Genomic DNA, 72089 nt, shown 5'->3' with positions numbered 1-72089 from the left:
AAGTCTTTAGCCTGGAATACAAGAGCTTTCTAGCAATCACTCCTGGGGTTCCCCATAATAGGTCTTCAGGATTTTTGCCCTTTTAGCTGCTTTTTGGCAAGGGCAGCCCATTCTGGGTTGAAGGCACTCACTGGTCCTGGCACTTCAGGGCTACTGCCGTGGGAACCTGGGCCCTGCTCTTCAGATAACTTGGGGGAAAGAAGAGGTGATATCACTCCTGGCCTTCAACATGGTGGAACATGGAGGTACACCAAAGAGGCGGGATCTGAGCTGCTGGCCTATGGGCCTCTGCTGCTGACTTCCAACCCCGGACGCTACTGACCGCAAAACTCGACTGGAAAGCAATTTCTATTGTAAATGGACCTTTACTTTCGGAGCCCTAGTTTTCCACTCCCTAGGTGTCCAACTTGGAGTAGGCCCTTTATACATGGTTGTTTGTCTGTCTAGAATCTTCTTAGCAAAGATCCTTTCCTGTGCTGATCCTGTTCCTATGTTGCTGCCATGTTTTTATGAATCTGCTTCTGTAGCAATCGTTGACATGGACCTATCTATGCAGGACTAATCAAGCTCCTTCCCCACAAATGGGGTTGGCCCAGAGAGAGCCTTTTTGCATCATTGAAAGCACTGTGATAAATAACCAGTGGCCCTCAGTGGCTTCTCTATTGAAGAAGACTCCTGAGTAAAGTGAATACTGTGCGCAGAGAATGTGATTCTAACTGTGTGACAGAGGACAACAGGGAGAGAATTTAAAAAAAATAAAAAAGACCATTGCAACTATGAAGATGGCATGAGGCATCTGAGTGAAAGCTGTTAATCAATAGGTGGTTGTGGGCAGGGAAAAAGAAAGCCAGACAGGGGCATTCTGATTCTAAGATATAGTATATGCATATATGAAACATCAGGGTAAAGTTCCTGGGTGTAATCAGCAAACATGGTAAAAGAAAATAAATAAAACAATCAAATAAATGACAGGATAGCAAAACAACCTTTGCTGAGGGGACTAGATATTAGCAAAAGTAGGGAGAGCAAATGGAGAAGATGAATGAGGATGAATATTGCTGAAGCCCTTTATTTGCATATATGAAAAATGAACAATGGAACCTGTTGAAATTGTTTTAGAAAGGGGTAAGGAGTGGAGAAGCATAATAGAGGGGTGTTTTTCATCAGGATCCATACATTATATACACATATGGAAATATCATAATGAATCCCTCTCTCTTATTAAACTAGTGTATGCTAATACAACTCTCAAACCAACAACAAAAGAAACTATCCTAGTGATGTTTATGCCTCTATTTCCAGTTGTTTTGGATGTATGACTACTCCCCTGAACTTTTCATTCAATACTTAACTTGGTTCTCACTTTCTCAATTTGGGTTTTATTTCATTCAGTTCCAATTAGAATTCTAACTCTCTACTTTCACAAGCTATAATCTTGTATGTAATTTCATACCTTTTACAATATGGCTTTCAAATGCCATAAGCTTTCTCTTTTACATACCAAGGACCCCACACCCTAGTGAATATAGTCTAACTTCTATGATTTTTCAGTTGAATTGTTTGTAAAAGTTAGGAAATTAATCCCGAATGTCACTAAAATTCTGTGACCCTACTACTGTAGGAAATAGAACTTCCCTTCATAGTTCATTCATTGGTGCAACCCACTGCGAAATGGATTCCTTTGTTCCAACTTACACTGGAGCTATAATGAGGTGCCAGGGATTAGCAACAGGAAGAATTTTGAGGAGGAAGTGAGCAGCAGGACTGGAAACTTGAGGGGATTTTGGGTAAAATTCTACCTGTCATTACTCCTCTGGAATAGACAAAGGGTCTTCATGTGGAAGGGACAATTGCTGAAAATTCTAGGTAGTATACGTTGGGGAATTCTTCATGAAAATATCCTACTTCCTCCCTTATGTTTAGATGACACTTGGAAGTTTTGTGGTTTCATATATTACTGTTTCTTTTACATCATTTTTGCTTTCATTTTATTCATTTTGACCTGTTAAACATGTTATACCTTTTAGGTACATGAAATTCTATAAGAAACTTATCACTAGAAAAGCACTTATCATCAAGAAATGAATTTTTTTCACCACTGAATTTGTGATGATAGACTATAAGAAGTCTCATTATGTCATTTTGGATTTGTTCTATCTTTTTAAGTTTTCTTAATGGATGATACACCTAAACTTTCTGCTTCTGAAGGTTGTTGGAGTTTTCCCCCTTTTATTTGGTTATGGCTTGATATATTTTTAAGGAAGAACTTAGAGCCACCAGCTAGCAAAGATTTTCCTTAATGTCAAGGGATTCGCAATAGGACTAACATGAGATTTTTAAATAGCCATAGTTGTGTACTTCTTTATTATTATGGCAAGTACTGTATGTATAACTAGTTGTTTAGTTAACTAGCCAACTACAGTGAACTAGTTGGCTCAGACAGAGCTCCTCTGCATTAATTGAAGGATTGATATTCAACAATGATGCTAAGAGGCTCTAGCTAAGTCAAACCAAATTCTACTGAAGGACCCCAGTCACTCTCAAAATATTCCACAAGCATTTCGCAGGAAGTAACAGAGATACCATTAATAGTACACATGGCTTTTTTTTTTTTCAGAGAAATAAAGGCTATGCCCCAGAGATCTAGCAGTGATTGTAAAACAGAGAACTTAGACAATAGATGAAAATACCAATAGATTGAAGTACAGAATAAAAGGTTCTGCCTTCTAGGAAACTTGTGGTTATTAGGAGTGAGGTCCTGGTTTTTGAGCTAGCCCAGCACTAAAACACTAACATTGAGAAGATATAAGACACTTCAGGTCAGTTTTGTTTCTCCTTCCAATGGAGCCCTTCACACATGAGTGTCTTGTCTGCAAATGTAATTATACCTTTTCTCTACTGATACATTCTAATTGCTTTCATTGTCCTTAGGATGAAAGTGAAAATTCTTCAGCTGGAGCTTTATCAAACTTACTTTTCCAGTCTCCTGTCTATTTCCACTCTTATTCTCTGTTTTCCAACACACTAAGCAATTGTAATTCCCGAACGGTAACTCTTTTTTAGGCTACTATCTTTATTCACATGTTATTTCTTTGAATTCTAATACTTTCACCTTGAAAATCTTTCTTGTCCTTCAAGTCTAAATTCAAACAGTATTTTTCCCATATAAAGCCTATCTTATTCTTTCCCCCAATAGAGTTAATCCCTACTGTGCTTTTACATTCTCAAAATACAGTAATATTGCACTTTGTTGAATCTTTATTTTAACATGGCTATATCTTGTACTAGAAATACCATGTCACTGTGGACAGATTCCATACATTATTCATTGACCCTAATGTTTAACATTATGTTTGGCCCATATTAGGCCCTCAATGGTTATTGGAAGAATAATAAAACACATTTTCAATTAATCCTGGGTATAAGGTCAAGGTCTAACATATGACAAATTAAGTTCTGGTTACAGAAATTAGAATAGCAAGGCATACTGTTCTCCATATTAGTAACAATCTCTGTTGAGCTCTTAAGTATGAGCCTCCATGACTTTCCTTAAAGTAGAAAAGAGATTTTTTGTTTGTTTGTTTGTTTTCCCCTTCAGAAGCAGAGTGAATCTATTCATTTATCTGGTGTTAAGTAACAGGAAAACCATATGCTTGATGGATATGAAAAATAAAGCTTTACTAATACTGAAGAAATCCAAGTGTCTCTTGCCTTAAAAGAAGCAGTCAAATGACCTAAGTATTCAGGTGATAGAGGAATGGATTAAGTTATTTGTGAAATGTGATGCTGAACTTCTCTGGGCCTCCGTTTTTCCAATTTGACAATAATTTGATAATAATTCTAACTATAAGGACTTTATGATAACTCTCCAAAACTATAAAGCTCAAATGGGATAGAATGGATTCCAGAAATGTTCTCAGTTGCCAGCTATCTGCTTGCCTGTCTATCTGTCTATAATCAACACCATCTCCAATCACTTTCTTTTCTGACCTTTCACCAGAATTGCTAGTAAAGTTACTGTTGTTCTTAGTGACAGTCCTGGGGCTTGAACTCAGAATTTGGATGCTATCAATTAGGTTTTTCACTGGCACACCACCATTTGAGCCAAAGCTCTACTTGTGACTTTTTTTTTTTGGGGAGGGGGGCAGTCCTGGGGCTTGGACTCAGGGCCTGAGCACTGTCCCTGGCTTCTTTTTGCTCAAGGCTAGCACTCTGCCACTTGAGCCACAGCGCCACTTCTGGCCATTTTCTGTATATGTGGTGCTGGGGAATCGAACCTAGGGCCTCATGTATACGAGGCAAGCACTCTTGCCACTAGGCCATATCCCCAGCCCCTACTTGTGACTTTTTGATGATTAGAGATAAGAGTCTCATAGACATTTCTGCCTGGCTATCTTTGAACCACAATCCACAGATTTCAGGCTCCTGAGTGGCTAGGATTATAACCATGAACCACCAGTGCCTAGCTCTTTCAGAATTATTTTAAGAATAACCAGGCCATACAAATCACAACCTTAAATGTGGAGCATTAGTTCTCAGAGTAAGGATATCATCTAGATAGTGTCTAAATGAATATAACTGAAAGGTTAGCCAAAAATATATGGTGGATGTTTAACTATTATGTACTATTTAAAAATACAATTAGTAACTTCAGTAGAATGGGAAAAGTTACGTAGTGATAATAAACTTCATAGAGGCAGTATAGTAGTAATTTGTTTTTCCCTCATTGTATACCTGGAGTTCTTAGATAAGGGAGATTAAACCTTTCACTGAGAAGTCTGGTAGAGAACTGTAGCAATAGGTGTTTAGATATGTATGATTATGGGATGAAGTTAATCCTTTTTATCTGGGTCGCCTAGTAGAGATAGAAAACAGGGCAGGAGACTAAGAATGAAGATGGATGTGAAATAACAGGAGCCAGAACTAACATGACCTACAGGACAAACTGGAGCCTATGAGGACAGGCAGCCCTTCATTGTCTTTATGCGCTGATGCTGGGGAGATCCTGCAGGAGTTGTGGGGGTGGGGGTGGGGGTGGAGATATTAATGCAACACGGCAAGCCAGCAATAACCAACAATGTGTGTGATGCTGCAGGAAACTTCATTGCTTGCTTTCGTCTTCTGTGTGCAAAATGAATGTGGACAATTCTTCTTGTTACCCGAGAGCTATGCTGGGAAGAAATCTGGGCAAACATACTTCCAATTGGGCTTAGTGGGCTTACTCTAAACCAAGCACATTCTGAAATGACTATCCTAAATTCCTACTCTTCACTTTTTCGTTTTTGAATCTAACTTGCTCATATCCATATTCTTAGGAATAAATCCACCCCCACCCCCATATATATCTATCTGCCTCTCTACAAAATTTTAGCTCTGATTGCTATTGGGTTGACTAATGAATCCAGCTCTATCATCAATTTTCCATGTTTAACTCTATGTGTTTCACAATGAATTCCCACTGCTAGTAATCACATGCAACCCACATTCTCCACCAGAGATTTGTTTAAAATGAATTCTGGTTTAATGGTTTCCCCATGTTATTCTGAAATGCAGTCCTTGCTTTTTTCCCTCATTTTTCTTGCAGTTAAGTCTTTCATTTTGCAAATGTAGACTGATCTGTATTATACAAAAAAAAACATGAAATGGATTAGTGAGGTATCCTGGATGGAAGAAAATGAATTTATTCTTTAAAATGAAAGCAATTTTCCCTGCTTCAGCTTTGAAGAATAATATGGGAAGTCATGCCATTAGCAATCACTTATTCATTTGAATATTTTATACAGATTCAGTAAGTCCTTGCATTAAACATTGGCTCCTACTTGGGGATGATAAAATACTCTGTTGGATTTTTAAATAAATGTTGAAAACCTAAATTTGACCAACACCTCACAGTACTATCCTCCTTTTTCTCTGCTTATGGATGATGAAAAGAAAAATCAAAGGGACTCAAGTACCAATGGTCGAGAAGAGTTAATGAGATGACCAAGGAGAAGGTAGATATCAAGCTGACCTACCAGCACAATGCAGCCTATCTAGGTCAGGTGAATGCCTGCAAATATCAATACCCAGCACTGCTGCTTCTACAGAAGTGGAGAGCTTTATGTAAAACAATGCAACAAAGTTGTTGGCAGGTATGGGTTGGGAAATGTTTCAAAGAGTAGGGGAAAGATGGAGAGAATATAAAAAAGCTCTGGAAAAAAGGGTATAAGAAATAGTTCACATGCAGCGACTACGAGATGCTAGCTGCTTGTACAGAGGAACATGGAGGAAGCAGATGTGACTAGAAGGGCTCTCAGCATTCCTCAGGCTCATCTACACACAATTGCATAGCCTCATTCTCAGGTCCCCTCATCATTATCAAAGCAGTCTGAGAAGAGGACACATGCCTATCATACACAGGTGATCTTAAAAAATTATTATTATGAAGATGATGTACAGGGGAGTTACAGTTACATAAGTAAGGCAATGAGTACATTTCTTTTTCTCTTTCATTTTCTCCCATTTTCCCTACGCCCTGACCCTTCTTTCCTCCAAGTTGTAGTGTCTTGTGAGTATTACTGTTGCATTGGTTCCAACCATTTCTGTGGTTCTTCTTCTCTTATTCAAATCAGTTAGAGTTCTCTAGAAGACAAAGGGTACAAAAATAAAAATCAGTGACAACGGAATAAACCAAAGGAAATGAAAGAAAGAAAAAGGAATAACTGTAAACAGTACACTAAAAAAAATCCTCTTGTTTCCATTTCTTGGAGTTCATGACAAGCACCATTTTATATGGTAATATGCACATAGCTCTAAAGCTATTATAATCCTCAGCTCAGAATATTCACACAATGAAATTCTATGCTTTCATCAGAAAGAATGACATTGCCTCATTCTTAAGGAAACAGAAAGATATGGGAAAAAATATATTAAGCAAAGCAAGCCAGACCCAAAGAAACATAGGCTCCATGGTATACGAGTAATTCATATACGAGTAATCGTTAAGTTAATCTTAACACCTTTATTCTTTCTTTGGAAGTAATTTGTCTAACCATCAATTTCACAAAGATGATTTAGGTAATATGATGGAAATTACCACTAATTATAGATGCCATTGTATGAGAAGTTAGCAATTTCATTGTGGTGCTATTTATAGAATTTATTCCCAAAATTTTATTGAAGATACAGTCATTGATAAAAAAATAAATACTAGAATTACTTCTGGTATTGTTTTTGTGGGTTTTTTTTTTTTTTTTTGGCCAGTTCTGGGCTTGGACTCAGGGCCTGAGCACTGTCCCTGGCTTCCTTTTGCTCAAGGCTAGCACTCTGCCACTTGAGCCACAGTGCCACTTCTGGCCATTTTCTGTATATGTGGTGCTGGGGAATTGAACCCAGGGCCTCATGTATACGAGGCAAGCACTTTTGCCACCAGGCCATATCCCCAGACCCCTGATATTGTTTATTCCACAAATAACTCTTTGGCATGTGCTAACAAGAGAAACAATAAATTCTTTGATCTGGTGGGAAGTTTGTCTTCTAGTGATCTTGGCACTGGTCAACACTTTCAGTCTTCCTGGCGGTGAATCAAAATCCTTTTATTTTCCCAGTGTTTCTTGGGCACTCTTCAGTCTGGGTAGATTGTACTGGGCAGATAAAACAGGCTAGTTGCTAAGTTTTTACCCCACCTTTCCGACAGCTGCATCTATTTTCTTCTGGACTCACAGATCCAGGCAGTTATTTTTGAACTTGCCCAGGGCTTGGAAGGCCATGATACTAGGTATTTATCTAAGTCCACTGTAGACATTTAACTTCAAAATTGAGAGTGCCCAGCATTTTTTTTAAGTCAAAATCTTCTCTTCCCTGCTATGTGTCACATTTTTAGCAAACTCTCAAAGCATCTTCTGCATCTTTCTAACATTAAAGCAGAGAGTTCAAAATACCTTTCTGAACAAATCTTTTATTATTAGTGGTCAGGTAATACAGCAGGAAAATAATAGTGTGGAAATGGATTAATTTTAAAAGCATATCAATCCATTTTCCACCACTGTAACAGAATACCCAGGACTCAAATGCAATGAACGTAAATCAAGAGATGTTAAGAGATACAAGTATATTTTTGTTTAATAATGACTTGATATGTCAACTTCAGTGATTTAGGGATGTCCAAAGGTATGCCTTAATATCCAGTTACATTCTCATGTAATGCTATATTGTTTGACTTGACACGTCTTGGAAATAATATTGGCTGTTGGTTTATAGAACTTCTAGGGAAATTAAGCCTAACCTAGGACTCAGTAATTTATTAACAACATAGATTTATTTGCGTCTCAGCTCTGGAGACAAGTAAATCTGAAAGCATGACATCAGCACCAGACAAAGGGCCTCTTTGTCATCTCCTTCCAGGAGGCAGAAAGACAAGAGAGGAAAGAGGATAGAGAGGGAGAGGAAGACCTAGAGGGAGTAAGAGGACCAAGCTCATTGCTTGATGAGCCACCTGTTCCTTCAATATTAACCCAATGCTCATTTCTTAAAGGGTCCAACTCAGCACTCATGCATTGAGTATTAAGCTCCTAGTGCCCAGTTTGGGGATCTAACTCTTCAATACATATTGAGGAATGAAACCAAATCATAGTAGAGAATGTTCACAAAAACTTCTCTTCAGGGTCTCTTAGGTCTGGAGTTATAGATTAAGAACTCAGTAAAAACTAGAATGTTAGTGAACAGTAACATTAGTAAATAGTAAACATTAGTAAACAGGCAACTGGGTCCATAGTTGTGGAGTTGGAAGAGACAGTCCTTGCTATGAACTCCAGCTCTACTATTTAGTAGCCACATGAGTTTGTGAAATTTATTTGGTAATATGCAAAAGTAAGCTTTACTCCCTTGCAAAGGAAGATGAAAATGCAGCTGTTGAATGGATATCATCAAGAGCAGTGCCATGAATTAAATGCAAGTACCCTCACAGTTTTATTGGAATCTGAAGCCCAGTGTTAAGGGGTTTTGAGGTGGGATTTAGGGAGACATTTAGGTCCTGAGGGTGAAGCTCAGTTGAATGAGATTAATGCTCTTACAAGGAGACATACACAAGAGCAATGATACTTATTTAGGCTATGTGAGGATAGAGCAAGAAGAAAGAGATTTCTTACCAGACACTGGAAACACGTACAACAAATGTTTGTTGGTTAAGATGCCCTGAGTAGTGCACTTTTTTGCCTTTAGTACATCTTTACTGGTGAAGAAATAAGTGTACAAGAGTATATGTATATTCTTAATGATGATGCTGTAGATATGAGGAATGAATACCATTCACTAATATTCTCATTTAACTGGGTGCCATGAATAGGTCACTCATATGACATACTAATGCCCAATATGTGATTTTGAAATTTTTATATTTCTTTATTTTTATTATTAGTGTTAAGTAAATGCATAAATAAGTTGCCATTTAACAAAACAGTTAACGGATATGGATCAGTGTCACCCTTTCAGCATTGTGATCCATCCCTCCCTTACCCCCCACTTCCCTAACTTTTCTTAATTTTTTAGGATACACATTGAATTCTTGACTGCATTGCATTTTCTTATAGCAGACTGAACAGACCAAGAGAAGTAGTTGAGGTAACTACCTGAATATCCAGTATCTTACTTAAAGGGCAACTAAGCAACAGATTTCTTTGTATTTCAGGCCCTTCTCTCTTCCTGTTACCTCCTCATCTTGCTGGTTCGTTTAGAACTCTGCAATGGAGATGCATTTGATGCCTGAAAGTTTCCAAAGGAGCTGACCAAATACAAATGTTCCCAAACTATTAAATCCTGTTAGAGATAGTGTTTGAACTATGTTTTTACTTTGTGGAGTTGTGGATCTTACTGACCTGTCACAACTTTGAGTAATAGAAGCTTGATGAGCCTGTCTCATCTAATGGCTGTCTCTACCTAAAACAAAATGTTGGTCCAGAATCAATTGTTTTTATACACTTTCATGATCAAACTTTGGGATGATGACTGATGAGTTAGCCACAGGAATCATCATTTGAGAACTAAGAATGTAATTCTATTTTTCAAAGCGTAGCAGTCTTGCAACTTTATGAGGAAGACATAAGCAGAAACACAGATGGAGAAAAGTTTGCCTCCACATTAATTTAGATAGATAGCACGCTTTTGATTAATGTCAGAGTTCCTGTCCTTCTAGATGAATTTGTTAATTCACTAGGAGTGGTATCTGATCTATCTTCCTTAGTGAAGAGAAATAGAATGATTTGCAATGGATACAATAGAAACCAGAGCCCTTCATTTGTTTTAATCTCTGTTGATAAACTGTGCTGCAACTAAGTGTCCCATCTTTATTTCCTAGAATTGGCTTGATATTTACCAACTTAATGCTGATATACTACAAGAGTAGGATGAGACTAAGAAATGGAAACCATTGTTAGAAAAAGTTAAAAAAATAATAATAAAAGAAAATTACTCTTTGTAGATCGTTTTTAGATACTGTGAATGATTTTTTTTTTTTTTTTTTGCCAGTCCTGGGCCTTGGACTCAGGGCCTGAGCACTGTCCCTGGCTTCTTTTTGCTCAAGGCTAGCACTCTGCCCCTTGAGCCACAGCACCACTTCTGGCCATTTTCTATATATGTGGTGCTGGGGAATCGAACCCAGGGCTTCATGTATATGAGGCAAGCACTCTTGCCACTAGGCCATATTCCCAGCCCTGTGAATGATTTTTTTACTTGATGAGATGCTGTTGTTTTGTTATATGCATTATTATAGCAATAGAGGGCAGGATACCTTTACATCATTCTTTACTACTTCAACCAAAAATTCATATTATATTGTTCCTAAAGAAAGGCTAATATTAAATAATGGAAATGATAATCCTTAAATCTAACTTTCTTTCTTTCTGTTCAGTACAAAATGAGAGAAGAAATGAGGCAAATATACTGACATCCTGTTCTATCTATATATAAGTAAGACTTTAAGAAGGGAGTAAGATCAGATGTTAAAAGAGCAGGCCACTTGTGACCCAATGACAAAATTTTTTTCCAGAGCATCATGCATGGTGATAGTTTCTAATTTGAAATAATGGAGCAGCCTGTAAACATGACTCAAATGCTATTAATATGAGTGAAGAGGTGTTGAGAGATACAGATGTCTTTTTGTTTAATAATGACTTGGTATGTCAATTTCAGTGATTTTGGTATGTTTTCCTAAAGCAGTTATCCAAAGGTATTCCTCAATATCCAGTTCTATTTTCATGTACTGCTACATTGTTTGACTTGACACATCTTGGAAGTAATGTTGGCTTTTGGCTTATAGAACAGCTAGGAAAATTAAGGTTAACCCCAAGCTGGGGAAGTGTAATAGGTTCCAGATTTTCAACTTTTGTCACATGTTGCGCATGAGTTTATTTAATTATGCTGGTTATAAATTAAAGTCATGTTTCAGGATATTTATTTGACTCACTGCCTATTCAAATAATTCACATTTTAAGAGCACAATAAAATTAATTTGTTTAAAAATATATCTAAGTATCAGTTTCTTGTTATTTTTCTTATCCCAGAACACAGCACTTGGCTTAACATCCAAGACAGTGACTGGCCATTTTTTAAATTATGTTCATGATTTATCTCTTTAGGATTTTTCATATTTCATGTCCTTTTTTATTGGTCTTCCTAATATATTCCCAAGGTGTTTTCTTTAATTTTAAACCTAAAAATATGTTTCCCTTAAAAACAAAGAAATGTTCCTCTGTATTTAAAAAATATTTTATTTAACTTTCCACGTTTTTGTGTTCTTTCTTTTATGGTGGCCATTTATTAACTTGCTTGTACATGTGAAATCCCATTTAAGAAACAAAATTACACTGTCTTCAGTTTCATGTTCCTTTCTCCATTTCTTTATGGCTTGGATGGCTGATAACTATACAGGTAATTCTTTATGAAGAGAAATGTAGAGGAAGAGAAAAAGGAAAACTCCCCCTCCTTTCTTCCCTCCCTACCTCTCTCTCTCTCTCTCTCTCTCTCTCTCTCTCTCTCTCTCTCTCTCTCTCTCTCTCTCTCTCTCTCTCTCTTCTCTCATCTCTCTTCCTGGTAAATGTCTTTATTACAAGATGGCCTAGTTAAAACTATGTATGTTTGAAGCTTACTGTCAACAGGATTTAATTCTACTTCTACAACTGCTTATAGAACAAAGCTGAATTAGGAAGTAGTGGCAATTTATACCTTCCATGAATTAGTTATCCTCACATTCTTTCTTGAAACAAGGGAGTCAATGAGGACTTATATATGAAAAGGACAGGCAGGCTAAGGGAAATATTCTTCCCTTGCATGCTTCTATTCTTTTATTTGCACACCTCTGATGGGAGTAAGTAAATAGCTAGAATTGGGAGGAGATAATGCTTCTCAAAGCTGTTTATCTTTAAGGAAATTAGAAAGTTTGAAGTAAGCATTTGAATGATTTCTGAGGGAGGGTTAAATGTATCCTACAAAGCAGTTGTGGCTTAGCCAAATTATCTCTTAAGGGAAACGCTGATTAACCTACTTTGATATCTGCTTATGTATATTCCACTGGCAACGCTTAGATCCAACTTTGTGGCTTCTAGAGCACTAATTGTTCCTTTGTTGCTTCTATTATAAATAAAATCAGAAGAATCCCTAAAGAGTCTGTTTTTTATTTTATCCCTATACTTCGCTGTGGAATAGAAGTCGCAGGCATTTGTAGACTTGCTTGTCTTAGCCATGTCATTTCACTTTGGTCATGCAAAGTTGATTTACCCGTTTATGTAGCTGCTCTTAAATCTCTTCCTGATGGGTGTAATAGCACATACCTACAGTCCCTGCTACATGGAATAGGTAGCATGGGTAGAAGGACTGAAATTCAAGGTTGGTTCTGAGCCAAAAAATAATCAGAATAAAAAAGCAACAATAATAAAAATACAAGATCCTATTCAACAACTTTCTAAAGCAAAAAGGACAAGGAGTGTGAGTCGCAGAGTAGAGCATTTGCCTAGTAAGCACAGAGCCCTGAGTTCAAAACTCAATGCCACAAAAATGAAACTAAGTAAACAAACAGTAATAAGTCTCTTTTTGGTCTTGTCGCTCTGCTGTTTGCTCCCGCAAATACTCCTCTTACATCCTTGCTAACCTGTGCTTTCGATAAGGCTAACCACTGCCCTCCCCACACGTTACTAATCTCTGCCTCTTGAGGGGTCACATGACCCAGGTTGACAAGTGGACAATCTCATTGCCAGATGCACACAAAGTCTGAGGCTGAGCTAAACTACACACTGTTGCCCTGTTCAGATTACTTCCTAGTACTATCGTCTGTGGATAAAGAGTATTTCTATTTTCTTCTGGCTTCAGTTCCTATGTAGTTATAATCTGAAAAGCTATATGGAAGATATTTTCTTACTCTAATTCTATTACATAAAAGCCATCATGTCAATTTTCCTGCTACACTTGATACATTACCCAATTAATATTCCTATAGTAATGCAGATATAAGTACTTCTATTCTCCACACTGTACAGATGAGAAGCTGAACATTGTATTTTTCCCTGTAATTTCTCCCAGACATACCATTAATATGCAAACAGGCGTCTGTCATTAACTTAGTTGTCTGCTGTGGAGCCTGGGCTCTTAACCACTATAATGTACATTTTCCAGTGAGCAGAGGGAAACCAGCAATCAACAGGTTTGCAAACATTCAAGTAAAACATATGTTGGAAAATGAAGGGAAAGTTAAAAATTTACAATAGAGAATCATGACTCTGAGGGCCTTCAGTCTGTTAGAGTTTGGAGAGCAATATACACACATCCTTAACAGTGATGGGATGGGAATGAAGATCCCCAAACTAAACTGAATGCTAGCTAAATACCTGCCAAGCTAGATTCCAACTCTAGGCAACTCTGGGGACATTGTGTTACCATCAGTGGGAGGTTTCTAAGAGCTAAATAATGAGCTTGCTTGGTATGTTATTATTTAGTCTGTTTATCTGTTCATTGGTTTACAGTTTTGATGATACCACAATAAATACTGAACTATTTCAGCTTAAATGAAAAGAAAGCATTTGTAAAGCTGGGCATCAGTGGCTCATGTCTGTAATCCTAGCTACTCAGGAGGCTGAGATCGACAGAAAGTATATGAGACGTTTATCTCCAACTAACCACCAACATGCTGGAAGTGGAACTGTGGCTGAAGAGGTAGAGTTCTAGCCTGGAGTAAAAAAAAAGTTTAGGGACAGTACACAGGCATAGAGTTCAAGCCATAGTAGCAGCAAAAAGAGACAGGAAGTGTCGGAGGTTTTAGCCCACCTGTCTTCTCCTGACCAGCTGGAGAAATGGGAGAAGCATGCCCCGACTGGGACAAGCCAAGAAAGGAAAAGGCCCACAGACTGCCTGCACCCAGCCCTCCCTCCCCGCAGGACAATCAGAGCGTCTGGGAAACAAGTCAGCACAAGATCTCGGCTTATTGAGGAAGTTCGCGCAACTAATAAAAGACACAAGAGCCAATCAGATCAAAGATGGGCAGGAAGGGGAGGGGTGTACGTGCACCTATCTAGGGACTGTGAGGAGAGGCATGAGCTGTCCATCAGGGCGGAAGAGCCAGGGACCAATCCTAGAGGCAGCCTGATTTTTCATCACAGCCCACAGAACCGCCTCCCCGCTCACCATCAGGTGCCATCTTAGCCACACATGGCCCCAGGACTGAGAAACAGGCGGGGCCAGCTAGTTGACTTCCTCTTTCTGATGTAACATATCTGGGCCTGTCCCACAGGGAAGAAAGGAAGGCAGGAAGGGAGGGAGGGAGGGAGGGAGGGAGGGAGGGGAGGAAGAAATAAATAAATAAATTTTAATAGAATAGATTTGGTAGTTGGGCTTACATTATAACATACAATTAATCCAAACAAAATGCCTCTAATATTTAATCTTACTAATTTTATTTATTTAATCACAGACAAATTTAATTATAGAGAAGGTTTCAGATGCCTTTTCTAACTGAGGAACTCAACAGTTTTATAAATAACAACTTTCCCCTCTAGAGCTGAAAGAGAACCATCAGAATTTTGCAGGGTCTTGGTGAGAAGAGACAAAGTATTTTATATGGAGTGCCATGACATAATTGAAATACAAAGAATCAGATATATATATATATATATATATATATATATTTCAATTCAATTTTACGGAATAGTAGGAAAATGAAATGCAAATTATTTAGCATCCTTGATTCTTGTAACTATCACATGAAGAAAAGTAAAGTTTAAATGGATATATAAATGTGGAATGTGCTCAGTGTTAGAATTCCCATGCTCAAGAATGTAACTGCATTGTGTGGTTTCTGTCTTACTTTTCTCATTTATTAAATTAAAATTATAGGAACTTGCAAGACTGACTATCCCATGAGAAAAGTATATTTAAGAAAAACATAGTCTGCATATAGAAGGGACTCAATAAATGTCAGTATACACTGCCTTTTCACTTGAATTCTTAAAAATATGAATGCATTTTTATTTTCACTGGAACAGATATTTCTGATATATTTTAAGAAGAAAAATACTATATATCTGGAAATTATGTTCTTTTGAAAATTTATTAGCCTAAGTTAATTGTACAAAGGGGTTTAATTATGATACTTACAACCTACATATAATGTACTTTGATTAAGTTCATTCCCAACTATGTTATTTTTTAAAAAATTCACTCTCTTCTACTTTAATAGTTTTAATAGTTTTCAGTGCATTTTGTTGTGCTTGAATGCGTACATTCTTGATTTGATTTGTTACAACTCCACATTTCCCCTGGAAAGACATCATAAAACCTTTAGGACGAACTAATAAAAACCTACAGATAAAATAATTTATACATACATGCATAATGACTTGGTTAATATTGTCTCAATATGTTAAAAATAAAAGTAGTTCTCTGTAACCATAGGCAATCCAAGAAAACACGAATTGCCTCATTGATACTGTAGAACACAATGATTCAGAAAAGAAAGTTTTAGTCCTTTGTCACATATATTGGGCCCAAGCTTTGTGACTGATAGTCACACATAATCCCTTTTCTGCCTAAAAGTATTTTGCACCCTAGGTCCATTCTGTTTTCCCTTATGTTAGAATGGCGAATAATGCAGTACATAGTCGCTTCTTTTTCTGATTTAATATTGGTGAAGGCACCGCTCTCTTGAAAATTCTGTTATAATTCTCCGTGGCAACTGCGAGTTGCAGATCTGGAGATAAAGCATAAACTCCCACCCCATCCAGATTGTTTTAGCTGAGCGTTTCTAGGCGTTACTTCTTATGACCTCAACCATGCATTGCAGGCAATCAGGGAGGCACAATTCCATACCCAACTCCCTAACTCCTTGGCTGCTCCTGAATATAGCTCTATTTTCCATTAGCTGGGCTGGAACATCCCCACTGATTAGAGAAAGGGCAGCCCTTTTCAGTTATAAGCACAGTTCTGTAAAGGAGTAAGTAATAATGGCATGGATGGTGATTTTTTTATAGTCAATTTCACTTACATTATAAGAAATAAATTCTTCATCACATTTTGTGAGCAGGAAAGAATGGATCTCAGTGAAAGTTAGACCAGGAACAGTAGTTGCAAGCATAATTGAAATCTGAGCATTTAAATCCAGTTCTGTTTGATTTACTTCCAAACAGGTATTAAGCCCTTACTATAATGCAAAAGAGTATGCTCAATGCATATGTGCTGAATTAAGTGTGTCAAAAATCTGTTATTTAGATGGGTCCATCTACATTTAATACAACCTTAATTTTCTGCAGGTATGCAATTTAGCTAGCTATGGATAATGTTGATTTCCTTCTTATCTTCTCATGGTTACCCATGAACTTTTAAAGCCATCTTACATTCTCAGAATAAATTTGATTAAATCAAAGCTAGTTTCGTGAAGAAAATCTTCTGCTTGGATTTCAAGAGAACATCAAATTAACAAAAAAAATTTGAATCTTATCAATGTAACCAAGCTGTCTTTCTATCAAGATGACTTAAGGTTGATCAGTATGGTAGAGGGATTCTCATATGCTTTTGCTAGCTCTTGTCTTCTGGTATTCACATGCTTCTGTGATTCCCTCATACTGAGTGCAGATTCCCTAAGGACTTTCTTTCTAGTTACCAGAGTTGGGAACATTTTTTTTTAGCATTTATTATTTACAGTGTTTGCTTCCATATTGAATAGGCAATATATTTACCTACTCCAAAATCCAAATGCACACAATTATAGTAAGGATTTGTCTTCCCTGTCTCTACCTCAAATATACATTTTCTATTTCCCAAATAATCCAATTATTCAGTTATTTTGAATCCTAGAGATATTTTATCGCTCAATGATAGCATATCAAGCACTCTGGTTCTGAAAAAAATAAACAATATATCTTACGATTGTTCTATATCAATACCTGAAGGACCATCCTTTCTATGCTGATATTATTAATGTACTATAATTATTTAACATCATTGCTATTTAGGAATAATGGTATTCATATACCCTATAGAATACCCTATTTTAAGTACACTATAATTTATTTGGTAGAATATGGTTCTCCTATAAGGATAAGCTTAGGCATAAAGATGAATCACAGATGTTTGTCTTCTTAATTGACATTAAGATGACCCAGAAAAAATGTTGCTGGTAGCTGCTGATGAAAGCTACAGCTAGTCTTTTCTGGAGCAGGTGACAACAAACTAGGCTCCACATTATTCTTGGAAATAACTTTATAAATAGCAAGTCCCAACCACAAATCCAACTGAACAAAACAAGGGAAAAGTGAAGAAACATAGCAACTGGAAAGAAAATAAACAAAGGGTGGAAAGAATAGACAGCAAACACATATCCACTGGCGTCCCAGAAATGCAGGAACTAAGTTCAAACAATTGAAAGCAACCATCATGAGAATGGGTGAGAACATCATGAGAGAGAATGGCACTTTAGGGACACTTGGACAACTCACGTGCCAATAAATTTCAGAAATTTTCTTTTGTCTTTGAGTATTCTGACTTTGATTATTACGGGATTCATTAGTTTTCCTTTTTTTATAGCTGACATTTCCCTTGTTTTCTTTTTTCCACTTCTCGCTTTTATGTCATGTTTAAAAAGATCTTAGCTTCTCTGGCCTTATGTATAAAAACTGTTACCATGGTTTCTACTACTTTGCTGGCTTTGTATTAAGTGATATTAGTGATCCAAGTAGGCTTTCCTTCAGATGGCTAGCCAACTACTCTGATGCCATTAATCAAATCATTCTTTCCTTTCGTCACTAATTTTAAGTGCCTTTTCTAATCTGCAGATAGATTTGAAACTGTTTCTTATCTTCTGTCCCATTAGTTTATTTTTGTCTGTAATGTATGTACTCTGTAAATTACTTTCTACTGTATTATTCTTTTAGAATTTGCATGAACATTCCTACTGTTTCACATTGATTTTGAAAACTTTCAAAATTAATTTGGGGGTACTTTTAGAATAAGTTACACTTAATTATACATTGATTTGGAAAAGATAGACATTTTAATGATGTTAATTCTTCCCATCCAAGCTACTCTTGAAGTCTTCTCATTTCTCAGATGCATTTACAGTAGGTTCATTTCACAGTTTTCTTTAGCTAGGTCTTTAACATAAGTTTTCTCATTTTAAAAATACATATTTTGCATTGTAGCCTTATTCCTTTATGCTTTACACCTTAAAGTCGGTGTTTGTTTTTACCTATGTAGACTAAGAATTTGTGGAAATGAAATTTAACCACAACCATCTTACCAGGTTTTTTTCTTTCTAATAATATAATCTCTTTGGATTTTCAAATATGCAGTAAAATAATAAATATTTTTCCACTTTCTATACTTTATTTATTTTTTGGCCCTTGGTGCTTTTATTGGATCATTGACAATTCTTTTGTGTCTTAACTAAAGTGGCTGACATTCTAAGTTACATACAAAAAAGCATACCCTCCACTTCAGTACAAATATTAACAATTTAACAGCACAGTTCCACAAAGAAACTTCCAGGGGGGGAGTGATACAACTTAATTTGGTGTAAAGTCCTGAAAATAATTTTATGTCAACTTTCTGATCATTTAATATTACTTCCCAGTTTCTATACATTTAGTTCTTGCCTTTTGTTTAACTATATTAGTTATATTTCTAGAATTGAAGTTAAATATCAGTGCTGATCGTTACTTATTTATATGGAATAAATGCCTAAAAAGTATTTCCAGTTCAAATACAACAAATCTTTCATTATTTTTATAATGGAAAAGTTTTGGCTGATTTTTGTTCCAGACCTTGAACTCAAGACCTGAGCACACTCTCTGAGCTTTTTTGCTCAAGGCTATTGTACAACCACTTGAGCCACAGTTCCGCTTCTGGCTTTTTTGATAGCTCATTGGAAGTAACAGTCTCACAGATTTTCTTGCTTGAGCTAGATTCAAACTGTTATCTTCAGATCACAGCCTTCTGGGTAGCTAGGATTACAGGCATGAGCCACTGGCACCCAAGTGAAAAAGATATTTTATGTGAAAATTTATATTTGATTCATATTAAGCTTAAAATTTGCTTTTTGTTTGTTCTCATTTCTTTTCATTTGGATATTCAGTGTAGTGTTTTGAGTTGGTTATATTGCTCAGTTCATGAAACATTAATACTCATAGGACATGAAAGCCCCTTCTTTTAAAAAAAATTCACTTTTCTCCTTTATTCCATATTTCTTTCCTCACTCCATCACATATTACCATCATCATGTGTTTAATATGGGTTGCTTTGGTTCAGACTGCATATGTTGTTGAAATTTTCATTGATGTGCATGTATTATTAATTTACACAAATGGTTTTATGTCATTCATTTCAGTAAGCATTGTGGTTCCATGACCTATTATATTGCTGTGTAAAACTAAAATCTGATCTGTTGCTTCTACTACTCTAATATACTACCTGAGTGCATGGACCATATTTTACTCATTTGTGCTTTGATGCATGCCTAAGTTGTTTACAAGTCCTGGCCAAATTCTCTTGCTTGATACTGTGGATATTGTGTGAGAATGAGGAAATGTTGGGCTTTTTCACTCAGGATCTTTGGTTATGTAACATCTACAAAAATTATACTAAGTGAAGTGAGCCAGACCCAAAGAAACATGGACTCTATGGTTTCCCTTATAGGGAATAATTAGCACAGGTTTGGGCAAGTCACAATAGAGGATCACAAGAGACCAATAGCTATACCCTTATGATCCCATAAGATGATGCTAAGTGAAATGAACTCCATTTTATGAAAATGATTGTTATATCAGAGTTGTAACTACTTTCAACATCCCATGTGTATCTGTAGTTTCTACTATTGATGATGTTCGTGTATCACCTTCTTGTGATTGTATCTACACTATCTCTGTAATCTTATCTGAGTGTATGGGAAACAGTGTGTACTGGTATTAGAATTAGGAAATTCAAAGGGAATACCGAAATTGAGAGACAAAGGGTAAAATACGAGAAACAACAACAAAAGCAATACTTGCAAAACTGTTTGGTGTAAGTGAACTGAACACCTCAGGGGGGGGACAGGGGGAGGGGGAGGGGGGTATGAGGGACAAGGTAACAAACAGTACAAGAAATGTATCCAATGCCTAACGTGTGAAACTGTAACCTCTCTGTACATCAGTTTTATAATAAAAACTTAAAAAAAAAGATGGCTCTTCATAATGACACCATCAATCTGAACTTTTTCCATCAAAACTCCAAAATCTTTATGTCACCTCCATCCCTACCAATATCGGAATGAAATCTTTTATACATGCTGACACCTTCAATTTAATTTTTTTACTGTAACAATCACTGGTAGAGTTTTTAAGCCTTCATTTTTAAATCTTTCATTCATGATCTGTATTAAAAAAGATACCACACCAATTTTGTGTTATTAACAGATAGATTTTTCAGTAGGTTATTTACACGTGAAAGATAAGTGAGGATCTTTCATATATTACAATTTCATGATTTAACAATATTTTATTTATTTTTTCTTTTTCTATTAAATCCCCGTCTAAATGTGACATAAGAATTCTATCTCTCAAGCTGTATTATAAAGCTATAGTAATAAAAACAGCTTGGTATTGGCACCAGAACAGGCCTGAAAACCAAGGGAACAGAATTGAAGACCCAGAAATGAAATCACAGAACTATGCCTACTTAATCTTTGATAAAGGAGCTTTAAAAAAATAGGATGGAAGAAAGATAGCCTCTTTAACAAATGGTGCTGGCAAAACTGGTTCAACACCTGCAACAAACTAAAACTAGATTCTTATATATCACCCTGCACCAAAATCAATTCCAAATGGATCAAAGACCTCGAAATAAAAACAGATACCCTGAAAACACTACAAGAAGGAGTAGGAGAAACACTTGGGCTCCTTGGCACAGGATGAAACTTCCTTAACAAAAGACGCAGAGGGCAAAGGAAATAGCTCACAAGACAAACAGAAAGCCCACAGACTGGGAGAAGATCTTTACCGGCCATACAATGGACAAAGGCCTCGTATCTAAAATATATGAAGAACTAAAAAAATTACATTCTTCCAAAACAAAACCACAAAGAACCAATAGCCCCCTCATCAATTGGGCTAAAGACTTAAAAAGAGACTTCTCTGATGAGGAAATGAGAATGGCCAAGAGACATATGGAAAAGTGCTCTACATCACTGGCCGTAAAAGAAATGCAAATCAAAACACCAGTAGGATTCCACCTCACCCCAGTAAGAATGTCCTTTATCAAGAAAACTAACAAAAATAAATGTTGGAGGGGATGTGGCCAAAAGGGAACCCTACTTCATTGTTGGTGGGAATGTAAACTGGTTCAGCCACTCTGGAAAACGGCATGGGGATTCCTCAGAAGGCTAAACATAGAGCTCCCCTATGACCCAGCAGCCCCACTTTTGAGCATCTACCCAAAAGACCACAAAAAAAGAACACACTAAAGCCACCAGCACAACAATGTTCATCGCAGCACAATTTTTATAGCTAAAATATGGAATGAACCCAGATGCCCCTCAGTAGACAAATAGATTAGTAAAATGTGGTACATATACACAATGGAATATGCCTCTATCACAAAGAATGACGTTGCCCCATTTGTAAGGAAATAGAAGGACTTGGAAAAAATTATACTAAGTGAAGTGAGCCAGACCCAAAGAAACATGGACTCTATGGTCTCCCTCATAGGGAATAATTAGCACAGGTTTAGGCTACTCACAGCAGAGGATCACAAGAACCTAATAGCTATGCCCTTATGAATGCATAAGATGATGCTAACTGAAATGAACTTCATGTTATGGAAACGACTGTTATATCACTGTTGTAATTACTTTCAACATGCAATGTGAAACCATAGCTTCCATTGTTGATGATCCTCTTGTATCCCCTTCTGTGGTTGTACCCGCACTATCACTGTGTCTTATCTGAGTACATTGGAAACTGTATATACTGGTATTAGAACTAGGGAAGTGAAAGGGAATAGCAAAATTGAGAGACAAAGGATAAAAAGACAAATGACTACAAAAGCAATACTTGCAAAACCATTTGGTGTAAACCAACTGAACAACTGATGGGTGGGGAGAGGAAAAGGGGGAGGTGGGAGGGGAGCATGAGGGAGGAGGTAACAAACAGTACAAGAAATGTACCCAAGGCCTAACATTTGAAACTGTAACCTCTCTGTACATCACTTTGACAATAAATAGAAAAAAAAATCACATGTTGATATTCTAACCCCCTGATATAATGGTATTAGGATGCCAGGTGTTTTGGTATTTATGTAAGGGAGGACCCTTCATGAATAGGATTAGCATTTTCCTAAGAGAGACTCCAGAGAGTGCCTCTGTTCTCTCTACCACGTAAAGAAGCAATCAAAAGTCAGTCTGCAACCTGGTAATGGCCGTCACTAGATCTCAGTCTTGCCAGAACTCTGATGTTCGACTTGCAACCCACCAGTACTATGAGAAGTTAAGTTGCTATTGTTTGAAAATCACCAAGCTTGTGGCAAATTGTAATGAACAAGGAAAGGGGGGGAAGAAAGGCAAAAAGTCTATGTATCAGTCATTTAAAATTCATTTACTGGGGCTGAGAATATGGTCTAGTGGTAATGTGCTCACCTCATATACATGAAGCCCTGGGTTTGATTCCTCAGCACCACGTATATAGAAAAAGCTGGAAGTGGTGCTGTGGCTCAAGTCATTTGCAAGTATTTCTACAGAAACATTAGCAAAGTACTGGGGATGGCGATTCCTTCCTTTTACAGACTCAGATTTTCCAGTATTCAGTTAATGTGTTTGTTATGTTGATGACATATTTTCAGTCATATTAAGGAATACAGAAAGAAGAAATTGAGAGTTAGCCATTGACTGTTCTACTCAGTCCACAAAATATTTACCGAATGACTCATTTAATTTGTCATTATGGGCCAGGAGTCAGGGGTGAGCAAATGTTAACCAATAACTTGGAAAGAACAAAAAGTCACTTTCAAGTCATTCACTGTGACCATATGCCAGAGAGTGACCCAGAAAGTACTATAGTTCTCATTCATCCATATTGGACATCAAGGAATCACAATATGAGGGTATATGTTGGGGTAAGCACATAATTTCACTGTGTGATTACCAGATGCTAATTCCATATGTCTGTGCTAAGAAACAATAGGCATGCATTAAAGAAGAAATGTTAGACAGGAGCAGGTGGCTCTGCTTGCACAGAGAGTGACTGACAGGGTCTCCTCAGGTCAAGATGTAATGAAGAAGATCAATTTAGTTCAGTAATCTTTCCCTACTATTTAGGCCAGAGAGATAAATTCTCCACACAAGATACTGTGAAAATTTAGGTTTAGTAGTATGCAGCAGCAAAGCAGAGGTTAGGTACAAAGACATCAGTGAAGCATCTTAAAAGCAATAAGTAATATAGATTTGTGAAGTATGTTTAGCCATTTATTTTAAGGCATAGATGGAGCCCTTTTGAAGACCAGTGATTTTAAACAGCAGCACATTTTGCCACTTTCCCCTCTTTAAATCCTCCTCAAGAAATACATTAGACATTGAAATCTCCACTTGCCATCCCTTTTACTCTTAACTTAGATACCAGCAAAAGGTTGGGGAGAGACAGACTCTATCCCTAAGACAACTGGAATAATTCCACCCTCCTTAGACCCTCATTGGCAGCCAGAGAAAGCTGAATGGAAGTGGACAATTGAACTGGACTTTAGAGAACAGAATTTTGAAAAATGGAGAGGAAATCACAGACAATAGTGAAAAAAAGAGAATATGCAGGCTCTGCTTAGGAATTGTGAGCAAAGCTTCTTTAACTAGAGCAAAATGTTATACTGTTTTTATTTCCCAGAGCTGTGCAGGCGATTAAACTCAATGCTTACATTCAGTAAGCAACTATTGAACAGTGCCTAGCATTGCACTGAGGAATAGACAGGTTTCAAAGGAAGTTGCCTTTCCAATGAGAAACCCCACTGCAAAGACAAATTCATTGATTTTTTAGAACTCAAAGTGCCGAGGAAATAATCTAACACAATCCACTCATTTTCAAGTGCAGAGACTGAGGTCCAGATAGCTTAAGCAGATTGCACGCAGGGAAAAGAACACATTGCCAGAGTCATTTAAATGCCCTCATTTTAAAACCCATCACCTGCAAAATGGCAGTAATAGCACAAGAAACTATGGTTAGGATTTAGGGAGATTGAATATACACATAATGGATATTCAGCAAGCTTTCCTTTTAAGTTTGACTTTTCTTTATTAGCAATAACGTAGTCATTTTGTGGCAAAAGAAAAGAGTGCATGGCTTGGACTTTTCCTGAGAAAGTCTTCTGCAAGGACCAAGGTCTACTGTTAGAACTTCCCTAAGAACTAACATCAAAGGTATCCAACTTTCTCAAAAAGAGAGTAGCTCTCTTCATAAACTCCTTGTCTTGTGCATGCCCTAAGCTCATTTCTTTATACCTGGGAATGTCTTATTTCTATATTCCACTCCAGGAGGAATATTTCCATCTTCCTTTTCACTATCTATGCCATCTTCCCATGGACTCCTTTACTTATTCACACAGTGGATCTGAGCGGGGTGAATCAATTATTGAATGTATGTTGAGCACATATTACATGCAGACACTGGACAAGAGTTCAAGTTCATAACACTTAATGAGAACAGTGCTGCTTTTGAGGAATATAGTTAGGATATCGTCTAGTGGGAGCACAAGTACATTCACCCAGGAAAGGTCAGGGATAATGTTATGGAAGTATGGGCATGATGTCTTGAAAACATAAACAAGGGAATAAAAATTACACCCATATTGCTACCTTTTAGGTCTCTGTTAAACATAGAATGGCCACACACACCTCAACCCATAAGTACACACGGATTGATATCAGTGCCTGGATGTTTTCAGAAATAGATAAAATATAGGGCAGTTCAATCAAGCAGAACAGGCCAAGGAAGTACTTCATGTGTATTTAGATGAGTGATGGGTCATGCTCAGACCTGTAGGATAGATCATTCCTTCATCCACCAGTTACCCTAATGTGTTTCTAAATCTTACTTGGACTATGTGGAGAGCACAGGAAAAATGTTGCTGCTGCCTGGGCCCTATATTTGACCTAGAGAAGTAGGATCTTTGGGATGGGATTCAAGTTCAGGCATATGGTTCTTGAAATTTGCATGTGCTAGTTTATATTGTGCTTGTATTTATACAGAATTGAGAATTTAGAAAATGAGTAAAATATAACCATCCTTCCTCTTGTAACAGCATACTTCTTGATTTAATAAGGGAGGAGAGAGAGAGAGAGAGAGAGAGAGAGAGAGAGAGAGAGAGAGAGAGAGAGAGAGAAAGGAGCAAGCAAAGATACGGAACTAGAGACGATCTTAGATAGTGAACCATATGATATGTCATTGAAACCCAGCAACATCTCAGTCCTGGGAAGGATAGACTCACTCCAGGGAATTTGACTGGTGGGGGGAAGAGGCTTCTCAGAGGACACTGCCCTTGAGATGAGGCATAAAGAACTTGCAGAAGTCCCACAAGTGAAGGCAGAACATCTGGCCCCAGGGTTGATCCTCTGCCTGACATGGGCTCAGCCCAAAGGCAGTGAGAGATACTGGAGCAAGAAGGGTTAGGACTGGATTGGGAGCAAAGTTCTCAGGTGTATTGTAGGTGGAAACGAGGACATTCATCAGTCTTGCACTGATTCATGTACTTATTTCACCTACCATTTATATTTAATGTAACCAGATATTTACTGGGTACCTTTGTACTCTGGAGACATTCCCAAAGCAAATTTATAACAGGACACACACACACACACACACACACACACACACACACACACACACACACACACGACGTAGAACAATTTCCTTAAAGTTGAAGCTCAAGAAAATGTGCCTGTGAAAGAAAATGCCAAGATTAGCACAAAGAATGAAAATTCATTTTGTGAAAAAAGAAAAAAAAGATGGAGATTGTGTCATTTGGAAGTGCAACATTGAGAAATCAAGGCACCCTGTACGTCAAGGACCTATGGGTTTGTAGTGGCTGGACATAGCATCCAGAAGAGAACTCGTCATGGATTAGGCTAGGGAGCTGGCATGAGGCAGGTGAAGAGAAGTTTTTTATGCTCTCTGAAGTCTGAACTTTATCTACTTGACATTTGGGAACTCTAGTAACCTATGTATGACATTAATGGTTCCTCCAAAAGTTTGTCTGGAGTATTGGTGTATTTCTTTCTCCAACAGAATAGTAAGCATCCTCTCAACAAAGATCACGTCTTGACTCTTATTTATTTATATTTCATCAACAGTTCTGAGCAGGGTAGAGAATCCATGTTGTAAGGACAGTAGTTACTGAATCTATTAACTGATGGAGAAACATAAACGCAGAGTTGGGTTAATGTTGTAATATGACATCTTACTCCATTTTCTGTCACTAATAATGTAAGACCACCAATGGAGTCAGTCACAGAGCTAATAAGTACACTTTGGTTTGCAGTTCTAGTCCAGTATTGGGTGCTGCATCTGTTGAAGATCTTCTTGCTGTGGTGGTGGGAAGTGGGGTGAATGACTCACATAGCAAGATATGGGAGTCTGTGAGACACCTGACCAAACTGGTTTTTATTGCAGATCCAGGAAAAATCATTAGCTCCTTAATAAAAATGAAATCATTAATCCATTCATGAGGTCAGAGCCTTCTAAAAGGGTCCATTTCTTAATATCTCATAAGTGAGGTTCAATTTCAGCTTCAGTTTTAGGAAGGGATAACCTGTATTAGAACTATAACATATGAGTGCTATATCCTATGTGGTGGCTGGCAGATATTTCAAGTAATCTTAGACTTAGTTTATTTTCACATGCATGGCAGTCACTGGGAGATGACTAAAGTGGAGATTCTAATATATGACATCATGTCCCTTCCAGCTGCTACTGCTACTTCCTCCAGTTTATCTCAGTTTTCAAGTTCAAGTGACAAAGATACTCATAATTGGTGAAAACTTTCTGATATGAGGGCTGCTGATGAGCCATGGAACTTTCTATGGGGATTTTTGGAACTGGAGATGCTTTGCCTCCTTAGCTAAGCCTCAATTTTCTTTCTTTGTTTTTTTTTTTTTTGAAAGGAATGACATGTCCTGGATGCTACATGGGTAGATACTCATATTATTTTCCTTTAAGGGGAATTCTGTGACTGCAGCCAGTTTTGTCAAATATTGAGTTCCATCAGTAAATCCATTAGTGACCATGGCATAGATAATAGAACAACAGAGGGCTCTAAAGACACCAGGCCATCACTATGGCATTTGTTTGGATGTAGGTAGAAGAAAATCTTTTCTGGAGAATTTTCAAGTTTGAGTATGGGCCAGTCTGTCATTTCTTGGTATCTTCCTCTTTTTCTCAGTTCATGTTGTACTACTTGTCATATAGTGGCAGTTGGGTCTAAAGACAGCTTCCTTGCTCATGCCCTTGTCTGCTGACTTGGTGTCATTTCATTCCTTGGAACAAGAACTTTGTCTTCTTTTTATGGCTCTTGGACCTCATTTGTGGCTCTCGAAAAACTTCAGGGGATAAAATTTATTTTAGCATATGGATCCCTTCCTTTACTGATCCTTTTTCTTTTTCCCCCAATTGTGGGGCTTGAACTCAGGTCCTGGGCACTGTCCTTGAGCCTCCTTGTGCTCAAGGTTAGCACTCTACCACTTGAGCCACAATACCACTTCCAGCTTTTGAGTGGTTAATTCAGGGACTTTTTATGTCTGGCCTGGCTTTGAACTGCAATCCTCAGATTTTAGGATTATAGGCTTGGGCCACAGGCACCCAGCCCGTTTTAGTTTTCACATAGATTTTTATTGTGTTTTTTCTTGTGCAAACACACATTTAACTATGGCCTGTGTCAAATCTATCTTACTCTGCAGTCTTTTCTCTGGAACCTGGCTGGCACCCTATATTCCCAGACCCTACCGAGGTTCCTCTGGGCTCCATTTCTATGAGACTCTTTACATTATCTCTTAGCATTGCAATGTATTATAATAATCTAACTCTTTTAAAGTGGAGTTCAAGAAAGAATCCTTTATCTTATTCATTATAGTTTTCAGGGTCTAAAACAGTGTCTGAAGTAACCAGTGAATGAACTACTATTCATTTTAAATTTTATGGAATTTGCATTCAACTATTCTGATCCTTCCCAGAGGAAAACTGTAAGATAAGTCAGGCATGTATTAATGGGATCTCTACTTTCTGGATGAGAAAGGTGTTTGAGTCAAGTGGCTCACCCCTAGTGGCTTTGACAGCCAAATGAAGGAAGAAGAAAATAAATTCAACCTTAGTGCTTTATGCCTTAATGCCAAAATCTCTCTCTCTATATATATATTTTTTTTTCTAACTATTTTTTTCTTGCTGGCTTTTGACAGAAACCAAAGGGTAACATCTCAAGGAAGACAAAGCCTGGGGCTCAGGAAGATTTAGGGAACATGACAATGGTTTCAGAAACCACAACTACAGAACTGCTAGGACTCCCCAGTCAAGTAGTCTGGGGTGTGATGTGCTCCGGGGTGTGATGCTGACTGATTTTTTTTTTTTTTAGACTTGGAAAAATGCTCTCTGTTTAACACAAGGGAGGTAGGAATGAAAGCAAGGAAGAAACACCATGGGAAAGGCTGTTCTGTAAAGCTGGGTTGTAACCCAGGCCTAGTCCCAAGTATCACCTTTGTGCCATGTTCTTTGTTTTTGTTTATCTCAGCAGCTCTCTGGATTGGTACTCTATGTAATGGTGGATAATTTTCACAGAACTCTTAAACTGTTCAGAGTCCTTTCTAAGGTGAAAGCAAAACAATCATGAAGGCCTACAGAGTGGAGAAGAATAAACTCTGGAGAGAGTGAGAACAGTGGAAATAGTCACTGGGATGGAGAAGATGGCAATCTTACCTTGCTTCAAGCCCCAGGGGCGTTGTCAGTATACCCTTTTGTGAGTCCTGTGGGCAGTTTGAGTAGGGAGGCATGAGAAATGCTAACACGAGAGGGCTCAGAGCTATTTCAGACTCAAGGCTAACATCCGGGAGACCTTGAGTTATGTCATTGAAACCGTCTGGACTTCAGTCCCTTCATGCCCAATGCGGTTTCCAGAAAAAGGTTCCTCTGCCTATTTGGAAGCCCATCAACTTCAAGTCATCTTCTCACTTTAGTGCTTGAGATCTTTTTCATTTCTCAAGAACATATTATTTTGCTTAATTATGGGCTTTTAGGAGATGGCATAGAGCAGTGGAAAAGAATGAGCTCTGGGGTCAGAGAATCATTGGTCTGAATCATGGCTCTGCCATCTAGCAACTCTGGATCATTGGCCTGGTATCCTTGACCATGAGCTTAAATTATCTTACACACACTAAATACATTATAGGGAAAGAGGTTTAGATGGTTGGTATGTTTCAGAATGCTCTACCATTTTTATATTTAATAACTATCAGCCATTACTAACAAAGTATCTCACTTTTAATGCAAGGACATTTGACAAATGAGGTTTGACTTTCATTCAGAAAATATATGTAGTGGGATATAGAATCTCCTTTTGCAGGCAAACTATTCCTTATATTCAGTTTCTACACCCCTCAGAGGGTAAACATCTATGTACTCTTCTTGATGCTGATTGTCAGTGCCTTGAAATTTTGCTGTCTTTAAATGTTGTTACGGTTTGAATGTGCCCAGCAGGCACTATGTTTGGTTCTCAGATGGTGTCACTAGGCTCTGGAAGCTTTAGGAAGTGTGACTTAGATGGAGAAAGTGGGCCACTGGGGGTTGGTCCTCAGAGACTATCTTGTCCCTGATCCCTTCCGATCTTGTTTGCTGCTTTCTTTCCTCCATGAAGTAAGAATCTCAGTACATAGTCTGATGCTGACACCATGATGTTCTGATTGCTCATATGAGGCCAAAGCACCATGGTCTAAACCCTCTAAAGCTCTAAGCCAAAAGAAAACTTGTCTTCTTCCTTCTTTCTTCCTGCTGCTTTGTTTCTCTGAAAACCAAGCTGGTAAGGGCATAAGTGGGAAAGGATTTTGTGAATTAAAATGAAATGTAAATGTAAGTTGTCATGATATACGGATTTCTTTGTGATACACAAGAGAGTTCTAGGACCACCTGCCTAATGCTGCTGATGAACTGATGACTGGTGTTAGATGCCTGGAAATCACCTTGAGGTTACTTTGAGCAGCTTTCTACCACCAGGTGGAGGGAAATTTGGCAACTTTCTTGAGTAATTGACTCTTCTGACTCATAGTTTTTACAATACCTATTGTGACTAGGCTGAGGAAGGAATTTTCTCTCTGGAGAGGTTTATGAATACCACTGAACTTTTACCAACTCCTCCTTGTCCCCCTCCACTCCCTCCCCTGCTCCTCTTCCTCCTTCTTTTTCTTTTCTTCCTCCTTCAATTCATCTTCTGTCCCTGCTTTCTCCTTTCTTTAACCTCTTCCTCCCGTCCCTTCTCTTTCTATACTTTCCCAATCCATCTACCTAAATCAGGCAGTGACTAAATTCAGATCTGCTGGAATATATTTTGAGAACTAACTTTTGGAAAGACACACAATCCAACTTCTTTAATAAAATTCTGATCAGGAATAGCTATCTCATATAAAGACCTAGTTGGAATGAAGGAGCACAGTTAACAAATAACATAAGTATCAAGGGATAGTCAAGAGATACCTTTTAGCCAGCTTCATCATCTAATTCTCCCATCTCTGGGTTTTCCTTTGTCTCCCCTCCCTTTGATGTCTCTTCCCTTTCCTTTCTCTACATCAATAGACCTTTGTAGTATTCCTAGGCTTAAGTCAAGGGCTTCTTTGAAATTTCTCACAATTTGAACAATTGTAGACATTATCTCAGGCCTGAGATGTTCTACATTTCTATGTATGATATCACTGAAGAGCTTAAATTATACTGGTACCTCAGTCAATTCCAAGGGAATCATTATCTTTTGGGGAGATAGGCCCTAGACCTGATATTTCACAAAGGTTTCCAAATAATTCTGTACATTCAGATTGAAGATACTTGGGAAGAAAAGATTGGATAAAACTGCTCTAAAAATAAAACAAGATTTCTGGCTCAAAGGACTACAATCCTGTGGTTTAGCTACATTTGCCTGTTTTCTGTCCATCAAATGGCAAGTGTATTCTGAGAACGACAGGGAAAAAATGTCTAAATAAATCTGCTAGCTGCCCTTTGAAGACAGGGTGATTGGCTACAAAACACTTTTAGAGCTAATATTAGTTGAAGTACTACTCTTTAGTACTCTAATAATAAATAATAATAAGTACTTCTACAATATATTATCTCATTTTTATCTTTTCAGAAATTCTTTACAAATACAATGTCAAAAATGAACTGTACAAGTGCAGGGGGACAGTTGAGAGGGAAAAACTGGAAGAAAGCAAAGAAGTGACATTGTTCAACAAGAAATGTACTTACTAAAAGATTTACATAACTGTAACCCCTCTGTATGTAACCTTTATAATAGCAATAAAATGTATATTAGTTAAATTTCACAAATCTGAAGACAAGTACTGACCTTGACAATCTAAGAGGCTTGGCTTTCTCAATTAAAGTTTCTGGAATATAATGTCAAAAAACATATGAAACTATAACCCCTCTGTACATCACTTTGACAAGAAAGAAATTAAAAAACAATTCACAAATCTATAGAATTTACAAAAGAAAAACGAAAAACAGAAACAGTAAATACTTACTTTACCTGTATAAGACCCAAACTCTAGTCAGAAGTGAAGCTGGGCTATTTGAATGAAGGCAAATGACAGAATTTGTCTTTTAATCATCTTAATATATCTCCCTTCTACACTCACAGTAAGATAAAAATATGAGAATTTGAAAGAACAGTGATTTTCAATATTGGATGCATAGCAGAATCAGTGAGAGGGAGCTTTGAAAAAAAAAACAACTTTGTTTGTATCTTAATGTTGTCAACTTAATCACTAGAATCTCTAAATACATTACTTTGAGTGTCAAAGGGGAAGGCACATTGCTAATGGAATAAGACTGTAAATAAGCATAACTTGCAGACTATCTCGCGTTTTCTATGTGAGACCAATATAATCATACCAGGGAATCATGACAAGGGGAGAAGAAGGCAAAAATCTGACAGTAAGTAAGATGGAAGCATGAGAAGGACGTGTCCCCATACGGAAGGGTTTCAAGATGAAGAATAGATTCAAAGAAAGCTGGTGGCGGATCCTCCCTCAAAGCATACTCAATATCCACATTTGGCTTACAATCCAATAAGACCCCTTTTTAAGATTTGAATCTCCACAACTGTAAGTAAATTGATTTGTTTGCTTAAGCTAGTACTTAGTCAGGAATGTATCACCAGTCTTTTTGTATAGTTTTTACAAAGTATCTTCACAAGACTTTAGAGGAACATTGAACAAGAATGAATACTACCAGCAGCTACCCACAGCAAAACTACAGAATAGATTTTCTGTTGAGGTACAGAAGAATATGGAGAATTTGAACATCTTGTTCAGACGAAAAGAAAGGCACACATAATAGTGGAAGCAATTCTTTGTAGAATTTAATAATCAAAGAAACAGTGTTTATTGTGAGTCACATCTAAGCACTTTATATAACTGCTTTAGACAATGCTTCTACCATGCTGTTTTTTTTTCTTTTCTTTTTGTGAAGCCCAATCTGATCTGCATTGGTTTTTCTGATTTCTCTTGAAATAAGGCAAGTGTGGTACCATGGGGGCCCTTAAAATATAGAGAACTAGGATTCTCAAACAAGCTGCTTAGGGAAACAAACCAGTGCCAATTACAATTACTGGAAAGTTTAAGGAGGATTGATCTCTTATGTGCAAAAGGGATTGAAGTAGGTGGAGCTGGAGTCAAGAAGTCAGGAGTCAGATTGAGGAAGTCAAAATAACCTGGGCTACTGAGGAAGGACTTAACTCAAGCTCTATATGGAAGTGACAGTGGGAGGGAAAATAGAAAGTCCAGGAAATCTTAGGAAGAAAACAAACCATTAGAAGGTCAGAAGCAAGGTCAAAGACACCACCAGGCTTCTGATGTCACAGGTGAGAGTATTGGTGGTGTTCTTTCTTAATGGGATCAATTTGGGATGAACTAGGGAGATGTCATATAATAAAGTATTTGCTTGTGGAGAAACATAGAGTTGGTAGAAACCCGTCTCCTCTAGATGACAAAAGAAAATGCAAAGGACACTGAATACAATTTCCAAATGTCAATTTCTTGATTAACTTCTCTCTGTCTTTGGGCGAGTGTGATACAGTGAAATATCAGGGGTTTTAAAGGCAGGTTAAATTCAAATCATGTCTCTGTTACTTAGTTGCTATGAAATGATAAGCATGTAACTTATTCTCTTTGGATCATAACCCTTCATCTTAAAACGATTCTATCAATGCCTAATTTATAAAGTTGTTTAGAAGATATGTATGGAAGGTAAGATCTTGGCAGATGAGAGATGCCCAGTGAATTTTTTTCCCCCTGATGTCTTTCAAGACTATTTCCAGTTGGAATGGTTCTTTCTGAGAGAGTTTTCTTTTATCCAGAGTTATCAAAAGGAAGTTAGAGTGATTGATGTGGCTTCAATGAACGGTGGCGCTGGCTGTCTGACTTTGGGGGGATATGCTGTCTCAGTCTTTCAAATGTCTGTGGCTGTTAGAGAACTTTGTCTCCAGGAGGGTCTTCCCATTCTAGAAGAACTCATAACTTCTGCCATGGTGTGGGAATAAGTGCCACTTCTACAATGCTTACAAATGTTTGGTGCCACATTGGTCAACTGACTCAGGAGCATTGAATTGCACCATAGCAACAGCCATACCATTTCCAGGAGGCTAAACAAATCTGGAGCCCAGAGAGAAATCCACGCCTGTGGATATTTCATTGTGCCCTCAGCCATCTCCTCCTGAACTGCCTCTCTTCCATTTTGTGGTGGTGTGGTTATATCTCTGAATCAAATAACTAGCATAGTTTACTAAAGGAATCCTTCTTAGTCATTGCCTTCAAAATGATCACATGAGATGGCCATCTACCTTCTCTCATCTGAATTTGTCACTTGAGGAGGAACAGATTACATAAATATGACTTACTACATGAATTACTGTGATGGAATCTTTCAGCAAATGTCCAGTTAAGCTTCTGAGGCTTTATACCACTTATATTATAGGTATGGCATCTAAGCCCGGAAATTTCAAGTGACTCATCCAAAGATCCAAATACATATTACTTAGAAGAGTCGGGATTTAAATTCTGCAATGTCTTATTTTAAAGTCATTTTCCTTTTACTTTCTTAGTTTCCTTTTGTTCTCAGCTCTTGCTAGGCTTTTCTTTTTCTAGAGACTTTATTATGACATTTTCCTGTTTTCAAAATGTGACTTACTAAAGAGTTTATTTGCAAAATATTGGAAAATAACATAATGACAGCTACAGTTAAAGAACTAGTCAACTTCTTTTGTGTTGTTGTTGTTGTATTTTTATACCAAGTCCCAATTTGTAGTTTGGCTTTTATAGAAGTTTATTCTGAATTCTTGGACAAGATTTATTCCCCCCTCCCCTTTTTTTTTGCTATCTTCTTTTTGTAAATAAATCCTGCTACTTTTCCTTGTCACGACTACTTTGAGCATCTTGTTAACCATCCAAGATGACATATTCTAGAAGAAGGGGGTAAATCTGTTTCAGATATGTCCCCACCCTCAAAGAGAAGATTGCATTTGCCATATAAAATCATTACTTTTGGATTCTTAGCTAATGGATTTGTCTCTCAGAATTATGGCTTTTTCTCACCAGATGGTTGACATTATCTCAGTTTAGAAGCATGTTTCGCATCTCAGACTTAAAAAAAAAAAGGAATAATCAGAACTAGACATTGGTATGATATATTATACTTGGTGTAGTCAGGGGCTTTGGAATCAGGCATGCTTCACACCTGTCTTAGCAGTAGAGAGTAGCAGAACTCTCATTAAGAGGACAGTCGATGTCACAGGAAGTCAGCTACTAAAGCTATTAGGATTTAATAAAATGATGATGATAAAATAAATGAGTAGTGGAGGTCAGGGAGAATGAGGTAATTGGAATATTGAGATTTAATGAAATTATGTCTGTAATGATCTCAAATACAGGATTGTGCTTCTTGCAAGTATTCAATAAACGGCATTTAGTCTGAATACCCAGGCCCATGCAGGAACAACAGCAAATCAGTGGTCTCCTGGTCTCTGACTATATGAAACATTGCTTTCTAGAAACATAAATAGGCCTAGAGTCTGGAAAGAAAAGCATATTTAATAAGTGATAGTAACTATCAACATACCCATTAGCATTAGGGAAAAGAATTAACCTGACAGGTACATGGTGAAATGATGAAGTCAATGATAAATAGATGAACTCCAATAGGGAAAAGCAGTTGTTCTCATCTTTATTATTAAATTCCTAAAGGTAAGAGTCTTAGTATGACAGAGAAGCTCTGAGTTCTATATGCTGAGTAGTTTAAATTTTTTTTCATCGTTATCTGGATCTTAAAGTGAAGGGAAAAGCCAGGTACTGGTGGCTCATGCCTGTCATCCTAGCTATTCACCAGGCTGAGATCTGAGAATGGCAGTTTGAAGCAATCCCCAGGCAGGAAAATCAGTGAGACTAAACTATTAAGCCAGAGTAGTTTTGTGGTTCAAGTGGTAGAGTGTTAGCTTTGAGTCAAGCAGCTCAGAGTCAGCACAGGGCCCTGAGTTCAAGTCCCCAGGATTGGCACACACAAAAAAAAAGTGAAGGGAAAATGTTTCCTTATGTTTTGCAATAAGAACTCCAGTAATTCATCCTCACAGCCAATTGAAATCAGCTTGGGTTTATGCAAAGAAAGTACATTTTAAAAATTAATAGCCCAAGTGATTTTGTGATAGGTGTATGCATGAGAGATCATTATGGCAGTAAGAAATTTGATACATGGCTAAATCTTAAGTGTCTCTCTCCTGGAGAACTTACGCTAAAGTAGGAAGAAGGAATGGATGACCTCATATTATTTCTACAAAGCTATGATTCCACAAGTATAATGCAGGTTTTATCCATCTTCCTCCCTGTTTACACCTCCATTTGTTTGAAGTTGGCGAGCCATGTGAAACCAAAATTGGAATACAAATGGCAAACTGAGAGATCAATTTGTTTTACTTAGAAGAATTTTTGTGGAAGTATGACTTAAGCTTTTGAGTCTCAAAAGATGAGGTGAATTTCCCTGAGAAAAGTCTCGATAAACCCAAGGAAATGGTAGGTTTATGTTGTATTAAATACTTGGGGGGGGAAACAAAACCCAGAAGTCTCAACCCATTAGTCATAAATGGATTCCCACTGATGGTATTACTCCTTTTATGACTCCCAGAAAAACCAATCTTTATTTAAAAATCTGGCACCAATGGTTTAAAGACACCCTCCTTGCATGACGGGCACCTACCTCCCATCTGAGTTGTGCATCTCCTCTGGTTTAACTGTCTCTAGTCTACTTTTGCTCTAGTCCACTCTATACTAGAATAATCTTTCCAAAATGCTATTTTACAAACAATCAATATTATTCTTAACATCCTAATGAATATTATTCTTAACATCCTTAACACAGATAAATACTATAAAATCAATGATTCTCACCTGGAAAAAACCTTACCACTCAGGAAGGTGAACTCCTCAAACCCAAAGTTCTTGGGTTTTCCATTCAGGAACTTCCTATTTATCTATGTAATAGTCATGGCTCTTACTAAGGAATGACAGAAATTGGCTTGAATAAAGAAGGAAATTCAACGATTCACAAAACTAAATGCCATAACCAGGACCTTGATCATCATCAGGATTATTTTTTTTTTGTCAGTTGTGAGGCTTGAACTGTTCCTGAGCTCTTTTGCTCAAGGCTAGTGCTCTACGTCTTTGAGCCACAGCTCCACTACTGCTTTTGAGTGGTTAATTAGAGATAAGAGTCTCATGGGGACTTTTCTTCCCAAGCTGGCTTCAATCCACGATCCTCAGATCTCAGCCTCCTGAGTAGCTGGGATTACAGGTGTGAGACCTCAGCTCATAGCTCATTATCAGGATTTTTTTGCCTGTTTCTTTCTCATTAAATCTTCTTAGTTCTCTTTGTGGCCTCTGTAGGCCTTAGAGTCACACTTTTCTCTCATTAGGTAGAAAATAGTTCTTTTAAAGCACGTCCAACAGAGTAGGAAAGACTCTAGAACTTATAGGCACAGGAAGGAACTTCCTGAATAGAGTCCCAGGGACACAACAAATAGGAGAGAGACTCAACAAATGGGATCACTACAAATTAAAAATTTTCTGCACAGCTAAGGACATAGCCACCAAAACAGAAAGACAGCCAACCATATGGGAAAGGATCTTTACCAGCACAGCAACAGACAAAGGCCTAATATATGTCATCTACAGAGAACTCAAAAAACTAAGCCCCTCCAAGCCCAATAAACCAATTAGGAAATGGGCAAAGGAGCTAAGAGAGATTTCACAAGAGAAGAAATAAAAATGGCAAAGAAACATATGAGGAAATGTTCAACATCCCTGGTAGTAAAGGAAATGCAAATAAAAACAACCCTGAGATACCACCTCACCCCAGTTAGAATGGCCTATACTCTGAACTCAGGCAACAACAAATGCTGGAGGGGGTGCAGGAAAAGAGGAACCCTTCTCCATTGTTGGTGGGAGTGCAAATTAGTACAACCACTTTGGAGAACAGTATGGAGGTTTCTCATAAAGCTCAATATAGAACTACCCTATGACCCAGCCATACCACTCCTAGGCATCTATCCTAAACAGCAAGTCCCAAGATATCAAAAAGACATTTGTACTTCCATGTTTATCACGGCACAATTCACAATAGCCAAAATATGGAAACAACCCAGATGCCCCTCCACAGATGAATGGATCCAGAAAATATGGTACCTATACACAATGGAATACTACAAAGCGATTAGGAATGGTGAAATAGTGTTATTCGCAGGGAAATGGTCAGAACCCGAGACAAGCCTAGAACACAGAAAACAAAGGGGCATGATCTCCCTGATATATGACTGTTAAGAAAGGGAGACGGAGAGACAGTAGAGACCAGGTCTGTGAAACCAAAAACTGCTTGTCAAATGGTATTTCCCTCAGGATTGGGGCAGCGACCCAACAGTATGTAACTAAAATCAAACAACTACTCAACATATGAAGGTCAAAAATTGACCTCTCAGTGGAATACAACAGCTCAAAAACTATTGTATGTACTTTCATATAAGACTACTGTCGACATATTCTCTAATATCGACATTACATTTAAAGCCCTAGGCAAATTTTCTTGGGCTTGGCCACGTGGCTACTGTATATGTTCTTGATACATTGTATATTGTATATATGTCTACCTGACCTAGAGAAGGGAAAGAAAAACAGGGCATAAGATATTACAAGAAATGTACACCCTACCCTACTATGTAACTGTACCCTTTTTGCACAACACCTTGTCAAAAAAATTTGTGTTCAATTAATAAGTAAATTAAATTTAAAAAAAAAGCACGTCCAACATTTCAAAGCCTCCAAAAAGTCTTGGAATATCTTGGGTTAGGTTGGGATGGAGAATATTTATGGATTACTATAGACCTAGTTAGCACTGTGGTTGTTCTGGAGTTAAGGTGAGAGAAAGTAGTTCCCTAAAAGAAAGTACTTACTAGACAAAAATAAATGGTTCTCGTAGACAAAGCAATTACTTTTTCTTATCAATATTCACAGTGTTGTAGCAATGAACACCTTCAGTCATGTCTTACTCTCCTCACTGAATGTTTAAACAAACCAAATGAATCAAACCAATATTTCATCAATATCGTATGACACATTCGAGCCAACCACTCACCGCTTCTCCAATAAAATTTCCACCATCTAACTATGACATATATTTCTCTTGCCCATAGTCTTCTATAAAACCATGATCTGTCCATGGATCCATACATGATGGTGGTTCTGTGTTTATTTAACTCAACTGAGACTAAGCATGTACTGTATGATACTACCAATTAATCTTTCTTGAATGTGTCCTGTTTCCCAAGCAGATCAAACCATCTTCACGGTAGATATATTTAAACTCAGGTCACAGATACAATTGCTGAAGACTATTATTATGGTTAATTGCCTGTTATATAATTTTCCAGTTTGGGGTAGAGAAATTTGGGGAAACTACAGCAAGAAAACCATGAGAAACAAAGCCTAGTTGTATTCAACATGGACAACCACAACTATATTAATTGTGCATATAATAACCACTGGGAACTTTAATCAAGGGAAGGGAATTGTAAGTCTCTCCCTCAGATTAAGTTTGGGTATCAGTTAAGGCAACAGCTTCAAAAGAATGGATTATGTTAGAAAGAAGCTACTTCTAGCACTAGAGCTCGCTCATTCTCTCCCTTGCTCTCTCTCTCTCTCCCTCTCTCTCTCTCTCCTTCTTTCTCTCCTCTCTCTCTCTCTCTCTCTCTCTCTCTCTGGATAACCAAGGACTCATGCTTTTCTATTCCTAGGGCTTTTTCTTTTTTTCTACACTCACCAATACCCTCATGCAAAAGTACCTTGTATTCGATATGAATGTTAGACAAACACCAAATTAAAACATCAAAAGACTTGATGCTCCTGAGAGTGATGAATATTTATAATTGTGGCACTTATTTGGAATGAGGCACTATGTACACAGTCTGAAACCCTGGAATTTAGTATTAAAAATATTCTTTGGTTATTTTTTCCTCAATGAATTAGTAAGATTTTTAACATATAAATAAGTTTGAAAAAACTATTGCTAAGACACTTAAAATGCAAAATAGTGGTAATATATCTGAAAACTTCTTAAGAAAATAAAAATTATTAAATTATTAAAATAAGAGTTCAAAATTGTTTCTTCATTCTAAAACTAACTCTATTGTAAATACTTTACAACCTGTGTATGTTTCTTAGTGAACCAGGGACAACAACAGATCTAGACTTTCAGGTGTAGTATCAACTATTTAAGCAAAAAGCTTGAATATTTTTATAAAATTTGGCTTTCTCTACAGTGTACATGGAGCTGGAGAAGGTAGAACTGGTATTGGTAGTAACATTCCCAAATTTTGGACTAAAAATAACCAGTGTCTCCATTAAAGTCAAGGCCAAAAAGTAAATACTACTGGGTGTTAGTGGCTTACACCTGTAATCATAGCATTTCAGGAGGCTGAGATATGAGGATCACATTTTGAAGCCAGCCCAAGGAGAAAAGTCCATTATTCTCTTATTTCTAATTAATTACTAAAAAGCTAGAACTGTAGGTATGGCTCAAGTGGTAGAGCAGTAGCATTGAGTAAACCAGCTCAAGAACAGCACCCAGACCTTGCATTTAAGCCCTGAGGTCAAGCTCCTGGATAGGCACAAACAAACAAACAAATAAATGAACTTCTAGGGAGACAACACACTATTACACACTTACCTGGGGCACAGGATCACCTGAATGCTAATAAAAACATTCAGCTAGCTGAAAAACTGAGGAAGGATGAATGTAGGCTACCTGCACAGTAGGAACTACTGGAGAATATGACAACGAAGGCAAACTCCATTGAGTGTTCACACAATAGAACTCAGAAAACCATAAAGCATTGGATGGAGGAGAAAGGGTCCCTGAGGGGAGGGCACAAAACCCATGGAGGAAAACGAAAGTGTTAACTCATTTAGGAAAGGGTAAACCTGATGGTTTTAGAATACTGGTGAGCACTCATGGCAGCTGAAGCAAGGGAACCGGAAGGGGGAAAAGGCCCAGTCCTGGGAAAAGACACAGGATTCAAGGCTGAACTCACAACTGCAAGTGAAGAGACCACTTACACATGCAAGACTCAGCCTTAATCAGAATACAAGAGACTATATGTCCCTCTCACCTCCCAATGTGAAGTGCAGAAGCTCCAAATAGATAGCAAATCCAAGCTAAATACTCTAGAGAAAGGGACTGACAAAGAATAAGAATGTGCCAAGGAAACCTCTTTGAGACACAATGGAAAGATCTAAAATTCATTTAATCAAACACTACTAGGATATAGTTCTTTCTACTATCCTAGAAACACTATAGGAAATTCAAATCTATGGTGCACACTGAGTTACCATAGTAACAAGAATAACAAAAAAAATCAGTGCATAGGAATGGGCCAGTTCCTAATTTTATGAGTACAAGTCTTTTAAGTTTTAACAGGAGGAAAGCAAGTAATGTTTACTGTCAAGTCTAAAACACAGCTACATTTGTTTATGAGGAAAGTAATAAAACTAGCATATTTTCAAACAACATCCCAATCATCAGAAATCACTTCAAGACCTTCTATAAAGTGACAGTTATTTACACAGTATTGGTAAAAGTCTAAACTTAATAAATGCAATAGAATAGAGGATCCATAAACATATGTGCACAAATAATATCAATGGATTTTTTTTATAAAGATGCCAAGGTAATTCCACCAAAAAATACGAGTCTTTCACAAATCATACTAGAAAATTTGGATGTTCATGAGCAAAATAAGGCCTTTAAAAACTGATAAAAATATAAGTAGATGACAAGCCTAAATTTGAAATATGAAATTATGAAAAACAATAACATTAAATGGATATGAATTTAGTGATGATTATTTAAGAATTACACCAAAAGTTCAATCCATTAAAAATATATATGCATATATAGTAAAGCCATAGTAACATATAGAACTTTTATTTTGTGAAATATGAAATAGTATTCAAGGGGAGCCACAGATTGATCATCCTTGTTTGTAAGTCACATATTTGTAAGTCACATATTTGTACTCAGAGCATGTAAAATACCCTTGAGCTCAATGACTAGAAAATAATATAATTTCAATATGAAGAAAGATCTGGATAGAAACTTCACCAAAGAAGATACACAGATTCTAAAAATAATAGATGAAATTATTTTCACATTATTAGGGTTGGAGACATGAGTTCCCGCAATTTATATATAAAGCCTTGACCTCCAATGTATTTAGAAAAGAAAAAAAAAACTTCTTGAAGGAGATATTAGTCTAAGTAAAGTCATAGTGCGGTGCCCTCGTCCCACTGAGCTAACCTTGGAACATAGGGAAGAGGGATAGACACCAGGACTCTTCTGAATGTGCACAGAGAAAAGACCCTGTGAGTTCACAGTAAGAAAGCAGCCTTCTATGAGCCAGCAAGAAAGGGCTCCTCACATACCAACATTTCCAGTACCTTCATCTTGGATTTCTAGCCACCCCAATCTGTAGAATTCAATTATGATAGCCCTAGCAGGCTAATGCTAGTGCAAATGCAACTTAAAATCAGTGAAGTGCTACTACCGAATACAGGAATGACTAAAATAAAAACAATAAACCTGACAAAATGAGATGATGTCAAGGAAATAAAATGGAGGGAAGGCAAAATGGTGTAACCAAGTGGGAAAAAGGTTGGCGGCTCTTTACAAAGTTCAATACATACTAAGAGAATGATCCAGCAATGTCACTACTTGGTATTTCCTCAGGAAATAAATGCATATATCTAAACGTGTCTATGAAAAACATTTATAGGAACTTGATTCACAATCATCTCTAACAGAAAACCAGTGTTCTTCTATAGATGAAAGCGTGAACTCTTCTCTTTCAATGAACTGTTACCCAGAAACACAAGGGAGCTAACTACTGATTCACACAATGCCATGGAAAGAAAGTTAAATGTGTTTTGCTCATGAAAAAATTCATAAAATGTTAGCAGCTTGTATGACTTAGATCACACAATAGTTTGGATAGGCAAAATTATAGGAATGGAACTGAGTTTAGTGTTGCAAGGACATGGCGGTGTCATCAAGGATGACAACAGAGAAGCAATAGAAACATATTGCTAATGAGATGGAATTGTCTGGCTGCACCACCTTGGACTTGGCAGATGGTATCTCACCTCAAAGCTAAGCAGATCAGGCCTGCTGTGTACTTGGATGGGAGAGAGATAGAATTGTTACATATAGTAATAACTTGGTGGTTCAGGATTCTGTGTATTTGTTGGACTTTTAGTGTGACACACACACATACAAACACAACAGGAAATGGGTACTCAAAAGGTGGGGGACGAAGTCAAGGATAAGGGGACAGAAGAGTGAAGAGACAGCAAGTGGGGAGAATGCAATCACAAATTCAACATACCTTACAAAATTAAGCAAATTGTAGGGAGGGTTGGGGTTGAAAGGGATGTGTGGGAATGAGGGAAGGGATGACATTGATCAAGATGCATTGTATTCATAAACTGCTCTGTCAAATGTTAACTCCTTTGTACAACTACTTAAAGATAATAAAACCATATTTTTAAAGAAAAAGACAGGGATATAAAGAAACGAGGAAGCACAGGAACTTCCATCCCAAGGAACTCAGAGCTGTCATCTACCCTTTATGAAGCTGGGATAGTACCTGGAGTAGTTTCCTATGGCAATGTAGCAAATTACTGCAATATAGATGGTTCACTATAACCAAACTGTATTCTGTCACAGTTCTGAAGGTCAGATATCCAAAATCAAGATGTTTTCAGGGCTGCACTTTCTACAGAGACTGTTGGGTGAGCCTATCTGTGCCTGGTCTCTCCTGGCTTCCGTGACATGTGGTGGCATCTGTTCCATTGCTCTGTCTCTTTATATCATCTTCTCTTCATCTGAACACTTTGTGTGACTTTTATGTGGGTACTTGTCATCTGATTAAAAAACCCACTTGGATTGACCATAGTGGATATTGAAGATTTAGTCTCAAAATCCTGAACACAATTGCATTGATGAATAAGGCACGCTGCACAGTTTTTCAAGATTCTGATGGAAACATATACATCTTACCCAGTCAATCCACCACCACCCTTCCAGTGAATTTCTTTTCTTCCTTTAAATTTATTTTTATTATTATTTTAGTAGTTGTACACTAGAGTTGCCATTTAACGAAGCAGTTGCTGAATATATCATGATCAATGTCACCCCTTTCAACATTCTCACCCATCTCTCCCCTACCCATACCTTCCCTCATTCTTCTTAATTTTGTAGGATATACATTAGATTCTTGACTGCATTTCCCACCTCTTTGCTTCCTTTGTCTACCCCTTTCCCCTTGACCTCAGAATTTCTTCTTTTGTATAAACTAAGGAGTCTCAGTTTCTGTGAATTGCTATGGAAAGAGCTTAATTTGATCTCTCTGTGGCAGTAATGGCATTTACAAGTGACTAGTATCATTTATAAACTAAACCTGACTTTAGAAATTCTCCCAGGTTTGCTTTGTTTTGTTTTTGCCAGTCCTGGGCCTTGGACTCAGGGCCTGAGCACCGTCCCTGGCTTCCTTTTGCTCAAGGCTAGCACTCTGCCACTTGAGCCACAGCGCCGCTTCTGGCCATTTTCTATATATGTGGTGCTGGGGAATTGAACCCAGGGCTTCACGTATAGGAGGCAAGCACTCTTGCCACTAGGCCATATCCCCAGCCTCCCAGTTTTGTATAATGAAAACAACATTGCATCTGGCTAAAAATGAAAGTTTCTGTGTTCAACCCAAGTTTCTTAGCAGATTGGCCCAGGAATTTACATAATAAACAAACAGGGAAATTGTGACAATAAGGACCCATTAATGGTCAATCAAATGAAAACAAGAGAAAAAGGAGTGAAAAATAATTTGAAAACTTTAATGATGCTGTTTATATAGTGAAACCATAAACTCTCTTAAATAAGGTACATTCAATTTCTCAGAGCATCTAATATTCAGATGATTTGTTTCCTATACTTTTTGAAACATGAAACAATTGATAAATGATGCATTTTCTATACAATGATATTACAGCTTATACAAATAAAATTTATTATAAAAATACTCCACAAAGGAAAAATAGCAATACTTATTAGAAAAATCCTACAAACTTTCTATTAAAAATATATTTTATCTCTTTTGTCACAATAATAAACAGAATATATATTTTTCCTTTTGAAAAGTCTTATTTTCTCTTTAGGCTGTTAATATGTACAAATCTTTTATCTGAATGAATATAAATAGCAATATGATAATAGTGTTAAAGATATATTAGTAAGTTTACAGAAAAATATGGGCCATCTAATAAAAGCTACTAGTGTAGCTGAAATCTCAAAGTTATTTAAGTTAAACATTCCCATATTCAGAAAGGTACAATATAGTCTACGTTTTATTTTTTGTTGTTATTATTTCCAGTTGAATTACTGAAGACAGTAATAAAGAAAAAAATACGATCAGTAGATAGTAAACCAGATCTGATAGTTGGTTCAACTATTTTGGACTTATTGACCTTTGGAAGTAGATATTAGTTTTTCTCCACACCATAGTTTCTTTTAGTGCCTCTCAGCAAAAGTCTTTGGTGATGAGAAAGAAATCATTGCTCTCCCTCTAGTGCCGGAGAAATAAGTCTATTCATCCATCAGATCTGACCCATTGTTAGGAAACAGCCCCATGTCCACTTCCGGTTATAAGCAGCTTATTTTTACTGACTGCACCTGGTTCCCTATCATCTCTAAGAATAGCTTCTGGTACAGTCTGTACATGGTGAAGCTGTGTAGGAACCTGATGGTCTTCCTCAGACTGTGAGTGACAGCTTTGGGCAAGTGGTATGCTTTCAAGTGCTTGAGTGCATGCATCAGGCCCTTCAAGGAGTCTTGGTCACCATTTTTTATTCTCCACAAGCTGAGCAGCTTCAGAAGCTGCTCGTTTGATTTGCACATCTTCCTTGTTCTTTCAATGTCTTCTGTGCCAACTTTCTTCCCTGGCAAGCTCTCTATCAAGCTGCGAAGCTGCTCAAAGGTGAGGTTTGCATGCCCAATATGCCGCTGCACGCCATTTTCACAGAGATCAATATCTGCGGGCAGAAAAAGACCAAAAGAGGCTCACATCCTTTACACTCATTTGATGCCATCCGAAAAAGCAGCTGGAGAAAAAAGGGCTTTCACAGGGTTTCTTAATTTCATTTTAAGACTATAAAATTTCCCTCCCTTCCCTTCCTTTGTTTCCTTTCTTTCTCTCTCCTCTCTATCTCTTCCCTTCCTTCATTCCTTCTTTCTTTCGGGGGCATAAGTGCTACTAGTTATTTCTGAGAATTAAGATGAATGTTATTTGCGTGAGAAGAGGATAACACAGTATACTTTCTTGGCATCCAACAAAAGCTGTGTAAGAAGCCTCTAATTTTGGAAGTTGACACTAGAAAATTATAGATATCACTCTTAGTTTTCTAAGAAAAGACCTGAAACCATGACATTTCAGAAGAACAGAAATAAAGGATTCAAGTTGGATAGTTCGTAAGATAAATATTATTAGTCAATATCTGACATGGGCACTATTTGAAAAGAGTCACTTTAGTTAGTCCTTAATAAATATACTTCATACTAGAGGAGTACCACCATGAGGCATATGTTTGAAAATTCATTAATAGGAATCTAAGGAACTGGAGAATACACAGAGCCTAGAGGATATTTTTGCAATGAGTTTGAGCATAAACATAAGAAGAAGTAAATAATGTGTCTATTAATGTCATGAGTCATTTAGTATCTGTGTACCCTAAGGCAAGTCAGTACATCTTTCTGGGCTTCAATATCCTCATTTATAATGCTGGGAATTTGGTCCTTTCAAATCTGATGGTTTGTGATTCTCTATTTCCCTTTCTTTTTGCAAATTATCAGTTCAAAGAAACTATATTTTTGCAAAAATTACATATGTATATATGTATACACACACACACACACACACACACACACACACACAGGAAAAGTTACCCTGTGTGTAAGTGAGAACAGTTCACCATCGGAAGATGTTTTTCTTCTACAACACATTGATCTAGTCTGAAATGTTTGAGGTTTTTCTGGATGGTATTAAGAAAACTCAGTCCTTGAAACATGAGCAAAGAACACAATGAATTTCCCACTGGCATGCCCTCCCACATTTTTCTGGTACGTCTTCCCCATGGTGATAGATGTCTGAACTCTTTCGGTTGTAGTGCATCCTTCTACTTCTTTCTAATTCTCAGCACCATTTTAACATAGTCTATGTGGTGAAGATGAATGAAAGGATCCTCTAAGATATTTAGGACCTCTCAGAAGAAAATCGACAAAGGCATCCCAGCATTGGCCATACACATGCATCTGTGTACATACACACATACATGCATGCATATGGTGTCAGGTTGGAAATGTGAATGAAAATCCAGTGGCTAAGGATCTTCTATGTAGACCAGATGGAAGGCAAAGAAGAGAGCCTCGGTCTGGAAAAGATTCCCTAAAGTCTAATCTTGTGTTTGAACTGCATCATTCTTCTCTTAGCATATGCACAGCCCTTTAAAGAGAAATTGGGAGCAGAGGTAGCATGATTGCTACAGGAATTGCATCAATCTTATCATTTGGTGAAAAATTGCTCAGGCCAATAAAGACTCAGAAAGGAAACATTCACACAACACTAAACACCCAGACATATAGTCTTTTTGTTTTATGACTAATGGGGGTCTTTTTGACCCTCATGTGACTCATTTATTTGGGGTGCCCATACCTTGGATGATCTTCTTGACCATATCTTGGTCTTTGTTTAGATGCTTCCATAACTTCAGTAGCTGGAAAGTTTGTTCTTGTGAGCTATGTCGTCGTTTGATCCTCGCCACACTCTCTGCATTCACTTTAGTTCCAGGTAAATTGTCTACTAGGACACTGAGCCAATTTGGTGTAAACTTTGTTGGAACAGCAAACCTGAAGAATGCCTCTTCACAAAGGGTGACATCTGAAGGGAAGTGAGAACACAAGAAGATTTACTCAATAATGGCATTTCTGGAAGTCTTTTGAGCAAATACAAAAACCATAAAACAGGAGGGTTGAGCTTTCTTAGATACAATATGCTAACATGCTAAATTGAATCAAACAGCCTTCCTTCATGGCATGTTATCAGTGGAAGAGACTAATAGGGGTTATCTGATTTCTAATATTCTTTTAGGAGCTTGTTTTGATAGAAGAAATTTAATGAATATTCAATAGTAATATAATATGACTATAAATAAATTAGAGCCTAAAATTCTAAAATTTAAGTAGTAAATCTGTTAAAAGTTTGCTTATAGTGTTCACAATGTACCTCAAAGTCAGTATCAGAAAAGGAAAAGAGAAAATAATAATCATTCTCTGTAAGGAACTTGCATAATACTCTGGAATGGTATATACTTTTTTTATATATGCAAACATGTAGTTTATCTGTGGAAATAAAGTAAGAGATAAATACCCATGTACTATATTGTATGTGTTAAGGGCTAGAACATGGAACTCAATGATAGAATGCTTGCCTAGCAACACACAATTGTGTGTGTGTGTGTGTGTGTGTATGTCTGTGTGCAAATAATCCAATATAAAACCATTAAGTAGAGTGTGGGTGTTTGCCCAAGTGTCTGAGTAGGGTCAGTATATCCCACAAGTAGGAATATGTCTTTCAATTAATCAGATCTGAGTTGAAATTCTGCTTCTTAGTTACCAATTGGTACATTCTTCAAAGTGATAAAAAATATACATACAGCCATCCCTCACCTATGGTGGGAGTTACCTTCCAGAGATGCCCACATAGGTGAAAATCTGAGAACAAGCAGCATTGTATTGTTATCCCTTGCTACATCGTGGTTCCTTTATTGTTACTTCGCAGATTTACATATTAAAAACAACAACAACTGAACCCACAACACCGAATCCACAATAAATGAACTGCGATATAGACAGAGATGACTGTAACTTAAATTCTATCATTTGGCGCAAACAACAAACTTGAGACACAGCCCACAAGTAAGGCTTGGTTTGAGTATAAAATGAAGAGAGAAATCAGGGCTAGGGTGTTAATATGGAGAAGATGAAGGCTTTGGAAGAGACGTTTAAGTTGTGACTTTAGCAACTGTGGAGTGGGTTAAGATGCACAAAAGGGAAGATGTAAGTTTGATTAAGAATGGGACCAGGGGCTGTTGTGTTCCACTCAGGGATACGTACAGTACAATGCTACAAAGGCAGATAGTTAGGACTATAATTACCTATTCCACACTTTTGAGTTGATGCATTACTTCTGGAACATATATTGTCATGCGTCGCATTTCCTCTCTGAGTCAGCAAGAGACCTAAGACACTGCAGTTTGTGTGTTTCCTACAGGGGGCTTTTGATGACGCCTCACTGGAGAAGAACCCATCTGGACATCTTTTGCAAACGGTATTTCGCTCTGGGGTTCCTATAGAAAATACCAAACAGTTTAGCACTTTCTTCTCAAATACGTTTGTGGCAGATACACTCGGCGCAGTTTGGAAAAGGCTTGGTTTTTACTGTTTCTATTCTATTGTACAAAACTTTGGCATTTTCATTTTTCAGTTCATTAGCCACAGGGAACAAAACTTCTAGAGTTATCCCCCTTAGGCAGTCTCCCTTTCTTGTAATACAAATGCAAGTTTGTTTTGCCATCATCTACAAAATGCTACTGGAATGTGAGAGGAAAAGAGAGACTGCTAGGGTGCTCATTATTCCTGCCTCTGTTGGAGAGGCAGTAAGGTTTGTTGACAACTGTATTCTTTATACAATTATTCCTGGAAGACCATCAAGATAACTGCCATGTGTCTGTTGTAACACCATTCTTCAAAATCAGCACCCATTGACTATGGCATCGTTAAATTCCAATCAGTTCCTACTAAAGTTCTTTCTTTCCTGAATCCTAATTGTGAAGCAACTCATAAGCATGCTAACCTTGAGAAGTAAAAATTTACAACATTATAATAAAGTTTTGAAGGTGGCAGTAAAGTTGGCTGCTGACTCCAAAGCGTAAGCCTGCCATTAAGCTACATAGTAAATGGAATGTGATATACCATTTGCTAAAACTATGAGGAAAGAACAGTCATTAAGACTTCAGGAAGGGTAACTGCAAGGACATTTCATCCCAAGGTATTTGGCAAATTTGGTCACTGGTAGGAAACCTTAAACTAGTCAGCAACTAAAAATCTTATTGAAAATAAACATCTGAAAACACTTGTCTCCATTCTACATGAATAAGATCATACATTGTAGTGTACATGCATATGAAAATATCTCCATCTAGTGCAAGCTGCTTGAACAGATTTAGATGTGAGCATTCAAATGTAGATTGCATGGGCCAATTCTTGCTTATCCAAGTTAACAAATATACAAAAGAGGCAAATGAAAGCTGCCAAAAGTTACTAAACTTTATTTGTTTACAATTTTAGCCTCCTATGTCATTATACCCTTTACCAAAAGCTGAAAGAGAGAGTGATAGGAGAGAGGGAAGAAGTGAGAATAGAGAAGAGATTGAAAGAAGGAAGGAAGAGAGGGAGGGAGGGAAAGAAAGAGCAAAGTGGACTGGTTCTAGTGTCGTCTCCTATCTCTCTCTTTTCTAAAAAGCTTGATGATTCATTGACCTTTAAAAGTGACAAAGAGGTAGCAGAAAATAAAATGGTGGGAAGGGTAAACCACAGCCTGAAACCCTCTCATATCAAATGCTATTTCTAGCACTGTAGTGATAATATCTTAGGGAACACCTCACAAACTCAAGAATGTTTTTTTGTTTTGCTTTGTTAAAAATGGACTTTCTTACTATTTCTCTCTCCTTAAGTGGAATCTACCTCTGTACTAAACTCTGTCATATAAGAGAGATATTTGGGCTGGAAGCTCATGACTTTTACTGTTTATTTACTGGGAAGAAATAACTTGGACATCTGGAGTCAAGTGACCTGTTTGCCAGCTACTGCATGTTGCACACAGTCCTTATTCTTTGGCTTGAAGGTCCATGCATTCTAACTACATACCTGTTATGTGTCAGATAGAGCTTTAGAAGAAGTTCTCCTTTAAAGTGCTTTAGCAAAAGAAATTCCAGAATGACAGGACTAAACTTTCATAGCATGTTTGGAGTTCTTATCTAATGCCTTTCTGCATAGGACTTAGCTCTTTATTACTGCTAGAACTTTTTATGTAAGAAAAGATGGATGAGCCTGGGAAAAACTATGTTAAGTGAAGTAAGTCAGTCCCAGAGACACAAAGGAACTGTATTTCCTCTCACATGTGGAAGCTAGAACAAATTTATAATTGTATAAGTACACACATCAGGGTTGTAGGCAAGTGTGCACAAATCAAAATCAGGGAAAGAATTCAAGTGGTGTAATTCTTTAGAAAGACTCCATCCTACTCCAACAAAATTAATATCAGGAAAGATGGGAAAGTTGAAAACTAGGGAAGAGAGTCAAGGGATATGGGAGAAGAATGAAGAGAGGAAAGAGGGGAGAACGCAATCATAAAATTCAATGAATACCCTGTAAAATTAAGAAAACTTGTGGGAAGGGATAGGATTGGGGGTGAGGGAGGATGATGAAAGGGTGGCATCCATCAAGACACATGGTATTCATGAAGTGATTTGTTGAATAGTAACTCCTTTCTATCACTACTTAAGTATAAGAAAGACATAATTTTAAAAAAAAGATTCATTCATCCAAGTGATGATTTAGCCTTACCAGTATCTGTGAAAATACAAGAATTGCAGTCTATCAAGTGAAAATATGAGCTACTATAATGAAAGGAGGAATTTGTCTTTGTAGTTTTAATGCACCATGCTTCTGTAGGAAACAGAGGGCTGGCCAGCAGATGGAATGAAAACAAACAAACAAAGAAGCAAAACCCCCACAAAACCAAACAAGAAGAAATCATCTAACTTCAAAACAACAACAATGAGAGGAATAATAGTTATTAAATACATTTTTTTGAGTAACAGCACATAGCCTTTCTTTCTCTTTTGGCTGGAAACCTCTTATTTTCTATGAGAAAACATGTTGTGAGTTTTTAGGGAGGAAGAAGTAAATAAGTCTGATTTTTTTCTCGGCTTCCTGCTATCAAAGGGATGTCATATCTACTAGCAAAACATCCCTGCTCACTTTTTCCATTATTTTTTGTTAGCTCTAGCTTCTAAGCTGCATAGTCTATGCTTAACTTGTTTGTGTATACCACATACTACATTAGAGTACATGGATTAGGTTTTGTGAATGGGCTTTTTTCCTCCATAAGAGTTTCCTTAGCATTTGAGTCCCAAAGTATCAGCTAATAAAATGCAGGAATGTCACAATTCTCACAAAAGCTTTTACTAACGACATTTTCTAAGGATTTTCCATGCAATTTGTAACTTATATGATTAGTATTTTAAGATTCTCCACTAAGGAAGATAAGTAGATTTCTTTCCCTTTTTTTCTTTTGTTTTTAGAGAGTGGGTCTTAATGGTCCAGGCTGGCCTTGAACTCAGGACCTTCTTGCCTGGGTCTCCTGAGTGCTGGGGTTACAGGTTTGTGCCTCCATACTTAGCGCTCCTTTTGTTTGTTTATTACTATTAGACTTCGTTCTAAAGTCAAATCCTGTTCTTATGTCCTCTCCAAGGAACTGTTGATTGTACTTTTAATATCTAATTTACTTCTTCTGGTTGTTTGTTTCAGTTTTTTTGATACAGGGTCTCAAATTTGCTGTTCCCCAACCTCAGCTTCCTGAGTTCTGGGATTACAGACTTTAATTGTATGTTTACTTTGAATCTAAAAATTTATCTAACAATTAAGACTTTGTATATTTTACCTTTTGAAAGATGAAATAGTGACAAGTAATGAGCATATACTGTGTGAGTAGCTCTTAACCAGGGATGAACTTGAGAACATTTGACAATGTCCAGACACATTTTTGGTCGCCACCATGGAGGTCGAAGGAGGTCTGCTAATTTCCAGTGGCTCAGGGCTCTGGATGCTTTTGGACATCCTATACACTACAGGACAGTTTCCCACCAAAGAAATTATGTCAACCAGATGTGCTGCCATTGAGTAACATTATTTCAAAGTGAACAATGAGAATGTCCAGCCAGCGATCACTCCTTTTTCTCAGCTAAGAAAATATCCTTAATTTTCCCAAACCAGGAGAAATTACATTCTATACTGTAGCTCCGTGAATGTCAGAGAAAATTACAGCCTTAAAGGACGTACTGCTTTTTGGCCCTCATATGTGCTGTCGGCAATGTGGAAATATTGAAAGCACATTGCTTATAGACAAGACCTTCCTCTTGCTTTGGACAATCTGTTGTGCCTAAGATAAACAATAAGCTCACTCAGGGGACGGTTACAGTGTATCTCCTCCCAGATACTAATTCCCATGCTAAAGGAAGGACGAGCTCATTTTTTCATAATGAAGTCTATTTCCCCTCACCATTTTTACACATAACTAATTATAATTGCCCATTGTTAGCACTCCAGAGCCTCATTAATGTCAGCATAATTACTCTCTTGGTATCAATGAACAGTTCTGATGTTTGTCAAAAAGTCTGAAACAGCCCATGATAAAGTGAAACATCCAGGGATATATCAGCTACAAAGATGCAAATTGAAAGTATGTTCCTTTAATAAAAAAAAAAAGAAAGCAGAGCAATCCATCATGCATCTCATTAGAGAGCAATTTGGTGCATTTGAGATTCCTCACTAAATTACCCGGTTGCAAGACACAAAGTATTCCTCAGAGAATGGTCCTTTGGATGCAACCTAGCCACTCAGCACATACCCAACAGGTCCCATTACCTTTGCAATTTGCTCTCCTGTAATGTCATTAGGACAAAAGGGTCCCCTGAAACCTTCATCACTACTTGGCTTGGCACTGTCCCAGTTGGTCCTCGCCACACATGGGAAGCAGATACATACCGGCTTGCACCACTCCGGATCCGGGGGGACAGCTCCTGTGCTTCAGGCAGAACTCCAGCTCCAAGTAACGCCCTTCCTCACACTCACACACGCGATTGTGGGTGCTATTGCACTCCTGCTTGACCAACTGCAGCTCCTTGCACACTGAGCTGCAGTACAGGCACTCTTCGCTCGTGTGCCAGCTGTCTGCGTAGTAGTTAGCAGGGCAAGGGATGCATACGGTCTCCCGACTCACTGTGCAGTGCTCTTTTAGGTAGGTGCCTGGAGGACATTTGTCACACCTGAGCTGACGAGAAGTTTCTGGGTCATAATGAAGGTACTTTGGAGGAAAGGACTCTTGAGTGGTCCATTTCATGGAAATGTCCAAGAACTAGAAGAAGAAAGAAATGACAATGGGAAATTGAACTTAGAGATAGGTTGTTCTTTGGTGCAAAGGCAATATGCTTCCTGTCTGGGGAGATGTACCATAAAGTGAGTTCAGAAGCCATCCTTTTTTGCTTCTAGTGACTAGGATTAAAGACAAAACTCCAGTGGCCATCCTGTTCAACCTCAGCTTGCTTGCTACCTTACTGAAGCATGGACTGGATGTGAAGGGTTGTGGGAGTAGAGAAATTGAAGTACATAAGTCAGACAGTAAGGAGGAGTAATAAATGGCTGTATGCTTGAAATAAATATGTGGGGGAAGGGAGGAAGTAAACTAGAGAGGAAATTTTTTGTGCATTTATTCTCTTACTCCTAAATATATTTTGAGCAATTTAGGGAGACTGGTACGGATGAGATGGCATGGGTACAAAGATAAAAATCACTGCCATTCATCTCCTTCAGTAAGGCATCTCTGTGAAGTATACATTGAAGATTTCTCTCTCTTTCTTTCTCTCTCTGTGTCTGCATGTTCAATGCTTGGGATTGAACTTAGGGGACTCTGCATACTAGGTAAGAGCTCTATCCCTTAGCTAAATCCCCAATACTGGTTGAGAATGGGTATTGCTCAATTTGGCCTTGAACTCACTGCATAGCCCATCTTTCTGCCTCTGCCTCCTAATTGGTGGGATGGCAGGTATGTGCTATCATATCCACCCCACATCCACTGTTGTACTTAAAGCATCCTTACAATATCACTAAGATAAAATAATTCAGGAAAACTGCATTTCTCAACAAGGACATTTAGATTAACAGGGTATTTACAAAAATAATTGTAACACAAGGCCTAGCACTTGACTGAGAGGTGAGCTAAATGAAATGACTATCATTCTCTTGAGTTCATTGCAGCAGAACTGCAGGAGACCAGACAGTGTTTCAGGAGTTGCCATGCGCAAGGGCCTGAAGAGGTCTGAGCAGCAGGAGAAAGGTTCTGACCTATGAGATGGCTTCTTGGAAGCTAGCTACCCATAGGTCTGGATCTAGTTTGCTAAATCAGCAAAACTCTTCTAGGGGGCACTAAAGAAATTCTTTATACTAACTACGGTAAACGTGTGCAGAGTAAACAATGTTGTTTGTGTACAGGGGGTAGTTTGTTGGTTTTTATTGTTTGTTTGTTTTGGGGAGAGTCCGAGGATGAATAATGATTAAATGATTATTTTCTGGGGGCTGGGAATATGGCCTAGTGGCAAGAGTGCTTGCCTCCTATACATGAGGCCCTGGGTTTGATTCCTCAGCACCACATATACAGAAAATGGCCAGAAGTGGCGCTGTGGCTCAAGTGGCAGAGTGCTAGCCTTGATCAAAAAAGAAGCCAGGGACAGTGCTCAGGCCCTGAGTTCATGGCCTAGGACTGGCAAAAAAAAAGATTATTTTCTGGCTTGGGGAGGAAGTAAACTAAGGACAATAACTCTTTTTTACTTTTTCAAAATCGCTTCTTTGCATAACTTGGGAAATGTTATAGGAAGTCCCTGATATGGGAAAAGCATGCCAAACTAACGATATAGCACTGCCTTTTTGTGTCAGAGAGAGAAAAGATAAAAAAATAAAATGACCTTTTTATTAGCATTTGTAGGTTTTAATCTAAGTAACCTCACTCATTTCCTATTGGACCATGGCAAACGTGTATGCTGATTGGACCTAATGTGAATTAACATGCAAGAAGAAAAGAGCAAAGCATTTCACCCAGGGACATGGGCATTTTAACAGAGAGTAATTTTCAAAGAGTACTTTGATGTATGGGATTCACAACCAACAGAAAACAGGACAGGGCACCTAGTTTGGTTACTTCAGCAATCTTTCCAGACACCTCTTGACCTGACAGCATCTGAGGAAACCATCTTCTTGTTTCCTGGGGCTTTTTACTGACTAGAAGGAGAAAAGGCATCAGGAAAGGACTGACTTTCTAGTTTGCTCATTCACATATGCTACGAGACATCTTTTAAGGCTTAGTTCAAGTGTTTCTAAAAATCCTCAGTGTTGTAGAGTGAGGTTTTCCTGACACAGTTTGTAAACCCTTATGAAAACAATGAGAAATACTTTCTTCTATGGTGGGAAATCTTGAAGGTTTCCTGAAAAGCCACTTTTGAGGGTTCTGTCTGCTTTCATGAGGCCTGCCTTAGAGATTGAGAGAGACCTTCTTATCTCAAATACCACTGCCTTTTGAGTCACAGCCTGGTAGGTGGGAACCCTGAAATTTGTCTCCATTCTCCTTTCATTCATTGATAGTGCTTGTGTTTTTTGCTGGAAAGAGCCACATAAATACTGATAGAGATTGAGCATTCCTAATCTGAAGATCCAAAATCTGAAATACCTCAAAATCCAAAACCTTCTGAGCATCATGTCTGAATTGGGATTTGGGGATTTGGGAGTCCCAAGTAGTAGAAGTCTGTGAAAGTATTTCCAAATGCAAATCAATATGAAAGCTGAAATACTTCTTGTTTTAAGCTTCTGAAATAAGGAATACTCAGCCTGTCTTACCAAGAATTGCAACACATCTTTTTTTTTCTAAGTAACTGACATGATATTGATGGCTTCCATGGTTTGGAAATTTAGTTGACATTTCATTAAGACACATGAAAGTTGAGGTGAAAGGAATCCACAGAGAAAACTAAAGAGCTAATGTCAATTCAAGAATTAGGGACTAATTAGTGAAAGCAATTTCTCAAAACTACCATATGGAATTGTCACATACATTTTTTAAAATCAGAAAGCCTTGAGTAACTACAGAATTGTTTCCGCAAGTTCTACTGGGCCTCTGTGTTTCAGTTGAAAAATTTTCCACTTTGGTCAAGTGTCAGAACTCTGTGTGGCCAAAACTGGATGTCCAAGCCTTAATCTTTGGTTAGCCCCAATTCCCACACAGGATTTCTGGAATCAGTTACTGGACAGAAGACCAGCATGATGAATAGAGCTCTTGATCTCTCTCTGTCTTTTATATCACCTTCTTTCCCATTTCTTGGGTAAAACAATGAAAACAGATGTCATGAGATAGATCATCTCAGTACTGACTCCAGCTCTTTGCCACCTGATCATATTTAAAAATCTAATGTAAATTTAAAATAAGTTTCTGAGTAATGTAGACATAATCACTCATGGACGTTTGCAAAGGATAGGCACTTGTATAGATATGTTTTTGAAGCATGGAGTGTTTCCTGTAGAAAAGGACATGCTTCTGTGTTTTAAATTTGCCTTATGAAGAATCATAATTAATAGGATTTTCTCTGTTGTCTTGAGTTTTTCTTTGCTTGTTCACTATTTGGTATTAGTGACCTACTCAAGAAGACCTCCAGTTTGGAGCCTTGTACCAGTCTAGAATTTGTTCTTGAAGGATCCATATCTCTTTCCTTGAAAGCATAGGTAAGGTGGTATCTTTAATAGCTTTACCACCCGACTCTCCTTCCATTTTTAATGTTGTCCAATGCCAAAAGGTTTTCTACTTCAAATCTACCTTTTTTTTAACCTATCAAATGTTAGCAAATGATGACAGTGGGCAAAGATGGTGGATGCCTTGAATTAGTGGTTTTTCTCTGCCTTTTCTACCTCTATCATGATATTTTTCTTTGTTTTGAGCATTTAATTAGCCACTGAACTTGGAAACGAATACCTTAGTCTGCCCTTCTGAGATCTTGCTTCGCTTGTGCCACTCCTCGTTATACAGACTTTTTTGTTTTTTTGTAAATTCTTACTTTTTCACCCATGCTTTCAATTCTTTTTTGAATGACAAGTGGTTTAACTAGAGCATTCTACTGGTTTATTCTTCTTCTCAAGGATAAAAGGAAGTATACACTTCCTCCTTGGTCAAGTTTATTTTTCCATTATGCAATGCAGCTGACCGCATTCTACTGGGCTTACTCTGGTATGCAGAACCATGAATGACCCAGTGGGTTTCCGTTTATGGAAGATTCATTAAAAGGAACCCACGCAAAGCCTGAAATAGCCACTTGGGTTGGGAGTTCCTTTTGTAATCCCTCGTCATGATCTTTGCCGCAGAGAACTATTTGAGAACTCTCCAGAGTTAGCTAACTTCTGGTCAGTTTGTACACTGGGACACTTTCTAGTTTATCTTAGCCATGACTGTGTGTGTATGTGTGTACATATATATATATATATATATATATGCAATGCATGATACATATTCTGGTATTATGTACCTATTGTAGCATTTTCTAATGAATGCTGATAGAGTCAATGACGTTTCTTAAGAATGAACTTTGTTTTTGTAAGGGATTATTTACTGGATTTTTAATGGGTGTTCTAATGCTTCATTTTAATTCCATTGATTAAACAATTAGCTCATTCATTCATTCAGTAAGCATTTTTGGTGATAGAGTAGAGACAGTTAAAATTCCCATGAAAGAGGAACATTAATCTATAAGTCTACTCGGATGTAAAAACTATTCATAAATTACTTAATGTGAAACAATTAGTGGACAGAAAATAGGGAATTGAAGACCAGAAATTATGAGGAGTAATGTGATAGCTGATTGTGTTGGGAGGGTTTGATGTTAAAAGAAGCAAGTGAAAAACATGCCTTTGAATTGAAAACACTAGGTGTGTGATGTTGCCATTCATTTCTGCCAACAGGGAGAGCCAAAGTTACAGAGAAAAAAAGACCAGATTTGTGTGGTAACATCTTCAATCTATGAGACTCAGTCCAAGTGATGATGCTTAGCAACCAGTTTGAAGTATATATTAAGAACTGAGGACAGAAACACAGCTAAAGGCAAAGCCTACAGAGTTCTGAGCACATTCTACATGTCTCTAGGAGCGGAGAGGATGAAATAACCCCAAAATATTGCATGCAAGTTGAAAAGGACAAAAATCTTAAACCTTATGAACATTTGTGAGATGGAATAGAAAAAACATGGTACAAACATAAGGAAAATATGTCAAATTTCACAAAGGATCAAAAAGAGTAAAGAGTACTAAATCTGGAAAAGTGCATAGTAGTTCAACAGAATTGTGAATTACTATGAGCACTTTTAGCTAGAAAACTTGCATTTAGCATATGCCTACCAGCTTCCAAACTCATTTCTACCATTAGCTTGGTACCATGGGCTACAACTTCACTTCTGAAATGAGCTGTATTTTGCCTTGTATACTTGTTAAACTTTTAATCAATAGAGGGAAAACAATAAATTTGGTAATGAAGAAAATTCCAGTCAAACAAGAGATATTAGTATATATGCAAATTACTAAGAGATAGGAAATAGAAATTGTTTGTAATCAGATTCATTCCTGGGAACATTTTGAGTCTCTTGTTCAACAGGAAATTGCTTACCTAAATTGTGCCATTAACGACCACCTATCTTGTTCTCAGTTGTCTTCAGAAACAACATCTCTGACTTGTTAATATTAGGTTCAGTAATTGGTACCATTTTCTTGGTCTTGGTCAAATGATTCCATGACTTTTCTTAGAAAGTTCAGATGGAAAAGTACTGGTTTCTAGATTTCTCAAAGTTTCAGCATGAGATTATTCAAATAGCAAGTGTTACTATATAAGATTAGGTTTTGTTTGTTTATTTTTTTGTTTTTGGTCTTAGGTCTTGAATTCTGGGCCAGAGTGCTGTCCCTGAGCTCTTTAGCTCAAAGCTAATGCTCTACCATTTGAGTCACAGTGCCACTTCCAGTTTTCTGGTGGTTAATTGGAGATAAGAGTCTCATGGATTTTCCTGCCCAGGCTGGCTTTGAATGGTGATCCTCAGACCTCAGCCTCCTGAGTAGCTAGGATTATAGGCATGAGCCACCAGTGTCCGGCTGTGAGATTGTTTTATTCAATCTAGTAGTTATATTGAAAACCAAACCACATTCATTTCAGATCATACTGGAGAGTACACAGAAGGAGATGAATATCCCAGATGCAAAGTATACCCTTGTTAAGACAAGCACAAAGCCTGTGTTTTTCCTCATCTGCAAAATGACCAGGATGCCAAAAGTTGCCTAAAGGAAGATTTCTTCCATTTTGCATGGTGTTTTTCATGGGCTGTTCCATGGTGTACTTGGCTTCCATATTAAAGGTGAATGTGTGTAAAAAGGCAATTCATACTGAGAGTCTTATCTATAGCTAGCAGATCTCCACCCCAGGGCTAACCAGTGCTTAATAATATCCACAATAGCCAGTTGTTGGGTTGAGGATTAAGTCTCTAGTTTAAAAAGTAGGAGCAAAGAATTAAATCTGTTCATCTCCACAAAAATAACTTATTGTCAACAGCTTTTCTAGGCACTGAGAGAGAGGATAAACACTTATGATTGATTAGATGCATCACAGGGCCAAATTCTACACTCATTTGTTTTCCTTGGGGCAGAAGAACTGTCTCCAGGTAAAATTTAACTTTCAATGTAATTTCTTGTTCCTTTCAGAAGTTTCCAGTAGTTGTCTAGAGGCTTCAAAATTAATTAGCAGTACCTTGTTTGTATCTAGAGTTTGCTTTGTCGGAATGACTTTACATATGATGCTTTTACTGTTTTATGGGAGTTTTATAGACAACTAGCATTGAACAGATTAACAAATAAAGATCTGAAAGATCCAAACTTAAGAAATTAATAAAAACAAATTGCCAGAAAAGGTACCTACTTATACAAGGCTATCACCTAAGATATACAAAAACCTCACACATTTAGTTCCTAAACCTAATATTATGCCTCCCGTACTGGAGACATAGCATTAATTCTGAATATGAACTTCACTGTGGTGCTGGTTGTCTTTTTTACCTTGTGATAACCCTCAATTATCTCCATTGCCAGGCACAGTTTTCCAGCTACAATCCCTGACATTGGGATTCAGAATTTAAATTTTAAATTCCTTTTGACTTCCATAGTGCTTTCTTTTGAAGAGAATACATGGCTTGTAACACCTAATGGATCATGTTGATTATTAATGAAGCCTCTCGAAGTCTAATCAACACATCTCCAGATGCAGCTTATGAGAGAAAGTAAGAGAAGAAAAAACTGGGATGGTGAAGGATGGGATAGCAAACTTGAAGTAAAAATGAAATAAAATAGCATCCATGTGAATCCTGTTGATATTGACTTTGTGCCTATGATGTGGGAAGCCTCAGATGAGAAGTTCAAGATGACCTGGTGGTAGTAGCATAATATATTCTGATATTATATAACAGGCTCCTCCGAACTAAGCCCATTCCTTGCATGTTCTATCGTGTATTACCTCTAACCATGTCTGAGCAGATATGGTTAGTCCCATTTCACAGAATGACTTGTCAAATTTGGCCATGGAATGAATATGTATTTAAACTGGGATTAAAATTCAGTCATTTTAGAGCCTAAGTCTTTAGCAAATAACTCTTCTCTCTAAGTCTCACCAATTATGAGATTTGGCAGTCTTCTGAAAGAAAAATCATCAACTATAATACAATATAAAATTTAATGATATATCTTTTGATCTATTGATCCATTTTCATCTATCGACCAATCTACCTCTCTATCTTCTATCTATCCATCTATGCATTCACTGGTTTAGCCATCCACAGTGAGGAATAACTCCTCTTTCTTGTCATGGCTACAGTCTGTAGTGTGTTACCTAGAAAATATTGGCTTAGACTATGAAGACCAGAAGCTTTCATTGCAGGGGGGGAAAATGGTAGCCAAAAGAGCTCTTTTGAATGAGCCTGAAGGAATATGGAAACTAGACTGGAATAATTTTGTTCAAGGATTTGGGGGTAGTAAGCCTTGAGTATTGTTTATTATAAAAGAAAATCCTGAATTAAGGTAATGAAGAAGCTTTGCTCTGATTCCTGACTATTTTTCACTAGATTCAGGTATTAGATTTTAGCATCGTCTGCTATGGGGCAGAAAACAAACAAAACAAGGTTAAAAAAAAAAACCACCCCCAAAAACTTTTCTAAGTAACTGTCTTAGGAAAAATTACTAATCTTTTCTCAAAGTTTATTTTCTGTGAAATAGTGATACTAATGTCGGGACCATCAGATTTTTGTGTAACTTACGTACATAAAATGTACCAGCCAAGGGTGCACACATTTAAAAATGATTAAGGTTAACTGGCACCAGTGGCTTGTGACTGTAATCCTAGCTACTCAGAAGTCTGAGATCTAAGGACTTTGGTTTAAAGCCAGTTCAGACAGGAAAGACCATGGGACTCTTATCTCCCATTAGCCACCAAAAGAGTTGGAAGTAGAGCTGTGGTTCAAGTGGTAGAGTGTGTTCCTTGAGTAAAAATAATTTGTCTTCTTATTTTGTGTTTTCCTCTTTCTGGCATAGTTTAAATGAGTTGAAAATAAACATGGGCAAACTTTTATAAAAGAAGGATAGCTGGGATCAATGAGGGAAAACCAATATTTTAGTCAGTCTCACATAGTAGAGTGCTTGACTTGGTTTACTGCTGAGAAACTATTGACTTTCTTACCATGCAGCCCAAGTAAACTTTCATATAATCTCTGGTGCATAAATTTTGCCTTGTGAGAAGCATAAGGATGACTTCATTCTTCATGAGTCCTTCTAATGATTGCTTTGAAGATAGAGTTTGGACTGATAACCTGAAACCATAGATTAAGTCATTTCTGGTTTGAAAATGCCTTTTGCAGTTACTGAACCTCAACTATCATATGTAACTGGGATTCAGATACTGAATCAGTCAGGACTGCCTGGGTTTTATGCTGTGCAAACAAAAATTCTCAGTGGCTTAAAAAGCACCAGAAGTTTCTTTCTCACTTAACGCTACTATCTCTAGGTGTTCTGTTCATGGTTCTTACATAAGTTAATATATTACAAACTTTTCCAATATCTGGAAATTTGCTCATTTGAGAAGCAGCGATAGAAGATGAAAATGAAATGAAATGAAACAAAACAAAAATATTTCCAGGTAGCATCCACTGGCAATGAAGTACTTTAATTGGAAAGCACTATATTCTTTTAACTGAGAAGACATTGACCAGAACAGTCTATATCTTCTCCCATTCCCTGTTTACCAAGGGGGATCTGGGAAATACAATACTGCCAAGTTTCTGAATGGGAGACCCAGAATAATTGGTAAACATTAATAACTATACTATCTCAAATAAATTTTTCATACATTGCTCATGTTTTCTAGTCCACATTTGCTTTAGCACAATCCACTTGCTTTTTAATTTTCCTTCCTTTTTTGCTGGACATTAATAGAGGAGACAAGGAGTTTGGGAGCAGAGGTCCTCTACCAGCCTTGTCTATTATTACACCTATTATCATACTTCTTATTCCCGAAGGTTTGACATTTATTCCAAAGAGCAGTGCGCAGTTGTCAATTCCTTCTTTGTGAATGCAAATTCAAAGGAAATTCTGCTCAGTGAGTCTGAGATTACTAGTGACCAAAATTGTACCTCTTCAGAAACTCCTAAGGGAATATCTTGGACTTTGCTTTTAACTAAATGGAATATGTAAACATACACACACACACACACACACACACACACACACACACACGCACACACACGCACGCACACACACATTAGCTCCTATGTATACTAGATAAACACAAAAAAGGCTTATTTCCAAATGAGAAAATATTTTTGGTTTAAAAGAATGATTTGTGGTCCTAAAATATGTAAGTCTTACCACCTAAAAGTGGGCAACTTTTCAAAATTTGCTCCCTTTTAAGGTCTCATTGACTTAAGCAGAATTTCCTGTGTGTGAATCCAAGGGACAGAAACTTGGACAAATGAGATAAATGACCATGTAGCTTTCTTCCAATGTTATTATAAATAAATTAGTCTGTTTGATTTTTGGAGTAGGAACTAAAGCCATTGATATTTTTATTTTTCAAGTCAGATAACAAAAGTTTCAAATTATAGCAGACTTTCTATATTGACCTGGTCTAACTTCTGTTTTGGAAATGTGTGACATGGAGTCACTGATTTAACTTCAAAGACAAGGGCAGACATAGGGAATTAGAGCTCTTGTTTCTCACTGCCTTTGATGTTGAAGAACATGTTCACAACACCTGGCAATTGAATTCCTAAGTCCTAGTGTTATCCAGTGGTGCTGATGCAAAAGGAAGGAGGAAGCTGATAAAAGAATAGATTCCTGATATTTTCTAAAAGTAAAACGGTTATTTTGAAGAAGACCTTAATAACAAGTTTTACATTCAAACAAGTAAATACAAGACTGATCCCAAGAACAAGACAAACACAAAAATAAGAAACGAATAACAAGAATTAATAAAATAACTGAGCAGGAAACAAAAAAAAAGAGGAATAGCTATTTAACTAAGTATGACAAGAGAATTATAGTTTTTAGATCAAAGACCATGGGAGGGTGGAGTGGAACTTAATTTACCAACAGAAGTCATAAAGCTTAGTTAGATACATTACTGTTTTATTTTAAATCTAAATTCATATCACCACCTAGTTTTCTATTTTAACTTGATTACTTAAGAAGCTGTTATAGACCATGCTGACAAAGTACAGTCTGAAATGAAGTAAAAACCTTAAGGGTATTCTTTTTTTTTTTTCTTTTCTTTTTGAAGATGTTGCACTTCAGTAGTGAGAAAAGTGGGAATTCCCCAGGGTGGGGCAGTGGAGCGTAAGATGTCAGTTCAAGGGTAGGAGATTTTAGCCTGAATGAATAAGTTCTAGAGACATTAACAGAATATAGTACTATTTTGTGACAACTGTGTTTAACAATGCTGTTGCACGGTTACATTTTCTAAGAGAGCAGTTCTTAAGTGTTCTCACCACATACCTAACAAAGGCCACATTGGAGTTGATTGATGTGCTCATTAGCTTGCAGTAATTCCACAAAGAAGATGTGTATCTAAACAATATCTTCAAGGTAAGACTATATTTCGAAAAGTCTTTGCTTTAAAATCACATGAAAAAATGGTAAGGCAACACCATGAATAACATGTTGCTTTTTTGTTTGTTGTTTTTCCCAAGTACTAGGGCTTGAACTCAGGGTTATGGTGCTGGTAGCTTTTTTACTCAATAGCACTCTACCAATAGAGCCACAGTTCCACTTCTGGCTTTTGGCTAGTTAATTAGACATGAAAATCTCCTGGACCTTCCTGCTTGGGCTGGCTTGGAACAGAGATCTTCAGGTCTCAGCTTCCTGAGTAGCTAGGATTGAAGGCTTGAACCATCCATGCTCGGCAAAGACCTCAGAGTCTTTTGCATCCCCTATCCATTATGGTTTGCTTGGTTCAGGTGCTTCTAAGAAAATTTTATGGTTAAAAAAAAATTTAGCCATCCTCCTGGGAAACTATGTTCCTGGTAAGAACATTGTTGGTTGCCTTGGAGAAACTATTTCAGTGTCTGTAGTGTCAGAAAATTAACTTAGAAAGGCCAGGTAACTGTAAGGGAGTGAGTACCAAAGCGCTTCTTACCTAATGCTCTTTAAAGCTATTCTTATCCCTTACAACAGTCTAAAAGAATTCTTTTTTTAGACTTTCTATGCTAGTTACCCCCAAAGTATTCTGCGGTAGTGACTTCCAAAAGTAATTACATGTCACATAAAAATACTGCCCTTGTATCTATTTCAAGTTGGCCATACCTCACTCGCTGTTTCTTCTCACACAGATCGTTTGCAGATGGTGCTGGGACTTCCGATTCTTTAGTTCCTGCTATTGTGGCTTGCTTAGTTTTATTTTGATTTTTGTTTTCTTTTCTAAACATGACTGCTATTGCTGTTCGTGTTTGCATTTTGTTTACCAGATTATTATTATCAAAAATAGGGTCTGAGGGTGGATTTATCACCTCCTGCCTTGCCATATGCAACCATCTTTCTCCAGGATGGTCTCTATGGTCTGGAGTTTCTTGAGTGTAAAGCCTCTCTCAGCACATCTACTGGGATATTTTATGAACACTCCACACATGAATGCACGGTGCTGAATACCATGATCCTACGTTCTCTGCTCTGCTTAGAGCAGCATCCAATGAGATGGAAAGGTCAAAAAGCTATTCCAGCCATGTTTATATTAAACCTCCAAGATCAATATGTGAATATATAAATCTTGTTTATTTTTTTTGCTTGCTTAAGAATAAACTTTCATGGAACTATTGATATGAATATTAGTAGTAATGTACACCAGATATTTAAAATATTGATTAGACGGGTAGAGTGTTATATGAATACTTTGAAAGAGATAAAAGTCAACATCAGATTGCTAAATCATTGCCAGTACGTAAATTCTGGTGGAACATTCATGGAAATTGCTGGTAGATTACCTAGTGTCCTAGAAAAAAATCTCACCTTAGCTCCTTTGATGCAGCAAATACAAATTGTGTCAGGCACTGTAAATGAGTAGGATAAACATCTATGCTCACAAAGAGCTCTGAACTTGAGGGGGGGGGTGAGACATGCTATTGCCTTGGTGAAGTTGTGGAAATTGTGGGGTACCTCTAATAGCAACCTGGCTCCTGCTATTATGTCTCCAGAACAAGCAAAAATAATCCTAGTCCTCATTACTCTTCTGAAGTCGTACTTGAGCCTACTTCAGAACCCCATTTTATTTACATGCAAAATATTTTTTGTATAACTGTTATACAGCCACTCAATTTCCTAAGAATTTAAAAGCACAAAATCTGCTAGAAGACTGAACTTTGGTTCATCTAAAACCTGAGCAAGACTTTCTCAGCATTTCAGGAAAATCACAGTCCCAAAGCCATCACTGATTCAGCTTTTGGGTCACCAGTGCGATTCATCATCAGTGCCCATGGTGGCAAATCCGCATTAAAATGCCAGCATATCATGACTTCTTTATGTCTCCATGAGAAGCTTGTTTTATTATAGATAACTTTACTCTTATTAATCCTTTATATTATAATTTCACTAAGATACAACTCTAGAACTTGGTACAGCATACTTTCTTCCTCTACTATGTCTTTAGCCTAAAAAGTAAAATTTTAAAATCAAACTAAAATTAACAACTATGCTGAAAGTAGGTAAGAGACTAGGAAGGTAGCTATGGATAGGGATGGAGACTATGTGAAGTTGAGTGTATTGTCAGAGTCTCCTAGAAACGTGGGAGTATTCATTCTCTTTGAAAGAAAAAAAGCCAAATCCATGAACTCAACCACTAGGAGAAAAGTGGGGAGGGAAGCAAAATAAACAAACAAAAAAAAAATTGAGAAGTCAGAGTTCCCAAAGACAGACAGACAGTCAGGGAAGCTTTCCTGAGCAGAAAAAACATTCACTTTCCCATCCTTTTACCCCACTTCCTAGTATCATAGCATGAAATCAGAGCGTAGCTGTGAGAAGTTTCATGATGCTTCTAGCACTGCATCATGGGAAGTTTTAGCCACAGGTTTTACGCAGGCTAGCATGTTCCCAACACACCAATGATACTACAAGGTACAATCATGAGAGAAATGACTTGGTGTTACTATCGAATCCTGCAGAGCAAGTCTCTGTTCAGCCATTCAGGGCAGCCATACTAGAAAAGCCCATGGCTATGGTACTCATCCTAATTATGACAGGTCCTCTTCCATCACTGCTCCAAAACAGCAGATTCTCTGCTCTCATGAAAAAAAATGTAGGATACTAGTTTGCCCCACAATTTTGCCTACTTCTATTTTGATGCCTTAGGTTACCTTGATTTTATCCTTTGCAAGACAAAATTCTGCCCTTGCATCAAGGTAATGGTTGATGGTCATCTCTCCTTCCTCTAAGAATCATCATTATTTCTCTTACAGCATCCACTTGGATCTACATTGTTCCTTCATTATCTTTGAATGTAAAGCTCAAAGTGTGTGTTAACAGAGTGGGAAGATCATGATGTGTGCATAACCTTATACACAGCTTATAGAGAAGAACATTAAAGCTCATGAGAGAAATAAGTTGGCCACTGTTGATGTTCAGGTAAAGAGATGGGCTGAAAGTAAAGTTTAGGCCCAGCTGACAACCACTTTGTGAAACCTCCATGATGAACTTTCATATTTCAAATCATCCAGGGATTTCTGCAAGTCTAAGTACATAAGTGATCAATATTCATCTAAATATCTGCCTTCTCCATTAGGCTGTGAGGATCACAGGGCTGGTATCCATCCTTTTTCTTTTCTTTTATGGTCCGGGGGCTTGAAGTCAGGGTCTGGGTGCTGTCCCTGAACTTTTTTGCTCAAGGTTAGTGCTCTATCACTGGAGCCTCTGATCCATTTCTCATTTTTTTGTAGTTAATTGGAGCTAAGCATCTCAGGACTTTACTCTCTGGGCTGGCTTCAAACTGCATCCCAAAAACTCAGCCTCCTGAGTAAGGAGGATTATGGCCTTGAGCCAATGGCACCCAGCTACTGAGGTCCATCTTGGATTTTTCCTTTTTGGTGTCTAGTGACATGCCTGGTACCCTAGTGTTCAGAAAAAAACATTCAGAATCTTTTTGTGTAAGTACAGCATGTCTACTTCCAGTCATTCATAAAAATAAAGTCAATTTTAGAAACTAAAGAAAAGAACACCAAAATCCTTCTTATTTCAAGTATTTGCTGTATTCAAGAAACCAAGTCTTCTCTTCTGAGAATGCTACATTATCTAACATTTACATATATCTTTATTCTTAAGCATATTATATACAAAACATTTGTCTGTTAATATTTAGGAACACTTATTAGGAATGTATATTATTGTATAGAAATCATGGTATGCTTTCTATTGATGAACATACTGATAGTATGTTCATTATTGCATCCTCAAGTGAATACAAAGGATTAGGAAGAATGAAAATATCTCCAATATAAATAGTACGATTAGTTATACAAGTTAAGACCTAGAATGAATAAATAACTTGCATATTTCAACAGCAAAATACTATACAGTGATGAAAAAGTACAAATTATTGTACCTCACAATAGAACTTCAAATTTAAAAGCCAAATACAAAATGCACATAAAACCCATATATGTTTGTGATATAATACATGTGCATACGATTAATATGGTATGTGTGGACTCCTGTCCAACTTTTCCTGAGTGACTGCTACTTATTACCTATTTATATTTGTATATCCCATGGCTAAGTGTGCAAATAACCTAGCTTTCCATTCATACTTTGTGGGATGGAGGTGGAAATTCAAACATTTCCAGCAACACATCCAAAATACAAATAAATATGGCTTAAACATGGATTTTCCTAGCCTGGTATGAATGTCTGATTCATGACTTCAAGCACTCCACACTGTACTGGCATAAAAGAAATATTGTTTGTCAGAGAATAGCTCGTTTACAAATCATAGAAGAACTTATCTACATATCTTAATAATGACTGACAAGATCCCAACCTAAAAGAAAAAATTACAAAAACAATAAAATGTAAAATAATGAAAAATTACACTAATAACACATTCTTTTCCAATGAGATTTTTTAAAGTTTTTAGCTCTACTTAGCACTGCACTTCAGTTATTTAATTATATTCTTAAACATCACTGACCTCATTCCATTCATATTTTCCACGTGCTATGGGCGTTGAGAGCTGGAATGATTTATGTTAATGCTCAAACTCTATTAAAATATTAACTTGCACAACTAAGTGTGTGTGCTTGGGAGAGAGAACTCTTTACTGCTAGGAGTTCAAAATTATCTATACACTATGGATAATCTAGCAAAGACATGGCGACCTAAAAGATGGCATAAATAACCTGAGATGAAGAAAGAGAATGGAAAAGAAAATCATACACACACACACACACACACACACACACACACACACACACACACTAACCTGAGATGAAGAAAGAGAATGGAAAAGAAAATCATACACACACACACACACACACACACACACACACACACACACACACACACACACACACACACACACACATCCGGCGGGAACTCTGCAGAAACTTTGCAAGGTTCCAGGCACCAGGGACCCAGAAAGAAGTTTCCTACCCCCAAATCCCTCCAGAGAGAGCGCGAGAGCGCGAGAGAGCGCGAGTTGGGCACGGTCCCCCATCCGTGGCCGGCAGGCAGCCTCGGGGGAGGCTGGGACTCACCAGGAGCGCACAGCCCAGCCACTGGTTCATCGTGGTTCCGCGGGAAACCTCAGGCTCTGGGCGGCGGGTGGCAGCAGCTGTGTGGGGGCCAGCGCTAGGTGGCTGTCTGTAAACCAGGGCTTCGGTGAGGTTTTATATAACGCCCCAGTAACAGGAAGTGTCGCGCCTTTCATCAGTCATTTCTCTAGCCTTTACCAATTTTGCACCTTTCCTTTTTAGGAACCCCGGGAGCGATCGGTAGGGGGTGGTGAACAACAACAACAACAACAGAAAAAAACAAAAAACAAAAAACAACCAAAACTCCCGGGTTAACCCTTTCAGAGCCAAGTGGAAAGAATCCCCTTGGAGAGGTGGGGCCCTGGGCGGGGATGTCTGGCTTAGGGCAAAGGGGTGGGAGGTGCGGGGGAGGCGGCCAGGAGGCCACCGCGCTGTGGAACAAGGCAGCTGCAGTCTCTGCGCCCTGGCCCTGAGGTTTCCCAGCCTCTTCCCGCCACCGGCCAGCCTCCTGGCAGCTAGGACCAGCGGTGGGAGGGCTGGGCACACGCTGGGCAGCCTCTGTGCTTGTGGCTCCTCCACCCAGAGCCTCCACCGAGCCAAGATCCGGAGGCGGCTGGAGTGTCCCACACACTGTCTCTTCTCAGGGAGAAGGCTCGCCCTGTCCTCTGACCCAGCTCCTCTGTTATTTCTGCATTGAATCACAGGAAGTTTGGAATGATAAGCCTTAAGGATGCTGAGACTGGAAGGAGGCACTGATGTAACTCAGATGGGTTCTGAAGCTGGTGTGTTTCCCCACTCATTCCTGTTTTCTAGGGTTGGCAAGAGACCCAGGGCCCATCAGCAGGATAAAACTGCAGGAAAAGCCTTGTATACCACTGTGTTCTTAGCCCACACCATCCTTATCAGAATGTTCCCGGTACCTTAGCATCTTGACCACTGAAGGTCTAGATCTCACCTCGTCAAGGTCATTCGCTGTTCAGAGCTGTGGATAAGTCCCATGCTTTGCATTAAGGGTTCTTGCCATCCCCATCCATCCCGCAACTGCCTTGAAGTTGGATCTGATTGCTTCCAAACTGAACTACACAGAATTCATGGGGCAGAAATCTCACGTGAACTTGTCACACGAAGTCCGTTTTCACATGGATGAAAAGAAGAAATAAAATCCCAGAAGAAGCGTCTGTCCTGACAAAGTGGGGAAAGGCGATCCTGCTTCACAGAAGGTCAAGGAAGGTGACCACAGAGGCGTCATGAGTGGGGGGAGTTTTACCAAGGAATAATAACTGAAAAAGCAAATTAATTTCACCGTATATTCTAGGGGGGAGGGGTGTCACCATGCTCAGCTTTGTCCTTAAGAGCTGAGACATACAAGCATCTTAAGTTAAATAACGCAGATCAGTGAGTGGGAACAAACTTGGTCCCTCATAGGCTGAATTTATAAATATTTATAAAGGGAACTACTAACAGACTTAGCCTGAGCCTCAAGTAAATCCAATGTTAGTAGTAAAACCCTATCCAAATGACAGTA

General features: G+C 37.8%; 1 protein-coding gene across 1 annotated transcript; it reads right to left on the bottom strand.

The window, feature by feature from the left end:
* Positions 1–45157: 45157 nt before the first annotated feature.
* On the bottom strand, positions 45158–70812 carry Tnfrsf11b (TNF receptor superfamily member 11b). Its single transcript, XM_048359072.1, has 5 exons — positions 70568–70812; positions 54222–54591; positions 49550–49741; positions 48049–48273; positions 45158–46372 (listed from the first exon to the last, which is right to left on the bottom strand). The coding sequence occupies exons 1-5, from the start codon at positions 70595–70597 to the stop codon at positions 45984–45986; spliced, it is 1206 nt and encodes a 401-aa protein (XP_048215029.1). The 5' UTR covers positions 70598–70812; the 3' UTR covers positions 45158–45983.
* Positions 70813–72089: the final 1277 nt, after the last annotated feature.

The sequence above is a fragment of the Perognathus longimembris genome, chromosome 12, assembly GCF_023159225.1.
Source record: "Perognathus longimembris pacificus isolate PPM17 chromosome 12, ASM2315922v1, whole genome shotgun sequence".
NCBI classification, from domain to species: domain Eukaryota; kingdom Metazoa; phylum Chordata; class Mammalia; order Rodentia; family Heteromyidae; genus Perognathus; species Perognathus longimembris.
The sequence above is the reverse complement of the archived record's forward strand: the minus strand, read 5'-3'. Positions and strand labels throughout refer to the sequence as shown.

Bases quoted from the DNA above. Each gene is read 5' to 3' on its own strand.
- Tnfrsf11b (XM_048359072.1), bottom strand. From the start codon at position 70,597: ATGAACCAGTGGCTGGGCTGTGCGCTCCTG. The intron at 48,274-49,549 runs GTAATTATAGTC...ACTTCCCTTCAG, and splicing joins AACTCAAAAGTGTGGAATAG to ATGTCACCCTTTGTGAAGAG. The intron at 46,373-48,048 runs GTATGGGCACCC...TTCTGCCCGCAG, and splicing joins GGTCAAGAAGATCATCCAAG to ATATTGATCTCTGTGAAAAT.